This window comes from Eschrichtius robustus, chromosome 19, assembly GCF_028021215.1.
Source record: "Eschrichtius robustus isolate mEscRob2 chromosome 19, mEscRob2.pri, whole genome shotgun sequence".
NCBI lineage: Eukaryota > Metazoa > Chordata > Mammalia > Artiodactyla > Eschrichtiidae > Eschrichtius > Eschrichtius robustus.
In genome coordinates this window covers 52801077-52873165 of record NC_090842.1, presented here as the reverse complement: position 1 = coordinate 52873165, position 72089 = coordinate 52801077, and the positions used below count along the sequence as shown (strand labels likewise).

At 39.1% G+C, this 72089-nt stretch overlaps 2 protein-coding genes and 1 long non-coding RNA gene across 7 annotated transcripts in view; 2 read left to right on the top strand and 1 right to left on the bottom strand.

The window, feature by feature from the left end:
• The window catches only part of ZNF599 (zinc finger protein 599), a 14761-nt gene extending 10650 nt beyond the window's left edge, over window positions 1-4111 (top strand). For both annotated transcript variants that reach the window (XM_068529255.1, XM_068529254.1), the window contains exon 4: window positions 1106-4111. In XM_068529255.1, the coding sequence (XP_068385356.1) occupies window positions 1106-2631 (1526 nt within the window). In that variant the 3' untranslated portion in view covers window positions 2632-4111. The remainder of the gene's footprint in view (window positions 1-1105) is intronic.
• Window positions 4112-14595: 10484 nt separating this feature from the next.
• On the bottom strand, window positions 14596-26363 carry ZNF181 (zinc finger protein 181). Of its 2 annotated transcripts, none has more exons than XM_068529256.1 (5): window positions 26094-26363; window positions 25412-25487; window positions 20732-20852; window positions 20390-20488; window positions 14596-19077 (listed from the first exon to the last, which is right to left on the bottom strand). In XM_068529256.1, exons 2-5 carry the CDS (start codon window positions 25418-25420, stop codon window positions 17591-17593), a joined length of 1716 nt encoding a protein of 571 aa, XP_068385357.1. In that variant the 5' UTR covers window positions 25421-25487; window positions 26094-26363; the 3' UTR covers window positions 14596-17590. The 2 variants fall into 2 exon arrangements, with proteins under 2 accessions (XP_068385357.1, XP_068385358.1); XM_068529257.1 differs by having other exon boundaries at window positions 20390-20485.
• Window positions 26364-26462: 99 nt separating this feature from the next.
• On the top strand, window positions 26463-67298 carry LOC137753864 (uncharacterized). 3 transcript variants are annotated; one of them, XR_011071608.1, is made up of 4 exons: window positions 26463-27126; window positions 45421-45547; window positions 47084-47179; window positions 66579-67298. It is a non-coding gene; the product is annotated as an uncharacterized lncRNA (long non-coding RNA). The 3 variants fall into 3 exon arrangements; XR_011071607.1 differs by lacking the exon at window positions 26463-27126 and adding an exon at window positions 44836-44946; XR_011071606.1 differs by lacking the exon at window positions 26463-27126 and adding an exon at window positions 44836-45053.
• Window positions 67299-72089: the final 4791 nt, after the last annotated feature.

The following is a 72089-nucleotide window of genomic DNA, read 5'->3' as shown; positions in this document are numbered from 1 at the left end:
CTATTCCTTCCTTTTTCCACTAACGTCTCTGCTGCTTTTGCCATAAATCAAAGTTCCATATATACATTTCTGAGCTCCCAGTTCTGTTCTTTCCTTTGACAATTTGACAGCTTATCTTATATCTATGCTACATCACACTGCCCTGGTGTATATGATTTCATCATAATCCTAATTCCTCAAAGGGCAAGTCCCCTTGCTTTATTCTTCTTCAGAGATATCCTGGTCTCTCTGTTATTTTATATAAATTCCACAGTCAGCTTGCCAATAACCATGAAAAACCCTACTGGGATTTATCTGAAGTTGTATTAAATTTATAGATGAATTTGAGGAAAATTGGCAACTTTATGTTATTAATCTCTTTTCATATAAATCTTCATTAATGTGATATGTTTTCTGGTTTACTTCATCTAAATGTTGTCTACTTTGAGTCTGTTCACCTAGTCTTTACTAGATATAGTAGACTCAATATGTGCACCCAGTTGCTTATCACTGCCCCCGCCCCAACTTTCACACACTCCAAAATCCTAAGATTTTGTTTCTCCTCTTTCCCTGCCTCCCTCTCCACCATCCTGTCATCCTCTTCTCTTTGCCTGGCATTCAACATTCTCTGAAAACCCCGAACCTTTGTACTTTCAGTCATCTGCTACAATTTTTCTCCTAATTCCTCTGTCAGGGAATTCCTACTCATCTTTAGAAATAAACGCGTGTAGCACCTTGTCCAGGTAGCCTCCACTGACCTCTTTCTGTCTTCCATCTGGGCCAAGCTAGGTCCACCTTCCCTGTGCTGTCATAGCACTATGAGATGTTGGAACACAGTCATTATCATTACTTTGTCCACCCTCCCCCATTCTGGAGAGTGAGGAGGAGTCTCCACTCCAGATTTTCTATTCTGCACCAGATTTTCCTCCTGGGTTACCTTTTAAAGATGTCAAGAGTCCAAGGATCAGTAAAGAAAGAAATTGTAAACCTGGGTTTAAAAGATATAAAAATGCCATAGACAGTAGAGGCTTTATTTTCACCTTCATTCTTCCACTAAAGTGGTAATTTATTTTGTTCTGTGTTGACATCACTAATAGGCACCTTTTTTATATTGGATTTCCTTCAGGTGAAAAAGCAAAACCTGAGATCACAGAGCTTACTGCTTCTCAGCTGGTCCTCACTGAGGGAGCCCCTTTTGAGGAACGAGTGACACATGGAGCCTCAAGGCGTTCCAGGCTGGAGCAAGCAAGGGATCAGGAAGAACTGTCAGAAATGCAGGAAGGGAACTTGAGGCCAGGAACAGACATCCACAAGGAGACATGCCCTAGGAAGTTGAGCCATAAACATGATGACTTTGAGACAGATGATAGTCTTTATTTAAGGGTTTTACAGGAGGGAGTCACTACACAAGATGCTCTGCATGAACGTGATTCCCAAGAACCAGGAAGAGACCCTGTTATTGATGCAAGGAATAATCTCTACAAATGCAAGGAATGTGGAAAAGGTTTTAGCAAGAATTGGGCCCTTGTACGGCATCAACAGATTCACGCTGGAGTGAAGCCTTATGAATGCAGTGAATGTGGGAAAGCCTGTCGTTATATGGCAGACTTCATTCGACATATGAGGTTTCATACTGGGGAAAAGCCATACAAGTGTATTGAGTGTGGGAAGGCCTTCAAACGCAGGTCTCACCTCACAGAGCACCAGCGTATTCATACTGGAGACAAACCCTATGAGTGCAAAGAATGTGGTAAAGCTTTCACCCACCGCTCCTCTTTCATCCAGCATAATATGACTCACACTAGAGAAAAGCCCTTTTTGTGCAAAGAATGTGGGAAAGCTTTTTACTACAGCTCTTCCTTTGCTCAACACATGAGGATTCACAGTGGAAAGAAACTTTACAAGTGCAGTGAATGTGGAAAGGCCTTTACTCACCGCTCCACTTTTATCCAGCATAATATGACCCACACAGGAGAAAAACCCTTTTTGTGCAAAGAATGTGGAAAAGCTTTCTGCCTGAACTCATCCTTCACTCAGCACATGAGGATTCACACTGGAGAGAAACCCTATGAGTGCAGCGAATGTGGAAGGGCCTTTACTCACCGCTCCACTTTCATTCGGCATAAGAGGACCCATACTGGAGAGAAGCCCTTTGAGTGCAAAGAATGTGGGAAAGCCTTTTGTGACAGCTCTTCCTTAATTCAACACATGAGGATTCACACTGGTGAGAGGCCCTATGAGTGCAGTGAATGTGGAAAGGCCTTTACACACCATTCTGTTTTTATCCGACATAATAGGACCCACAGTGGAGAAAAACCCTTGGAATGTAAAGAGTGTGCAAAAGCCTTTTACTATAGCTCTTCCTTTACTCGCCACATGAGGATTCACACTGGAGAAAAGCCTTATGTATGCAGAGAATGTGGAAAGGCCTTTACCCAACCTGCAAATTTTGTTCGGCATAATAGGATCCACACTGGAGAAAAACCCTATGAGTGCAAAGAATGTGAAAAGGCCTTTTGTGACAACTTTGCCTTAACTCAACACATGAGAACTCACACTGGAGAGAAACCCTTTGAATGTGGTGAATGTGGGAAGGCCTTCAGCCATAGTTCATCCTTCATTCACCATCGAAAGATTCACACCAGAGTTTAAAAGATGTAACAAGGCCTTTTGCAAATGTGTTCACTTCAGTCAATTTTAGTGAACTCATACTGGTGAAATACCTTTCCTTTTGAGTATAACTATTCAGGGAAGTCTTTTGGCCAGAGAAATAATCTTACTCAGTATCTGAAGAGAAACATCATAATTGTCATCTCTCTGAAAGCTTTTTGTGGCAGGTCATCTAAAGGGTCATACTAGAAATTGACCCAGCCTGCAGCTCTACACTACACCTGAGAATCATCCACGAGAGAGACTCAGTGGTTGTCATGCATCTGGGGAAAATGTCAGCAACAGTTCTTCCTATGTTTATACTATAAATCCATCTCAAGAGTATTTTAAAAGAACAAAGAGATGTAGAAGAGGAAGGAAAGAGATACACATGTGTGGCTGCTTTCTGATTTCCCTGCCAAGCTATGACAATTTGTCATTTGTGTGTGTGCGTGTGCAGAAGGGATGAAGGGGGAGAGATCAAAAGGCCTCATCACCTTTATGTTTTCTTATATATCCACAGTCAGGAGAATTGGACCATTGGGGCAGCTCTGCTAACATTTATTAAAAGTTCTTTGTTACAAAACACTGTCACGTCTACCCTTGAATATAAGGCCTGAGTCATGAAATACATATACATACACACCTACATATGCAGTCAATTCTTCTAATTCATGGTAGTTATAGTCTATAAATTCACCACAAACACTGAACTAGTGAATATTGAACCATTGCTCCTAGTGGCAATACAGGTTTAGGTTCCTGTGAGCCTCTGTTCACATTTTCATCAATCAATACATAATCTTTTAATTTATTAAAAACATTTTTTTTGGCTGCATTGGGTCTTCGTTGCTGTGCACGGGCTTTCTCTAGTTGCGGCAAGCGGGGGCTACTCTTCGTTGCAGTGTGTGGGCTTCTCATTGCGGTGGCTTCTCGTTGTGGAGTACAGGCTCTAGGCATGCAGGCTTCAGTAGTTGTAGCATGTGGGCTCAGCAGTTGTGGCTCGCGGGCTCTAGAGCGCAGGCTCAGTAGTTGTGGCACACAGGCTTAGTTGCTCTGCGGCATGTGGGATCTTCCCGGAGCAGGGATTGAACCTGTGTCCCCTGCATTGGCAGTGGATTCTTAACCACTGCGCCACCAGGGAGGTCCCAATACATAATCTTTTATGGAATTTTTTTCTGTTTTTAAAGACACCTTATTTAATAAATGTTTCTTATAAGTTACATCCAATATTTCATTATAATAAAAAATATTTTAATTATATCATTTTTGTGTATTCTATTATTGTACTGCTTTAACTCAATCATACACACAAACAATACACATATACAGTACTCATAAAATAAACATGTAAACACTATACAGTACACTGCTCTACAGTACAGTCATGCAAAGAAAGTCCTAGAAAAAATTAAAAATTAACCAAAATTAAAAATATTAACTAAAACGCTGATTTTGATAGAACTGCAGGATGTGTGATGGGGCAGTGCACTGAGTGGATTAATCTCCTGACCTTGGTTTAACCCAGGAAAACCAAAGGAGAGTTTGTTGCCTTGTTTTGCCATCTCTTCCAGGTCTTTGTTGGTGGGTTCCACTTCCTTCTCTGCCAAAATTTCTTCCACGTCTTCCGTCATGTCATTGAAGCCTTTTTTACTTATATGCCATGTGATATGCATTATGTGTTTGACACTGTCCTTTATATTTTCTGTAACACCTTCAAAGCCTTTGAAATTTTTCAGGCAGTCTGGCCAAGCATTTTCCTAACAGTTAATGATAGTAGTCTGCTTGTTATTATCCCAGGCTGTGCGAACACAATAACAGTGCATATAGTGACGGACATCCAGTAGTCTATCATGGTGGTTTCTTTTATTTATTTACTTAGGCCACACCATGCACCATGTGGGATCTTAGTTCCTTGACCAGGGATTGAGCCTGCACCCCATGCAGTGGAAACACAGTCTTAACCACTGGACTTCCAGGGAAGTCCCATGGTGGTTTCTTTGTTGGTGCTGAGAGCTTTGCTAAAAAGCTCCCTCATGTTGTGCTTTTATTATGTCCTGATTGAGAGGTTGGATAACATTAGTATTTAGGGGTATGAAAAGATCATTTAGGTTGGAGTGGGTATTTTCAATGCTGTCTTGTATGGTTTTTGTTTTTTTTTAATCAGTCTTCATCTCATGAATCCACAGCTTTTGCCACTTTTCCATCTTTTTCTTAGATTCATTACACTACTATAGATGTTACTTTTGTTGCAGGAAGGGGGATCCCTTCCAGGGCCTGAGAGTGGGCTCTTGTCTAACACTCGGAAATGCATTGTCTGACGAGACACACATGCTGACAAAGCAAGAGAGTTTATTGGGAAGGGGTTCCCTGGGTGGAGAGCAACAGGGTAAGGGAAACCAGGAGAACTGCTCTGCCATGTGGCTTGCAGTCTCGGGTTTTATGGAAATGGGGTTAGTTTCTGGGTTGTCTCTGGCCAGTCATTCTGATTCAGGGTCCTTCCTGTTGGCACACGCATTGCTCAGCCAAGATGGTTTCCAGTGAGAAGGATTCTGGGAGGTTTGAAGGACATATGGACTGGTGTCTCCTCTCCTTTTGACCTTTCCTGAATTCTTCCAGTTGGTGGTAGCTTGTTAGTTCCGTGTTCCTTACCAGGACCTCCTGTTGTAACTCATACAAGTGGCTACTATCTTGCCTGGCCAGGGCAGGCAGTTTCAGTCAGTGTTTCCCCTGACACTTTTAACATTTCTGGAGTGGCCACATGTAGAGACTGGTGAATTTCCTCTTCCTAGTTTTGGATGTGCCGTATTGTTGATTCATTAACATTGAACTCACAGCCAATAGCTGCATAAGTCATGACTGAATGAAGCTTATCTAACACATGTATTTTCTCTATCATAGCCTTCTTGCACTTACAAACACTAGACAGCACTTCAACACTGTGCTTGGGGGCCATTTTCAACAGCAAAATCACCCAAAAAAGCACAAAAATACAAAAAAGTGTGGCACTAAAGAGATTGTGAAAAGGACACTTTATAATATGAAAGCTGACACCAGAAGGCAGAGTGACACCGTGTTTGACCTTAGCTGGTAACATGCATGATGGGCAACTCAAATTTTTTATCACTCTGCACATGTCTGCAAATGACTGCAAAAATGCTATGAGTATTGATTTGGGAGTTACAAATAAACTTCAGTGAATAGGTGAATTCACAAATAATCAGGATTGCTTATTAAAGATCACTGATGAATTTTGTTATATTTGTTTGTTTTTTCTCTTGGCTTCATTTGGAATAGTTTCTACTGCTACATCTTCCAGTTTCCTAATCTTTTCTTCTGCTATGTCCACTCTCCCCTTCATCCCATCCAGTGTATTTCATACCATAATTTATAGTTTTTATCTCTTTTAGTTGGATTAGGGTCTTCCTTAAGTCTTTCATGTCTCTACTTCACATGTTCATTCTTTCTTCTAGCTTCTTGGACATATGGAATAAATTTTTCTGTTTTAATGTCTTCTACTTTTACTATCTGTCATTCTGCACCTGTTTTTTTTATATTATTGAAATATAGTTGATTTACAATGTTAATTTCTGCTGTACAGCAAAGTGATTCAGTAATACATATATATATTCTTCATATTCTTTTCCATTATGGTTTATCACAGGATGTGAATATAGTTCCCTGTGCTATACAGTAGGACCTTGCTGTTTATCCATCCTATATATACTACTTTGCATCTGCTAATCCCAAACTCCCAATCCTTCCCTCCTCCACCCCCCCCCCCTTTCCCTTGGCAACCACAAGTCTGTTCTCTATGTCTGTGACTCTGTTTCTGTTTTGTAGGTATGTTCATTTGTGTCGTATTTTAGATTCCACATATAAGTGGTATCATATGGTATTTGTCTTTCTGACTTACTTCGCTTAGTATGATAATCTCTAGGTTCGTCCATGTTGCTGCAAATGGCATTATTTCATTCTTTTTTATGGCTGAGTAATATTCCAGTGTGTGTGTGTATGTATATATATATATATATATATATATACACACACACACACACACACATATACACACACCACATCTTTATCCATTCATCAGTTGATGGACATTTAGGTTGTTTCCATGTCTTGGCTATCGTAAATAGTGCTGCTGTGAACATAGGGGTGCATGTATCTTTTCAAATTATAGTTTTGTCTGGGAATATGCCCAGGATTGGGATTGCTGGATCATATGGTAGCTCTGTTTTTAGTTTTTTGAGGAATCTCCATACTGTTTTCCATAGTGGCTGCACCAATTTATATTCCCACCAACAGTGTAAGATTGTTCCCTTTTCTCCACACCCTCTCCAGCCTTTATTATTTGTAGACTTTTTAATGATGGCCATTCTGACCAGTGTGAGGTGGTACCTCATTGTACTTTTGATTTGCATTTCTCTAATAGTGATGATGAGCATGTTTTCATGTTCTGTGCCTGTTTTAAGTGATTGATTTTTCTTCTCATTTTGGGTTATATTTTCCTGCTCCTGTGTATCACTGTTTATTTTTGATTGGATGTCAGACATTGTGATTTGGGAATATTTTTGTATTTCTTTAAATATTCTAGTAGGGAGACTGGCATTCTTGCAAAAAGAATTACATAAACAAATGTAAACTGACAACTCTGACAATGCCTGTGAAAGGTGGAGTCCTCAGGACCATCAAGACCTCTCTCAATTCTCTGCATTTAGGCACCTGTGGGTCTACCCTCATATATGTCTCCTAGGGGCTCAAGTGATCACTGTCATCAGCTGTTATGTTTTAATAAAATGAAACCTTATCAAGGCTACACTATTTGTACAGTTACAAATAGTAATCTATCCATGTTTCTTCTATTTGCATTGGTCTGATATATGGAAGCATAACTGGATTCCTTGTAGGACCAAGCCCCTCAGTTCTGTCTTTAACCAGGTACTACCTGGGAGTCTACATGTGGCCTAGAGGTGTAGGTTAAGGCTCCCCAAAGGGTTTGTTTTTTTTAAAAATATGAATCAGTTTCCACCATGGAGAATCTGTGCAGTTTTACACTGTCTCTGAGCCTGGGCTTCTTTGGAGAAACTGGAAGACCTTGCAGTAGAAGCTGGGTGCCTGCAACAGTAACTCCTGGAGGTGGGATCCACTCTTCAGTGTACCATAGCCATGCCCAGCACTCGTTCCCTTATTAATGACCCAGTCTGTCCCTGGCGCATGAGGAGGGTGCCCCTTTGTTTCCAGGTTCCCCTTTGTTCTTAGGATGAAATCCAGACCTCTGTTATGTCAGGAAAGATACTTTATGCTCCAATCCCTCCCCGCTCTGTTCTGATGAATATACTCCCAGCCACCCCAAACTACCTCTACTCAACAGACCTTCTTTCCCTCCCTAAAGCCCAGTCTATCCAGTTATCAGATGTTCAGATGTTCCTCTCTGCCAGGAACAATCTCCTGAGAATTCGCTTTTCTCCCAGGTTTCCAGGTGATGCTGATGTTGCTGGTCCAGAGGCCACATGTTGTAAACTACCGATTCATTCAATTATTTAAAAATTCACATATTATCCTAACATTTCCTGTGTCCTTGTCTTGAGCCTTATTTTTACTGCCTCAATTCTCACATGATTTACAACTAGGAAATGGGTTGTTATCTTCCATATCAATTACAAAATTTAAATCATTATATAATATAGCAAACTAAGGTCATCAACAAATGGTTGCAGACTTGGTTGTTTTCTCATATAAATACTAATTATTAATGAGTAATCCTGTATGAGACTATTATTCTTACAAAAATAATTTTAAAGGAGAAATAAAATTATAAACAATTAAGCAATGTCATTACATATTGGAACCTGCCACCCTTTTAGAAAGTCAGATTTTTCTCAGTGTAATTGGTGAGCACTTACAAACTTTGTTCTGTCTCTTTCTTTTCATGTTCAGTCTTGGTGTGTAATTTCCATTAACTTGTCTACTAGTGAGTCCTAATAGAGATAGGTTAGCTCAGTTACAAAAGTATCTCTTTTGGAGATAAAAGCTAGCAGGTATGGTTTGTGGCACTCTGAAAATTACACTGAAATATATATGATTTTATATGGGATTTAGATAATTTGCTTGGGCTTCTCCCTTTTGCCATACTTCTGCTAGAATCAAAGATGTAGCATCTAATTTCCCAAGAATAAAGAAGGCTAGCTATGTATTGTGTATTGGGGGTTTTTTCCTTTCATTTTTTATTGCAAGATATATAATATAAATTTTACCATTTTAACCATTTTTAAATGTACAATTTAATAGTATTAAGTATTGATACATTCATAATGTTGTGCATCCACCAGCACTATCCATTTACAGAAACTTTTCATCATCCCAAACAATAACTCTGTATCAATTAAACAATAACTCCCCTTCCCACCCTGCCCCCAGTCTCTGGTAACCTATATTCTACTTTCTGTATGAATTTGCCTATTCTAGGTATCTCATATAAATAGAATCATAAAACATTTGTCCTTTTGTGTATGGCTTATCTCACTTAGCATAATGTTTCCAAGGTTCATCTATATTGTAGCCTGTAGAGAATTCCATTCCTTTTAAGGTTGAAGAATATTCCATTGTATGTATATGCCACATTTTGTTTATCCATTCATCTGTTGATGACAATTTGGGTTGTTTTTTGCCTTTATGGATATTGTGAATAATGCTGCTATAAACATCCGTGAGCAATTATCTGAGTCCTAAGCAACTGGGTCCGTGCTTTCAACTCTTTTTTAATTTTTGTTTTTTATTTTTGCTTTCAACTCTTTTGAATGTATATCTGGAATTGGAACTGCTTAAAAATATGATAATTCTATAAATATATTTAACTTCTTGAGGAACCACCACACTGTTTCCTACAATGGCTGTACCATTTTACATTCCCACAAGCAATGCACAAAGGGTCCCAATTTCTCCACAACGTCACCAACACTTACTTGCCTTTCTTTCTTTTTTCTACTCTAGCCATCCTGGCAGTGTTAACTGGTATCTCACGGTTTTGCATTCGATCTTAGCCAAAAGGCCAAGAAGCAATTCATTGAGGTTTTGATTTGCATTTCCCTTCCCTAATGACTAATTATGCTAACCATTTGTTCATGTGCTTTTTAGCCATTTATACATATTCTTTGGAGAAGTGTCTATTGCTAGTATTCTGAGTATGTTTGCATCCATATTCATAAGGGATATTGGTCTATAGTTTTTGTTGTGTTTTTGTGTTCTTATGGTGTCTTTGTCTGATTTTGGTATCAAGGCAATTCTGGCATTATAGAATGAGGAAGTGTTTCCTCCTCTGCAGTTTTTTCAGAGATTGTCCTTTCCCCTTGAATGGTCCTATCATCCTTGTTGAAAATTAATTGACCATATATGTGAGAGTTTATTTCTGGTATCTCTAATCTATTTCATTGGTCTGTATGTCTGTCCTTATATTAGTGCCACACTGTTAAGTTTTGAAGTTGGATAATATGAGTCCTCCAACTTTATTCTTTTAAAGGATTGTTTTGGCTATTTGGGGTCCTTTGCAATTTCATATGAATTTGGGGATTGGCTTTCCCATTTCTGCAATAAGGGCTGTTGGAATTTTGATAAGAATTGCATTAAATCTGTTATCTCTTTGGGTAATATTGATATCTTAACAATGCTAAGTCTTCCTATTTTATTTTGAACATGAGACATCTTTCCATTTATTTAGGTCTTCTTTAATTTCATTCAGCAATGTATTTTTAGTTTCCAGCATTCAAATCTTTCACCTTCTTGGTCAGATTTATTACTACATATTTTATCCTTGTTGGTACTGTTGTAAATAGAAGGAGCTTCCTAATTTCCTTTTGGGGTTGTTAACTACTATTCTATAGATACACAAATGATTTTGGGGTATTGATTTTCCCTGCAACTTTGCTGAATCCATTTATTAGCTTTATTATTTTTTGTGAGCTCTTTGGGATTTTTAATGTATAGGAGGATCATGTCATCTGCAAAAAAAAAAGAGAGAGAGAGAGATCATTTTACAACTTCCTTTCCACTTTGGATGACTTTTTTTTTCTGGTCTTATAGCTCTGGGTAGAACTTCAGGTACAATGCTTAATAGCAACTGTGAAAGCAGGTCTCCTTCCTTTTCTTTTTCTGATTTTTCGGTCTTTCACCTTTGAGTATGATGTTAGCTGTAGGTTTTTTCACAAATAACTTTATCATATTGAGGAATTTTCCCTCTATTCCTAGTTTTCTGAGCATTTTTATCCTGAAAGTTCATTGGATTTTGTTAAATGCCTTTTCTGCATAAATTGAGATGATCATGTGGGGGTTTTTTCCTTCATTTTATTAGTGGGAAGGATTACATTGATTTTCTTATGTTGAACCACCCTTGTATTGCTGGGGTAAATTTCACTTGGTCGTGGTGAGTAAACCTTTTAATATGCTGTTGGATTCAATTTTCTAATATTTTGTTGAGGATTTTTACATCTATATTCATAAAGGATATTGGTCTGTAATTTTCTTTCCCTGTGATGTCTTTATCTGGCTTTGGTATCAGAAAAATACTGGCCTCATAGAATAAGTTATGGAGTGTTTCCTCCTCTTCAATTTCTTGGAAGTTTGAGAAAGACTGGTGTTAATTCTTCATTAAATGTTTGGTAGAATTCACTGGTGCAGCAGTCTGGTACAGAACCGTTTTTGTCGGGAGGTTTTTGATTATTGATTCAATCTCTTTACTTCTTATAGGTCTTTTGAAATATTTTATTTTTTCTTGAGTCAGTATAGGTAATTCCTGTTCCAAGGAATTTTTCCATTTTTGCTTGGTTATCTAACTTGTTGGTGTATAGTTGTTCACAATATTGTACTATAATCCTCTTTATATCTGTAAGGTTTGTGGTAATATCTCAATTTTCATTTCTGATTTTGGTTATTTGTGTTTTCTCTTTTCCTCTTTGTCAGTCTAGGTAAAGGTTTATTAATTTTGTTGATCTTTTCAAAGAGCCAACGTTTGGTTTCATTGATTTTCTCTGTTGTTTTTCTTCTTCCATTTGGCTTATCTCTACCCTGTTTTTTGTTATTTCCTACTTTCTGTAGCTTTTGGTTTAGTTTGTCCTTTTTGTAGTTCATGAAGGTGTGAAGTCAGGTTATTGATTTCAGATCTCTCTTTTATGTAGGTGATTACTGCTATAAATTTTCCTCCTAGCACTGTTTTTGCTGTGTACCATAAATTTTGGTATGTTATGTTTTCATTTTCATTAGTCTTTAAGTATTTTCTGATTTAATTTGTGATTTCTTCTTTGACACATGGATTGTTGTCTTAGTCCATTCAGCCTGCTATAGAAAATACAAGAGAATGGGTAGCTTATAAGCAACAGAAATTTATTTTTCACAGTTCTTGAGGCTGAAAGTCTGAGATCAGGGTGCCAGAATTGTCAGGCTGTCTTCCTGGTTGCAGACTTCTCACTGAGTCCTCACATGGCAAAATGGGCTAGAAAGTTCTGTGGGCTCTCATTCATAAGAGCACTAATCCTATTCATGAGGGCTCTACCCTCCTGACCTAGGCACCTCTCAAATGCCCCACCTCCTAATACCATCACATTGGGCAGCAGGATTTCAACATATGAATTTTCAGACCATAGCAGTTGTTTAAGAGTGTGCAGTTTAATTTCCACATATTTGTGAATTTTCCAGTTTTCCTATTAATTTCTAATTTCATTCGGCTGTAGTCAGGGAAGTTTCTTTGTATGATGATATCAATCATTTAAAATCTATTGATACTTGTTTTGTGGCCTAATGTATAATCTATCCTGGGAGAATGTTTCACATGCACTTGAGAAGAATGTGTATTTTGAACTTTGGGGGTGGAGTGTCATTTATCTGTTAGATGTAGTTGGTTTATTGACTTGGGTTCTCTGTCTCTTTACTTACATTCCATGTGGTTGATCTATCCATTATTGAAGGTGGGGTATTGAAATCTCCCATTATTAATGTAGAACTGTTTCTCCATTCAATTCTTTCCATGTTTGCTTTATATATTTTGATGGATCTGTTATTAGATGTGTAAATGCTTATAATTGCTATATCTTCTTGCTGTGTTGACATTTTATTAATATATAATGACCTTCTTTTTCACTTGTAATCTTGGATTTAAAGTCTATTTTGTCTGATATTAGTATAGACACCACAGCTCTTTTTTTGTTACTATTTGCATAAAAGAGCTTTTTCCACTGTTTCACTTTCAACCTATTTGTGTCTTTGGATCTAACTCATAGACAGCATGTAGCTGGATCATGTTTGGCTTTTTAATCCATTCTGCCAGTCTCTGTCTTTTGATTGGAGAGTTTCATCCATTAACATTTAAAGTAATTACTGGAAAGGAGGAACTTCTGCCAACTTGCTCTGTTTTCAAATGCCTTATTACTTTTTTATCTCTCATTTTCTCCATTTTTGCCTGAGGAATTATTGTCAGACACCTAAAGTGAACTTTGTAAGGTAGGCAGTAGTCCTTCTGTCAGGTGAACTTGATAGATATTGGAAACATTCTAGGCTGAGTGAACCACATGGTCAAAGGGAATATTTTTTGTTCAAGGAGGCATGAGAGGACCTGTGAGATTGCAAAGAGAAACTTGATCTTCTGAGAGACAATACTGCCAGGAGGCAACTGTATGTCTTTCACTGGATGTTCAAATTCAGCCTGTGTTCCTGAGATGTGTGACTCTGGGAGATTTGCTAGTGCTGCCTGAGTCTCAGGTTGCTGACTGTGCCATAGAAAAGATTATAGCATTTGCCTAATAGTCTGTGGGAGGATTAATAAAAGTAAGAAAAACACACCAAACAACTTACATGTGCCAGTCACTCCACTGTTTGCTTTATGAATAAATAAATTCTCACACCCACCTGGTGAAGTGGGAATTATTTTTGTTTTGATGCTGAAATCAAAGCTTGAGAAATGAAGTAACTTTTCTAAGATTAATGAAAAGCAAGTGTCAGTACCAATAGGCTGACTCAAACCTGGGAATTTGGGTCCAGAGCTGGGAATATTTAATTGCTTGAATGCTGCATACAAAGTTCTCAGCATACAGTGCAGGTACACAGTGCACTGTATACAGCCATGAGACTCAAATACTGCTGCTAGCGATATTGTGTTACCATTATTTTTTCCCTATTCATCTTTAATGCCAGAACTTACTTTCTGTGCCCCTCAAGCCACACAGCCTTGTCATTGTCTTTCATCAACGAAATTATAGGCATTTTTTTCTCTAACACAATTGCATCCTGTTTAAAAGGCAGTATCTGACTCCCCTTTGGTGCCCAACACAGAGCTAGTCTCCCACAAAGTGCTCAGTGATGTGTGCCTTGGTTCTTTCAGGATCTTTATGAATGACTGCACAATTGTCTCCAGTAACATATGACTAGCCCAAGGCTACTGAAGCTACTCTGACTTTCCAGGCATCAGTGACCTTCAATAACATGGTTGTAAACTCTATTCAGGAACACTGAGGGCAGTTGCACTCAGTCCAAAGGACCCTGTACTGAGAGGTGATGCTGAAGACCTTTAAGCTTCTGGTCTCACTGGGCAAAGCCTCACTTCTCCTCCACAGGGACCTGGGGCCTCCTTCATTCTGCTCTTTCTCCAAAACACATGTGTAGTACACCCTCCCACCTTCCTGCAGCCCTGCTGTGTTCTTATCTCACTTTTTCCTATCCAGTGTCCTTTGTGTCTCCTCAGAGTATTTTGGATAATAAATATATTCCCCTGCAAGATGGTTCAAATACCAAAGGAAGATGTTGGAAGCAAATGGGAGTGTCTTGTAAGAGCCCCCCAAAAGGTGAAAAAGTAGATGGGTGACAGGTGATTAGGAAGACCCACTAGAAGATGTGACATTTGAGACCAGAACGATGAAGCAACCATGTGAAGATAATGATGATGAAATTAATAGCTAATATTTATTTTAGTGCTTTTGAGGTACAAGGCATTATAAGCATCTTACATCAATTAACCCACTTAATCTTCATAATAATCCTGAGATCTTATTATCATCATTTTTACAGATGGAGAAACTGAGGCATGGTGCAGCAATTTGTCCAAGGTCATACAAAGCCAGTATACACGTAACTTGGTTTTATACCCAGGTAACATGACTCCAGAGCCTATGCTCTTCATACACATCAAGAAATGGTTAAGAGATAAGACTGAGCATGATTCTCCATTGGTGACATTATAACATCATTATGATCTCAGGTATATACTCTTATTGCTTTCTTAAAACCTTCACTATCTTAAATATTTAAGTCTCTGGCTTTCTTTTCCTAGTTCAGTATTATTGTGAAGGCACTTTAAATCAAGAATTGTAAAACATTATCATGTGTATGCTCATGCTTTTTAAATGACAAAGTGTGAGTATTTGGATGAATCCTCATAACAAAATAACAAGATGGCATAAAACTATGTGTAGTGAAGCGAATAAAATCTGGGGGATTAAAGGACTACTTCATCTTTGCTGTATCATCAGTGCTTAGGAGAGCAGAGGACAGAGCATGGGAGAAACAAAAAGCTACCGCCATTATTGCACAACTAAATATACTTCTAGGGGCCAGTCTATCCATAATTATAAATGTTCTTATCCTTGTTTGATACCATCCCATACTCCTTTAATTATAAATCTCTCGAAGATCCTTCAACATGCCATAGAATGTCAAAATAAATCTTATAACTAAAACAAAGGAAAGATAAACTTCCGCTTAATATTAAAACTTCACCATCCCATTCCAAACCCACTACATCTGGTGAGAATTGCTATGTGCCTTCACCTCTTAGCTTTCTGTTAAAAGTAGCATATGTACCAGAGTAGGAGAATATTTTGTCTAAAGTTGGAAACCCTATCATTCATTCCATACCAGAATTATATCAGCAATATAATATTCTTCCTTAAAATAATGTCTTACAACTATCAAATGCCATAGAGAACATAATCTGAAATATAAACTATATAACTGCCCTTTACTTGCAACTGTGTCCATACAATCCTAATCGCTGATCTGTATCACCTTTCCAGTCACAAGATAGGAAACGGTGAAGCCAGTAAGGCTATTCCATTTCTTACCTGAAACTTATATTTGAAGCCATCCCCCTTATAAACTATAATTATCTGTCAAGGTTCAGTGTAGAAAACAAAAACACTCTTAAATATTTTAAGAAGATATGTTGCAGGATACTGGTGCTCTCAAAATTGGTGAGCAGGCTGGAGAAGTAATGGGAACAGCTCTGGACTACTAAATTCCAACCTCCCATAACAATGATCAAGGGATGGGGAAATGACTGCTGCTGTTACTAGTGTTGCTGCCAGCAGTAGTACCTCAAAGCCACAAAACTTGAAACTAGACACTGAATAATGTATTCCAGCTGCAGAAAACATGATAGAACTTGTCTGCTTTGCCTAGAATGAACTCCAAGAGCGTGTGTGCCTTACATACAGTTGTCCTCAGCATCTGCGAGGAACTGGTTCCAGGACCAACATACTCCCTCACCCCCTACGGATACCAAAATCTGCAGGTGCTCCAAATCCCTTACATAAAATGGCATAGTATTTGCTATAACCTAGGCACATCATCCCGTACACTTTAAATTATCCCTAGGTTACTTATAATACCTAATACAATGTAAATGCCATGTAAATAGTTGTAAACACAATGTAAATACTATGTAAATAACTGCCTGCAGCCGGTAAGTTCAAGTTTTTCTTTTTAGAACTTCCTGGATAAAAACTTTTTTTTAACATTTTCCAACTGGGAGTGGTTGAATTTGCACATGCAGAATCTGCAGTTATGGAAGGTCACTGTAATTAGGACTCATTCCTTAGGATTTGGATTAAAAAGCACATCCTCTCTGCTCTAATCCCTCATAGTATGTATAGTTTCTTGGTTATGTTCTCACAGCACTTGTAAAAATTAAAACGTGTCAATTAAGCCAACTGGAAATGGACTGTGGATTATCCTTACCAAAATAGTGACATTCTTAGCTCAGAGATCAGGCCATTTTTTTCTAGGCTTGTTAGTCTCCCACTGAAGGCTATATAGGAAAGCTGATCCTAATTCTTCAAGAGGAAAGTAGTGGAAAATTTTGTAAGAAATATCAGTGTGTCAGTGAAAGAGTTTAATATATACAAAATGATTTTACTAGAGACCAAAAATTGTATTCACACTTTTTACTTCTGTTGCAACTTTAATTTTCAATTATAACATTTATTGGATCCACTGGGTGACTAAATATCTTCACATGCCCATTAGCTAAAGATAATTTCTACATAGGACTCTTGAGTAAAATGCATGCTGCTACTATAAGATATGCATATTCATTTATAATATGCTTGTTTGCTCTTCTGTAGAATTGTTTACAAATTAGCATCATTGCAAAGAAAGACTTACATATAATTCCTAAATCCTTCAGGTTATTCTAGTATTAATCTTCTGATGTCTAGCAAGCTAAGAGTGCTTAGTGAACACTTTGCTACATTTCTTACATAAGCTTTCTCTCCAGTGTGAGTTCTTTGATGTAAAATGAGGGATGCATTTTTTTTTAAATTTTATTTATGAGGGATGCATTTTAACTGGACTTCCCGCAATTTTTATATTCATATTGCTTCTCTCCTGTATGAGTTTAATGTTTTTTAAGAGATTCATATCACCTAATGTCTTTCCCATACTTGTAACATGTAAAGGGTTTTTCCCCAGTGTGGATTTACTTATGTCAATTAAGGGATTAATGCTGGCTAAAGTCTTTCCCACATTTATTGCCTTCATATAGTCTCTCTACAGTGTGAACTGTGATAGACAATCAGGCTTGTATCATTGCTAAAGAGTTTCCCATATTCATTACATTCATAAGAATTTTCTCCAGTACAGATTTTCTGATTTTGAATCAGGGAGGATCTATGGCTACAGTATATTATGACAAATTCTGCATTTATGCAGTTTCTCTCTTATATGATCTTTCACATGTATAGTGATTTATATGGCCTAAAGGCTTTTCCACACTTATTGTACTACTGGGTTTCTCTCCATTATGTACTCTTTGATGGGCAGTAAGATTTGAGCCTTTGCTAAATGCTTTCCCACATTCATTACATTTATATGGCTTTTCTCCAGTATGAATTCTCTGATGTACAGTAAGGTTTGAACTACAGCTGAAGGTCTTCCCACATTTAATACATTCATAGGGTTTCTCTCCAGTATGAATTCTGTGATGTTGAAACAGGGATGCCCTATGACTGAAGGCTTTCCCACATATACTACATTCATAAGGTTTCAATCTAGTGTGGTTTCTCAAATGCATATTCAGTGATTCAGGCTGGCTGAAGGATTTCCTGCATTTCTGACATTCAAAGGGTTTTTCTTCAGTATGAATACTCTGATGCTGAATAAGAAATGAGAGGCTGCTAAAGACTTTCAGACATTTGTTGCATTCAAATTGTTTCTCTATACTGTGAATTCTTTGATGTCGAGTAAGGTGTGAGCTACAGCAAAAGGCTTTTCCACATTCGCTACATTCATAAGGTTTCTCTCCAGTGTGAATTTTCTGATGGTGAATGAGAGATGACCTGTGAATGAAGGCCTTCCCACATATTCGACATTCATAGAGTTTTTCTTGAGTATGAATTCTCAGATGTTCAATGAGATGTGAAACACGACTAAAAGCCTTTCCACAGTTCATACATTCATATGGTTTCTCTCCAGTGTGAGTGCTTTGATGATTAGTAAGTGATGAGACATGGCTAAAGGCCTTCCCACATTCAATACATTTGTAAGGTTTCTCTCCACTGTGGCTTATTTGATGTCGAGTAAGGGATGAGCCATGGCTAAAAGTCTTCCCACATTCATGACATTCATAGGGTTTCTCTCCTGTATGAATTCTCCAATGGCGATTAAGGATTGATTGTTTCCCAAAGGCTTTCCCACATTCACTACATGTATAGATTTTCTCTCTATTAAAAGTCTGGTGAAGGGTAAGAGATTTGCTTTGGCTGAAGGCTGCCACACTTTCATTAGAATTCAAAAGTTTCTTTCCATCATTGATATTCTCATTTTTTATAACTGAATTTGCTGGTAAGCTCTTCTTAAATATATCATGTTTATGTGACTTCCCTTCAGCAGAAATTCTCTGTGGTTCAGAAAGAATAGACTTTAAAGGCAAGATGCTTCTAAACATATTGCATTTGTAAACACTTTCCCTGGTGGGACTTTCTCTAAAGGTGAGGGTCACTGGTCTGAAATGTTCTACCTGATTTTCACACTTCCCCTCCAACTTCTCTATACAATCCAAGTCCTTGTTAAAATTTGAAAATTCATGACTTTGTTTTATAGTTTTTTCCATTATTACCATTTGGGGAAAATCTTCATCATAAATATCTTCCTTCGTTGATAATTCTTTGCTTTCCCATCTTGATTTCCAATCTGTAATATATCAAGACAGCAAAACACTGCTTTTTCTGAACTTCTTGAAAAGAAACTTCTATGGTAGAAATAGGAGAACTGGATAAAAAATAAAGTCATTACCCTCTAACCCCCAAGACACATGGCTCTGACAACTCTCATATATTCAATGATTTCTGAACAAAGTTCAAATGCAGCACGGAGAATACAGACAGCTCACAGAGGCAGGAACAGAGTATAATAAGGGAAATGGGTTAATATAGGCAATCAGTTTTGGGGGAAAAAAGGAAACTATCAGAAAGAAAATGCAGAAGGCATTCTGGATCCCAAGCCAACATTTCGTGCCTATACTTATGTGAAAGACTACATTTTATCTCACACAGCCTTGGTTCTCCAACGTTTGATTTATCTAAATTTGCTGTCAGATTAGTATGCTTAATATGAAGAATTTATAGCACTGTGCTAAACAGCTACAATGAAAACAAAATAATCTAAATACTCTTTATGGCTCAGAAAGGTTTAAGCTTTGTGAGTTTATGTAGGATCTGTGTGAAATCATATTTATTGACATTAAAAAATACTGTTCTGGACTTCCCTGGTGGCATAGTGGTTAAGAATCCACCTGCCAATGCAGGGGACATGGGTTTGAGCCCTGGTCCGGGAAGATCCCACATGCCGCAGAACAACTAAGCCCTTGCGCCACAACTACTGAGCCCGTGAGCCACAACTACTGAGCCCGCGCGCCCTAGAGCTCGTGCTCCCCAACAAGCGAAGCCACCGCAATGAGAAGCCTGTGCACTGCAACAAAGAGTAGCCCCCGCTCACCGCAACTAGAAAAAGCCCGCACGCAGCAATGAAGACCCAACACAGCCAGAAAAAAAAAAGAAAGAAAATACTGTTCTCAGAAACCTTCTTATCCATCCCTTACTTCCTCTAACACACTTATGTTCATATTTGTTCTTTGAAGTTCTGCCTTAGGGGAAAAGTGATTTTCCATCTAATTGACAGCTTTTTCAGCCTAAAACCATTTGTATATTTTTCCTTAAGTGGACTCAAAAAGAATAATTGCCTTATTTTCATTTCAAATAAATAACAATTTGAATGATTATGATGCCAAAACCTTCCACTTTTGATGAGATGACATGAGTAATACAGAAAAATAATAATTTAGGATAGAGGAATGGTTGTTTTGAAATCTAAGCTAAGGATCCCTCAATTTTGTTATATTTGGAATCTCTGATGACAGTATCCCTAAAATATACTAAAATGCCTCCATACTTTCTACAAGCATCTTTAAACAAAGATCTCCTTTGCCTGATTCACCATGACTTACCTGGAAACAAACTTTTTGACAGCTTTTTCTCCACCATCCAAGGTTCTTTGCCATCCTCCAATAAAGCAATCACGTATGGCTTAGGTATGGAAAGACCTGCTTACAGGAAAAATATAGAACAAACATTGTTTAAGCTGTGGCCTTCATGGAGGAGAGACTATCATCAAAAAAGGGACCGAAGAAAGGTCTGAAGGATGTTCACTGAAACGGGAAGATAAGCTTCAGGCAGGACACAACAGAGCTATACATTTCCTCAGAACATTTACTAAGGAGGATCTCTAGCAATTTGGAGTGGCAGAAGAAAGATCTCCCTCATTGGGGTGGAGGCAGAGATATGCTTACCTAGAGATACCAGGTTCTCATAATTCTGTACCATCACATCCTTGTATAAATTCCTCTGAGTAGGATCTAGCCATCCCCACTCTTCATGAGAGAAGTCTATGGCCACATCACTAAATGTCACCTGAAATAGCAAACACATTTAGGCTCAACCACAGCCCTGGCCTCTTTTGTCACTGGTTAAGGGGTAAAATTACCCTGGGGTGGAAGAAAGGGAACAAGATTCAGCAGTTGTGACAATGATCAGGAATCTGATCTAAGTTAAGTAATAATTGGATAATTATGTGCTTGGCATTGTTATACAATAAGGATAAGAGATAAATATAAGAGCTCTGCTTCAGGAGAGTAGGGAATAGAATTATAAAATTTTTCAAAATCAGCATTCAACTTTTGGCATATAGTCAAGTGTTTAGCTGTGTTTTTTATAGTTTATGTGCCAGGTAAATAATAAAACATGAATTAAGGTTCAAAAAAAAAGAATCCAATAGGTTCATAATAAAAAGACACCTTTATATTAAAGATAGACACATTCATAACCACATACATAACCAATTTATAAACAAAAAGCAGAAACATTTATGGTACATAATTAAACCTCATATTCATAATCTATAATTAAAATAATTTGAGACCCCTGGGCAAGAAGACTGAAGGATGGTTTCATGCCATAGGTAGTCCTTGAATAGAACCTTAAGGGAAGGGCAAAGAAAAAAAAAAGAAGACACATTTCAAGGAAAATATTCTAAGAAAATAGATTTCTTCCCAATAGTACTCATTCACAGTATTATTTAAAATAGCAAAATTTCAGAAAAATTTTTAATGTTTAATAATAGCTTACTGGTTAGTCAAATTAAAATATGTGCAAAAAAGTATGCATTTAAAATGTCATTATTATTACCTTTCACTGGTGAAAAAGACATTGTTTGGCTATTGTAAATTTTTCACTCCAAGTGTAGATTCAATATTCTATTACTTTATTTGAATATTTTATTAATACATGTGTTCACCAGTGACACTGGTCTTTGGTTTTAAAGAGGGAATTTACCTTTGTCAGGTGTTGGGGAAATAATTAAAAATCAAATCTACCAAGCAGAAAATCCTCTCTACAGTGTAAAAAAAAAACAGTTTTATTACTGAATAAGCATTAAACCAGACTGTAATGCACTTCACAGGTAATCACTAATGAGACTCCAAGGACAGAAGGAAATTTCACCCTTTTATAAACTCAAGCAGATACAATCCATTACACGTTTTCAAAGTAAATGGAAACTTGTCCTTAGGTAAGAGGACTTGAAAGCATCATTTGCTACACATACTTCATCCTAAATTCACCTGGTAATTGGGGTAGTCATCTGTGTTAACTGCCTTTACCCCAAAGAAAAATTTTTCAACTCATATCTTTATGACAAGCAAGTAGTTAGAATTTGGAGCCAGGAGTCTAGGCTAAACTCTCATACAGATAGGGAGATAGGGGTGCATCTTCCTTCATGTTTCCATTTTGAAGAGATGGCTCCAAGGCCCTTAAGAAAGACTTTAATGCTTTGCAAAACTCAGAGACTTATTTAGCTCTGAAAAAGATGAACAAGCATCTCAAAGGGACAGGGAAAGGATATACAATTACAGATTTTTCTCAAGGAAACACTCTAAGAAAAGGGAGGGGGAGAAGGTCTCTCTTTTGGCACCAGGGAAAATCCTTTTTTCCATTTGTATTTACTCTTAGCCAGGTATTAGGGTTACGCTAGCCTTATCATATGAACTGAGAAAATTTCCATCTTTTCCTATTTTCCACAGTGGTCTTTTTTTTTTTTTCTTTTTTAAGATTTTTTTTTTTGATATGGACCATTTTTAAAGTCTTTATTGAATTTGTTATAATATTGCTTCTGTTTTATGTTTTGGTTTTTTTGGCCATGAGGCATGTGGGATCTTAGCTCGCTGACCAGGGATTGAACCCATAACCCCTGCACTGGAAGGTGAAGTTAACCACTGGACCGCCAGGGAATTCCCCCACAGTGGTCTTTAAATGATTAGCTTTTACAAATCCCAACTGATAAGCCAAATTAAAAAATCAACACTATATTAAATGAATAAAACACTATGTTTTATTCCACCAATGCAAAGATATTTTACATTTTAAGTTTTGATATTAATGAATATCATTGTATTAATAGTCTAGAGAAGAAATCCCACATAATCTAATAGCTACTCTTTGATCTTGGCACTACTGACATTTTAGGCTGGACAATTCTTTTTTTTTTTTTTTTTTTTAATTTTTATTTATTTATTTATTTATTTTTGGCTGTGTTGGGTCTTTGTTTCTGTGCGAGGGCTTTCTCTAGTTGCGGCAAGCGGGGGCCACTCTTCATCGCAGTGCGCGGGCCTCTCATTATCGCGGCCTCTCTTGTTGCGGAGCACAGGCTCCAGATGCGCAGGCTCAGTAGTTGTGGCTCACGGGCCCAGTTGCTCCGCGGCATGTGGGATCTTCCCAGACCAGGGCTCGAACCTGTGTCCCCTGCATTGGCAGGCAGACTCTCAACCACTACGCCACCAGGGAAGCCCTGGACAATTCTTTATTGTGGGAGCTGTCCTGTGCATTTTAGGATGTTTAGTAGGATCCCTAACCTCCACCCTTTAGATGCCAGTAGCAACTCCCCTTAACCACCCCCACCCCCAGTTATAACAACTGAAAATGTCTCTAGACATTATCAAATGTCCCCTATGAGTGGGAAAACCACTGCTGTACAAAAACACTTGAAAACCACTGCTGTACAAAATTTTTGCACTTCCTTGAAAGACTCTCTTAGGCCTCTCTACCTACACACAAGGTGTTTTCTCAGTTTGGTATAACTTCACTTCTACCTCTGCCGCCCTGGTTCTATGAGACATCGAAACAACTCCAGCCTTGCTTCCCCAGGGATGCTTCAACTCTTTCTTCCCCTTCAATTGCCTGAGCAGCCTGGGATGTTAATTCATCTTTGTCCCCAGAACTTAGGATATTAAGTAAATACCTTAATTTCTTATGCTTTCTTACTTTTCTACCAGTCCTGTACTGCTCAGTACAGTAGCCACCATATTTGGCTATATAAATTTAAATTAATTAAAATTAAATTTAAATAAAATTAAAAATTCAGTTCCTCAGCCACTCTAGTACTCAATAGTCATATGGCACTGGTGGCTACCATATTGGACAGGACACAAATAGAACACTTCCCCCACTGTAGAAAGCTCTCTTGGACGGTACTGCATGAGATCATGAAATCCTGCATGTCACTGTACACCCAAACCTATGTAAGAGTCTTCCTAACAGGTACTTCATTAAGTGTTTAGAAAATGAATCCATGAATGATTTTGGCCATTAGTTCACTTTAGCCTTTACTTAAAAAAAAAAGTTCTTTCAATTCTAATTATCTAATATTCCCAAGAAACAGACTCTGCCCAACACGTACATCTGCCACTCATACCTTCTCCTGTGCAGGCTTCACTTCCACACCATGATTCTGTCCCATCATTTTCTCATCACTCCTTCACTCAACAGCTATTTACTAAGCATCTGTTTTATGCCAGATACCACTCTGGACACTAAAGATAAAACAGTCAACAAAAAAGAAAAAAAATCCCTTCCAGTGGGAGGAGACAAACAATGAGTGTATGCATATACTAAACACACAGTGTATCAGCTAGTGAGTGATAGGTGCTATGAAAAACAACACAGTGATGGAGGAGTGGAAGTGACAGTCGAGAGAAGGTGACTGCAGTTTTAAATAGGTGTTCAGGGAGGCTTTACCAAGAAAGTAACCCCTGAGCAAAGGTACAGAGGTAAGAATGCAAGCTTGTGTATATCCAGGGAAAGAATATTCCAAGCAGATGGTACAGCAAATTCCAAGGCCTGGAGGCAGTAGCCAGTGTGGCTGGAGCTCACAGGGAACAAAGAGACAGAGAAGGAAGATGAGATCAGGGAGGTAATAAGAGAGCCTAACTGTACAAAACTTTTTATGTCACGACACAACTCTGACTTCTATTATGAGTTAGGGCCACCAAAGAGTTTTAAGCTGAGGAATGACAGGATTTTATATAACAAGAGGATCTCTATGACAGCTGTATTGAGAAGAGACTGAAGAGGGTCAAGGGCAGAAGCAGGGAATCCAGCAAGGTGACTACTGCAATGATATAAGTGGCTTGGACCAGGGTGGCAGTGGTAGTGGCAGTGATAGGGTAACCAATGGTCAGATTGTGTAGATATACTGTGTATATTTTAGATCCAACTAGAGTGTCTGAATTTTAGGTATAAGAGAAAGGGAGGTCTCAAGGATGACTCCAAACCTCTCTTGACTTGAACAACTGAAAGGACTGACATACACCATTAATTGAGACCACATGATATACTTTTGACAACTACAAAGCAAATAATTCCAAACTTCAACTTTGAATTGTAATTAAAAAAAAAAAAAAGTTTTGCTCAAGACTCTTCAGAGGCTTCTAGCAGAAAACTGGTAGAAAACAGGAGCACTGAGAGAAAACAGTACTTTGGAGTTCTGCAGTCTCTATCCTTTGCTATAATGAAAGGAATCATAGATCCAGTGCCTAAAAGGACTCTGTGAGGTGGGAACTGGTAGGAGAGGCAAAGCAAACACTCAAGAGTCCTGATAAGTAGGTGTTTCAGGAAGATTTGGGGACATACCAACTTACCTGAAACATGACTCTGCAATTTCCAAAAGTCAACACAGTCCTCTTTCCAGGCTCTCTTCTTGTAGAAGGGCAGTGCCTGAGAAAGCAGAACAGGAAAAAGCAGTCATGAAAAATCAGGCTTATCTTGCAGCTCTGGACACACCTGCATGGAGAATCACACTGGGAATCACTTTCTAGGGCTCTAACCTTTCCCTAGACAAGAGGTAACCAGGTGCCATTTGCGTGTAAATCAACTATCATATACATAAGTGACAAACCCATAAAACAACAGTAATAACACTGTTAAATAAGAGCTCTTTCGATCTTCACCACTATGCATGGTAGGCATTCACATTATTCCAGATTTCTTTTTTTAAACTCTGAGAAAACTGAAACTCGGCGATATTGAAGCAATTTGTTCAAGGTTTACACACTGGATTTTTTTAAAAATGTAGATGGCATTTTCTTTCAGTGCGTACAACGCACACTGGCTCTCCCTCTTCCTTTTCGCAACAGCTCTGAGGTAAGCGCCATCCTTACTCCCCTTTTACAAAGCATGACAGAGGCCCAGAGAAGCTAGGGGCCTGCTTGGGCTCACACCGGGCGGCAGACCCTGGGACCAGCGACGTTGTGGCTGCCATGCCCAGCGCCCGGGTACCATCAGCCCGAGGCCCGCGGCCGCCCTCCCGGGACCCACACTTGCCTTACTCCTCAGCGGAGCCCGCCGGCACCGAAGCCGGGCGCGGCAGTCCACAGTGGGCACCTCCGTGTACCTAACGCGCCGGGTCGCTGCAGCGGACAATGGCCGCCCGCCTCGCGGGAACTGCGCTGCCCAGAGTCCTCCGCGATTCCAGGACCGAGAATTCCGCAGCAGGGCCGGAGACGACCGCGGGGCGGGCCAAGAGCGGACTCCACGGCCTGCTGCACTTCTCAGACTCCTCCGCGTCAGAGACAAAAGTTGCCGGTGCGTCGCATGGTCGCCTCCCGAAAAACCACACTTCCCAGGAGGCTCTGCGACCGCGCGATCTCGGCGCACCGCGAGACCACAGCCTGGGCTGTGTGAAAAGTTACACAGCAGGGCTACGCCACCGGGGACACTCGCTAAGTACCGGGAGGACAACAGTCGTTTCTGGCGAACTCTGCTTCCCGGAACCAACGGCAGCCGTCTACATGCACTGTGAAGACAATGGCACCCGAACCGCGAAACTACACTTCCCAGAAAATGATGCGGCCGCGAAACGTCTTTCGGGTCTTCCTCTGCTCGCACAGATGTTGTCCTGCCCGGAGAAGGGCAACCTTGCTAGTGCGGGACAAGAAGTGGCCTCTACCAGCCTAAGGTCTCCTCTCATCCAAAACTTTGGTGCTACGCTGTCCAGCTCGTATAGGTCTTGAGTATTTGGCGCCCACTTGCCCAGGACTGTATTTCCCCAAATGCCCTGTGTCCGGGCTGTTACAACACTAGCTGTCTGCGGACCAATGACACTTCCCGGAGTGTCACTTCACGTCTTCGCTACGACAGTGACAGCTGCTGTGATGTGCATTACATGTCCTCGAAGGACTCAGGATTATCGGACTCGAGTGAGGGCACTGAGGACAAAGACCCTCAATCCTGGGAAAAAACACTCCTCTGACCCTCCTCCGGCCCCAGAAGCTCTTCTTAGTCTCTGACTTTGCCCAGCCCACCCACACGGGCCCTGGACAAAGATGTATCCAGTCCAGAGCATTCTACTGTTGGTGTGAGTTTGTGTTGTTGTCTTTACTTTCTTTTTTAAATAAGTTAAATTTTACTTATTTTTTAAAAAATTATAAATAGTATCACTATGAATTTTCTTGGATATGTCAAGTACTTATATGCATAAGATTCACGAGGTAATGCTTCCACCTTGGTATATCTTGTGAGTGTGGTATTCAGTCCCTATAGCAGCAGTGGTTTTTAAAAACATTGTGGCATCAGCTGGATCCCTCTCAAGGCTTAGAGTATGTAACAAGGAAAGATTTGCCAGTGCCAAGTATATTCCCATTTATGTCTTTATTAAACAGTGACATCTTTTTCAAAGTTGTACCAATTTGTACTCCTGCCATAGTTTATAGTTATTTTGGTTGGCAACTGTTGGTGTCAGCACTTGATTTTTGTGAAGCTTTCAAATCTTACAAATCTGCTAGGTGTCAAATTATAACTCATTGTGGCTTAAATTTGCATTTCTTTTATTGTTAATAACATTGAGAATCTTTTCACGTGTCTGTTGGCTTTAGTATTTCCTTCTCTGAGAATTGCACATCTCTTGGTCAATGTTCTTTTAGAACAATGACCTTTTTAATATTAAAATACAAGTTACACAGAAAAATGCAAGATTTTTTTAACATCTTTATTGAAGTATAATTGCTTTACAATGGTGTGTTAGTTTCTGCTTTATAACAAAGTGAATCAGTTATACATATACATATGTTCCCATATCTCTTCCCTCTTGCATCTCCCTCCCTCCCACCCTCCCTATCCCACCCCTCTAGGTGGTCACAAAGCACGGAGCTGATCTCCCTGTGCTATGCGGCTGCTTCCCACTAGCTATCTATTTTACATTTGGTAGTGTATATATGTCCATGACACTCTCTCACCCTGTCACATCTCACCCCTCCCCCTCCCCATATCCTCAAGTCCATTCTTTAGTAGGTCTGTGTCTTTATTCCCATCTTGCCACTAGGTTCTTCATGACCTTTTTTTTTTTTTTCCTTAGATTCCATATATATGTGTTAGCATACTGTATTTGTTTTTCTCTTTCTGACTTACTTCACTCTGTATGACAGACTCTAACTCCATCCACCTCATTACAAATACCTCCATTTATTTCTTTTTATGGCTGAGTAATATTCCATTGTATATATGTGCCACATCTTCTTTATCCATTCATCCGATGATGGACACTTAGGTTGCTTCCATGTCCTGGCTATTGTAAATAGAGCTGCAATGAACATTTTGGTACATGACTCTTTTTGAATTATGGTTTTCTCAGGGTATATGCCCAGTAGTGGGATTGCTGGGTCGTATGGTAGTTCTATTTTTAGTTTTTTAAGGAACCTCCATACTAAATGCAAGATTTTAAAGGGAGAATGCAGAGACTAGGATATTAAAATTTTTCCCCTGAGAACCCCAGGCATTGAACTGGATTCAGTAACCAAATATGTTTCCTACAGTTTTTGCATACTCTTTCTGAGTGTGAAATTCTTTGATTGTTCTCCTGCTTGGGATTGTTGAGCAGTTTGAATCTGTGAAGTGCCATCTTCTTGTGCTCAGCAAATTTTTCTTCTCCATACATTGCCTCTTCTCCTCTCCTCTTCTTGTGAACTCCCATTAGCTGTTAGGTAGGTTTTTCCATTCTATCCTTCTCTGTGATTTCCATCTTTCAGTCTCTGTATTGCAATCTGGGTGATTTATTCTTATTTATCTAACGTTCATAATTCCCTTTCCAGGGGATTTTTTTTTTAATTTTCAGTGTTTCAAAGATTTTTGTAACATGGTAGGCACAGTTGATTCATAATATGCATTTGATAATACCAATAATTGAGGATCTTATGAATCTTTGTAAATTTATTTTTTAATTTCTTTACTCAGTTTGCTTTGTTTCCTTTTTTGGTTGGTTATCTGTGTGCCACTCAGTCCTTGAAAGAGATTTTACTGGGGCTCCCCAATATCCTTGGATGAAAGTGCCTCTCTTTTCTAGAGATTATATAGTTTTATTTTCAGACAAGATCTGGGATTACTACCACTCTGGAACCACTTTAAACTAAATCTAAGACATAAAGTCCCTGCTCACTCCTTCCAGAAAATCTTATATAGGAATTCCTCATTGTTGCTGCTTTTCCTCATGAGCTTCTTGGAAGAATTATGAAGCCTTCCCATTATGCTTCCTCAGATGTTTGGGACATAAATTAAGTTCATGGGGAAGGGGGGTTAACATTAAAGGACTAGATGTGACTGGGGGCAGAGGTGAGAAGCTATTTCAATAGCTTCTATTTCAGTAGCTATTTATGACCAGTGCTTAAGGAACATTACTTCAAAGCTGAACCCCTAACGTGAGTGCTCTATGATTTGCATTTTTAAGAGAAAGAATAGAGGCACTCTGATGAACAGCAAGACTAAGAAAGAGAAATCCAGGGGCAGATGGAGTGGGGACTCAGACATAAGTAAACCAGTTTTAAACAAATATGCCAGTCACTTGAGAAAGAAAATAGGGCCAAGAGAGGTCAATAAGGAGACAGAAAAATACTGTACATGCCATACTGAACCCTCGCCCTTCCACTAGCCCTGAGCTGCCTTCGTTCCCTTTTCTATTAGGCAATATTTACAATAAATGATTTTGCTATTGGAATTTATCTGTTCAAGGGCGCATTTTAGAATATGAACTGGGAGGGACTTCCCTGGTGGCACAGTGGTTAAGAATCCGCCTGCCAATGCAGGGGACAAGGGTTCCATCCCTGGTCCGGGAAGATCCCACATGCCGTGGAGCATCTAAGCCCATGCGCCACAACTACTGAGCCTGCGCTCTAGAGCCCATGAGCCACAACTACTGAGCCCACGTGCCACAATTACTGAAGCCCTCGTGCCTAGAGCCCGTGCTCCGCAACAAGAGAAGCCACAGCAATGAGAAGCCCGCACACCACAGCGAAGAGTAGCCCCCACTCACTGCAACTAGAGAAAGCCCGCGCGCAGCAATGAAGACCCAATGCAGCCAATAAATAAATAAAATTTTATTTAAAAAAAAAAAAGAATACGAACTGGGAGAAGAAAAGCCAGTTCATGTTGATGCTGAAACTGTTCCAAGACTCAGGGTGATAAGGAAGTTCGAAATTCTAAGCTTCCAGAGACATCAAAAAAAATCATATGTATTTGCCATAGGGAGAAACTCCTGCTGAGACCTCTGGTAGAAATCTTTGTCCTTGTTCCTGGCTCATTCTCCATCTATCACTTTGTAATAAGCCTACACATCCCACTATGGACCAAAGTTTTAAATCCAAGAGCCTAGTCCTAGTTCTCCTGTCACTGGTTTGAAGACCTGTCCATTCCCAATCTGCCCTAAGCCTGACCCTGGAATGCCCAATGTAGAACCTGTGCAGAGCCTCCAACAAGACGTTTGTGTTCTCTCCTTCTGTCCAAGAGGACCTCTGACATCCCACGTCTCTGATTATTTATGTGACTAGTATCAGGTAACACCAGACACTTCAGTATGAAGTGTCAGGTGTGCCTATGTTTGACCAATAGTATGAAGCCTTTGCTTGATAGGTTGGCTGGGTTCCCTGAGGAAAACTAAGGACAGGTATCAAGGGCACTGTCTGTGGCTATGATGGGGAGGAGGGTGCCCATCTCACTTCCTTTCCTCCCTCTTAGATTATGGAGGAATTGGAATAAGTCTTGTTTTAGCTCCATAAGAAGGGATTTCATTTAGACTTTAAGCCTGAGAATACCCTCGGGGGCTTACTAGGTAGAGAGCTCAAGTTTTTCCTACTTGTTGATTTTGCATGATTTCTAAAAAACAAAATGGCTTATGGGAGGTGAAGTCCAATATGTATGTTAGTCTGGGAAAGTATGTGGATGGAAGTAAAGTGTCACTGTTCTTTTTACAAAACTTCAATAAACACTATTGCAAAATTTAGAAAAAGAAAATTTTAACTCATTCTATTTCCCATAGAAAGTGACTTATCATGCTAATCTATTGAGAGAAAGGTATCATTTATTTTAAAATACAGATTTATTTTACACATACGCTCATATTCTTTTTCACTCAATCCATTGTGAATGTCTTACAATACTAGCAACATACAACCTACATTATCATTAGAATGTCCACAGTTCCATATCAGGAGTCATAACAGTAATAGATTTAAGTGCCCTCCCCTTGATGAACATTTGCTTTGTGCTCAAGTTTTTACTTAAATTTGTGAAGAATATCCTTGTACATACATCATTGCATATGTACTTGGTTTTTTTAAGTGGTAAATCCCTAGATTCTATGCTACTGGTCAAAGAATTTACCTGTCTCTAGGCTTCTTTAATACATACCAACAGAGTGCCTCTATGAAGGTTATTCTATTCCATGTTTCGTCCTTAGGAGGAAGTCTGGAGCTTTTTAGAATCTAGTTCCAAGATTTCAGGTAACTGGTGAAGGGATCTACCTGTTTCTGGAACCCCTTTTCAGTGTATTCTCTTCCATCCAAACTGTAGGAGGGAAAGAGCATGTGGGGCTCTGGGCTACCTGTACTGAGTGGGGATTTAGGGCCACAAACAGAAATAAGGGTGTTTCCTGTGAGCTGCCAGTGGGTCCCTGTCATTTAAGAAATGCTCCTGAAGGCAACACTAAAGGCATGAAAGATTCCTCTGGTGCATCTTTTGAGGCTGTAGTGATCTGTACCTACTAGGGGGGGCCAAGGCATCTTTTGGTTCAGCACATTCCCTAAGTGGGGAAAAGGACACAAGGACATTGTCAGAAAGAAGTTGAGGATAATGTTCTTCATCAGTGCCCTTGAGAAGCTGCCCTGGTCTAAGTTTTAGAGCACCCCCAGTTTGGTTCCACTGTCAGAGGATCCTGCCAGCTTAAACTCAGTCCTATTTCCAGAACCCGCTCTGCCACAGCACCTTCGTCAGTGTTCAGTGAAGGAGGAATCCCAGTAACATTCTTTTATCTGTCTTATGTCCTCTGTGACAGACATAAAGTTGGTACTCAGTAAATGTTATATGTACCCTGCTCTGATGGTTAATTTTATGTGTCAACTTGGTTAGGCTATGGTGCCCAGATTTTTGGTCAAACACTAGTCTAGATGTTGCTGTGAAGATATTTTTTAGATGAGATTAACATATAACATTAAATCTGTAGACTTTGAGTAAAGCAGATTACCCTCCATAATGTTGGTGGGCCTCATCCAACCAGTCAAAGATCCAAAGAGAAAAAGACTGAGATACCCTGAGGAAGAAGGAATTCTGCCTTCGGACTCAAACTGCAACATCAACTCTTCCCTGGGTCTCCAGCCTGCTGGCAAGAATTCAGGCTTGCCATCCCCCCCACAGTTGTGTAAGCCAATCCATTAAAATAAGTATTTCTATCTCTGTCTATCTAACTAAGTATCTACCTATCTAATCTACACACACACACACACACACACACACACACACACACACACACACACACAAACACGCACACCCCTTATTGGTTCTGTTTTCACTGGAGAATCCTGACAAACACACCTGCCATCTCACTGAGCTTATTCTATGGACTGTCACCATGCTCTACTGGTAATTCAAGCTTTACTACTCTGGGTCATCACTATTAGAAAATTCTTTCTTAAGAATAACCTTTATTGACCCCTAGACAATAATATCCATAGGAACACATGTGCTTCCTGCCATTGTCCCTTCTCTCTCTTTAATCAACATTTTTTTTCTGTCTTTACTAGATCTTTTCCATCATCTTTCAGATATGCTTAGATATCTAGAATAGTTCACCTTTTAAAAACCCTCTCTTTTCCCAAAACCCCCTCCAGCAAGTACACCACTTCTATTCTCAGTAGAAAAGCTGCTTGGAAATTTTTTCTATGTTAATTTTCTTTAATTTTCACTTCGCAATCTCTCTATAACTATGTCCTATCAGAGAACATTCCTCTTATTTTCCTGAGACTGCTTTTCGCTAGGTCAAAGTGATCTCCACATTGCTAAATCTAAGAGTCCCTCTTCTGTCACTATGTTTCTTGACCTGTTAGCATTTGACACAATTGACAACTTCCTCATTCTTCAATCTCTTCTCTTGATTCTATGACACTACATTTTTCTTAATTTTTATTTTAGTGGCTGCTGCTTCTCAGTTTCTTTTGCTTGTTCTTCATCTCTTCTTTGATCTCTAAATGTTAAAGGGACCCAAGACCATATTTGGCCTCCATTTCCACATTTCCTACATATTTTTTTTTTTTGCATTTCCATGTGTTTATAACTCATCCTTTAAAAAAAGACTCCCAAGTCTATCTATAACCCAGCCTTGCCTCTCCCTGGAACTCTCTATCCATACATCCAGCTCTTTACCTCCCAGCTCATTTTGGTGGTTCATTGTCAACTCAAACTCCACATGCTTCATGGGGCCCACACAGAGGTCTTGCTTTTCTCCTTATTCTCCTCCTCTTTCAAGCCCCCACACTTAGCAAATGGAATCGCCGTCCACCCACCAGACAAAGCTGAACATCCAGACATTTTCCAGTATCCCTTTTGTCCTCACTTACCCTCCCTGCACATTCATTCCAGCAGACAGTGTTGTTTTCAATGCTGCCTCAAAGTGATGGGGCCTCAGCCTTCATTTATTTGCATCCAGTTCTCACCTGAAGCACTGCAAGGACTGCTTAGCCAGTCCTATGCTTTCACGCTTGCATCCATATAGTCCCCTCTCTATACAGAAATTAGATGATTTTTAAATTACATAAATAGAATTCCATTTTGTAACATCTTTTAATATCTTCTGATCTCTCAAAGAATATAATCCAAATTCTTTCTGTTGGTTTATACAGGCCAACCTGACCTGGCTCTGCCTCCTTCCATGCTTCTCCTTGCTCACAAAGACACACATGTTAATTCAGTGACCTGCCTTCTCTACCTCTCATAAGCCACATTTATGCATCTTTAAGACTTTAAACAAGCCTTTTGCCTGGAGGCTCCTCCTTGTGACCTCACTGCTGTTCTATCTTGTCTTCTAGATCCTTGCTCTATTGTCACCTTCTCAAATGGGTCGTTCCTCACCACTCTCTCTGCAGGTGCCATCTAGTGCCTCTGTATACCATCTTATTTTAATTATTCACCCAACACTCATCAATTTTTGTTACTCCTATGGTAATTCACTTTGGTTTGTTTATTATTTGTCAGCAAGCACTTGATTGAAACTTACTGAAAGAATACAGGTCTCTTTTCACCAATGCACCTCCAACATGAAGATCAGTACTGGGGTATTGAAGGTACTTTATAAGTAAGAAAGGAAGGAAGGGAGGGAGGGAGGAAGGAGAAAGAAAGGAAGGAAGGAAGGAGGGAAGGAGGGAGGAAAGAAAGAAAGGAAAGGAAGGAAGGAAGGAAGGAAAGAAAAGAAGAAAGAAAGGCATCTTATATGCTTCTTCATTTTCCAGTCTACCCAATCTTCCCATCCTCCCTACCCTAATCTACTTTAAGATTCTATAGATTTGCCTATTCTGGGAATTTCATATAAATGCAATCATTTATTTTCCCTTTGTCCCCATACAGTTGATCCCTTTTACCAATTTTGCCCTCCCTCCCCCTTGTGCCTTCTGGTAACCACTGCTCTGTTCTCTAAGTATCTATGTATTTGTTTTCGTTTGATTTGGTTTGTTCATTTATTATGTTTTTGTTTATTAGTTTTTTTATTCCACATAGGAGTGAAGTTATACAGTGTTTGTCTTTCTCTGTCTGACATATTTCACTTAGCATAATACCCTCAAGGTCCATCCATGTTGTCCCAAATGGGAAGGTCTCATCTTTTTATGGCTGAGTAGTATGAATATTCCATTGTGTGCGTGTATCTCACATCTTCATTATCCATTCATCCTTTGATGGGCACTTAGATTGTTTCCATGTCTTGGCTATTGTAAATAATGCTGCAATGAACATGGGGGTTTGCATATCTTTTTTGATTAGTCTTCTCACATTCTTTGGATAAATACCCATAAGTAACATAGATGGTTCATATGATAGTATTCTTAATTTCTTCTGAGGAATCTCCATACTGTTTTCTATAGTGGCTGCACCAATTTACATTTCTACAAACAGTGCAGAAGGGTTCCCTTTTCTCCACATTCTCTCCAATACTTGTCATTTCTTGTCTTTTTGGTAATAGCCATCCTGACAGATGTGAGGTGACATCTCATTGTGGTTTTGATTTGCATTTCCCTGGTGATTAGAGATGCGGAGCATCTTTTCATGTGCCTGTTGGCCATCTGTATGTCTTCTTTGGAAAAATGTCAAATCAACTCCTCTGCCCATTTTTTGAGTTGTTTGTTTTTGTTGTTGTTGTTTTTGAGTTATATGAATTATTTATATATTTTGGATATTAACCCCTTATTGGATATATCATTTGCAAGTATCTTCTCCCATTTGGTAGGTTGTCTTTTAGTTTTATTGATGGCTTTTTTGCTGTGAAAAAGCTTTTTAGTTTGATGTAGTCTCAACTGTTTATTTTTTTGCTTTTATTTCCCTTGCCTGAGGAAACATATACAAAAAATATTGCTAAGACCAATGTACAAAAACATATTGCCTATGTTTTCTTCTAGAAATTTTATGGTTTCAGGTCTTACATTCAAGTCTTTAATCCATGTTGAATTTATTTTTTATATGGTGTGAGAAAGTAGTCCAGTTTGATTCTTTTGCATGTAGCTGTCCAGTTTTCCTAACACCACTCATTGAAGAGTCTATCTTTCCCCCATTTTATATTCCTGCCTCCTTTGTCATTCATTAATTGCCCTTATAAGTGTGGGTTCATTTCCAGGCTCTCTATCTTGTTTCATTGATCTCTGTGTCTGTTTTTGTGCCAGTATCATACTGTTTAGATTACTGTAGTTCTGTGGTATAGTTTGATATCAGAAAGCTTGATGCCTTCAGCTTTGTGAGTTCTTTTGTGTTTCCATACAAATTTCATTTTTTTAAATATTTATTTATTTATTTGGTTGCATGGGGTCTTAGTTGCATCTCCAGGGCTCCTTAGTTGAGGCTCACCAGATCCTTAGTTGTGGCACGTGGGCTCCTTAGTTGTGGCATGTGAACTCTTAGTTGTTAACGGCATGCATGTGGGATCTAGTTCCCTGACCAGGGATTGAACCCGGACCCCCTGCATTGGGAGTGCAGAGTGTTAACCGCTGTGCCACCAGGGAAGTCCCCATGCAAATTTTAGACTATTTTGTTCTAGTTCTGTGAAAAATGCCATTGGTATTTTGATAGGGTTTGCATTATATCTGTACATTGCCTTGGGTAGTATGGAAATTTTAACAATATTAATTTTTCCAATCCATGAGCACAATATATCTTTCCATATGCATTGTCAACCTAAACTTCTTTTGTCAGTGTCTTATTGTTTTCTGAGTACATGTATTTTACCTCCTTAGCTAGATTTATTCCCAGGTATTTTATTCTTTTTGATGTGATTGTGAATGGAACTGTTTTTTTAAATTTCTCTTTCTGCTAGTTCATTATCAGTATATTGAAACAACAGATTTCTATATATTAATTTTGTATCCTGCAACTTTACCAAATTAATTGAGGAGTTCTAGTAGTTTTTTGGTGGCATATTTAGGATTTTCTATGTATTGTGTAGTATTGTGTCATCTGCAGACAGTGACAATTTTACTTCTTCGTTTTCAATTTGGATGCCTTTTATTTATTTTTCTTGTCTGACTGTTATGGCTAGAAATTTCAATACTATGTTGAATAAAAGTGGTGAGAGTGGGCGTCCTTGTCTTGTTCCAGGTCTTAGAGGAAATGCTTTCAGCTTTTCACCATTGAGTATGATGTTAGCTGTGGACTTTTCATATATGGCCTTTATAATGTCGAGGTATGTTCCCTCTGTGCCCACTTTGTTGAGTTTTTATCATAAATTGATGTTGAATTTTGTCAAAGGCTTTTTCTGCATCTACTGAGATGATCATATGGTTGGGTTTTTTAAAATTTATTAATTAATTTATTTATTTATGGCTGTGTTGGGTCTTCGTTTCTGTGCGAGAGCTTTCTATAGTTGCGGCAAGTGGGGGCCACTCTTCATCGCGGTGCGCGGGCCTCTCACTATCGTGGCCTCTCTTGTTGTGGAGCACAGGCTCCAGACGCGCAGGCTCAGCAATTGTGGCTCACGGGCCTAGTCGCTCTGCGGCATGTGGGATCCTCCCAGACCAGGGCTCGAACCCGTGTCCCCTGCACTGGCAGGCAGACTCTCAACCACTGCGCCACCAGGGAAGCCCATCATATGGTTTTTATTCTTCAGTTTGCTAATGTGTTTTATCACATTGATTGATATGTGGATATTGAACCATCCTTGCATCCCTGGGATAAATCCTAGTTATCATGGTGTATGATCCTTTAATATACTGTTGGATTCCGTTTGCTAGTATTTTGTGGAGGATTTTTGCATATATGTTCATCAATGATATTGGCCTGTTATTTTCTTTTTTTGTGATATCTTTGTCTAGTTTTGGTATCAGGGTGATGCTGGTGTCATAGAAGGAGTTTGGGAGTGTTCCACCCTCTGAAATTTTTTGGAATAGTTTGAGAAGGATAGGTGTTAACTGTCTTATAAATTTTTGGTAGAATTCAACTGTGAAGCCATCTGGACCTGAACTTTTGTTTGTTGGGAGTTGTTTTATTACTGATTCAATCTCATTACTGGTAATTGGTTCTTTCATATTTTCTATTTCTTCCTGATTCAGTCTTGGGAGATTGTAGATTTGTAGGAATTTGTCCATTTCTTCTAGGTTATCCATTTTATTGGCATATAATTTTAGTATCTAAATATATAAATGTATATAAATGTAGTAATCTTTTATGATCCTTTGTATTTCTGTGGTATCATTTGTAACTTCTCCTTTTTCACTTCGGATTTCATTTATTTGTGCCCTCTCTCATGTTTTCTTGATGATACTGGCTAAAGGTTTACCATTTTTGTTATCTTTTCAAAGAGTCAGCTCTTAGTTACAATGATGTATTCTACTGTGGGTTTTTTAGGCCCTATTTCATTTGTTTCTGCTCTGAGAGGTATGATTTCTTTCCTTCTTTAACTTTGTGTTTTGTTTGTTCTTCTTTTTCTAATTCCACTAGGTGTAAGGTTAGGTGGTTTATTTGAGATTTTTCTTGTTTCCTGATGTAAGTTTGTGTCATTATAAGCTTCCCTCTTGGAACTCCTTTTGCTGTGTCTCACAGATTTTGTGTTGTGTTTTCATTTTCTTTGTCTCCAGGTATTTTTTTATTTCCTCTTTGATTTCTTTAGTGACCCATAGGTTGTTAGTAGCATACTTTTTAGCCTCCATATGTTTGTGGTTTTTGCAGTGGTTTTTTTAGTTATAGTTGATTTCTAGTCTCATAGCATTGTGGTCAGAAAAGATGCTTGATATGATTTCAGTTTTCTTAAATGTACCAATGCTTGTTTTGTGGCCTAGAATGTGATCTACCCTGGAGAATGTTCCATGGGCACTCGAAAAGAATTTATATTCTGTTGCTTTTGGATGGAATGTTCTCCATATAGCTATTACATTCACCTGATCTAACATGTCATTTAAGGCAAGTGTTTCCTTACTGATTTTCTGTCTGGGTGATCTGTCCATTGGTATAAGTGGGGTGTTAAAGTCCCCTACTAGTATTGTGTTACTGTTGATTTCTCCCCTTATGTCTGTTAATATTTGCTTTATGTATTTGGATGCTCCTATGTTGTGTGAATATATATTTACAATTATTATGGCTTCTTCTTGGATTGATCCCTTGATCATTATGTGATATCCTCTTTGTCTTTGTACAGTCTTTGTTTTAAAGTCTATTTTATCTGATATAAATATTGCTACACTGGCTTTCTTTTAATTTCCATTTGCATGGAATACCTTTTTCTCTGCCCTTTCAGTCTGTGTGTGTCTTAGGTCTGAAGTGAGTCTCTTCTTGGCAGCTTATATACGGGTCATGCAGCCACTCTATGTCTTTTGATGGGGACATTTAGTCCATTTACATTTAAAGTAATTATTGATAGGTATGTACTTATTACCATTTTATTAATTGTTTTTTGGGTTCTTTTTGCAGTTATTTTTGTTCCTTTCTTCTTCGTTCTCTTCCCTTGTGCTTTAATGACCATCTTTAGTGTTATGTTTGAATTCCTTTCTTTTTTCTGTATGTATTATCTATTATAGATTTTTGGCTTGTGGTTACTGTGATGTTTACATATAACAATTTATATCTGTATCTTTAGCTGTAACTAGATAGCAATATACATATATAATTATTTTAAGTTGCTGATGTCTTAAGTTAAAACGTACTTTAACAACCCTGCATTTTTACTCTCCCCACCACTTTTAATGTTTTGACATCATATTTTACATCTTTTTGTTTTTTTGTATCCCTTAACTACTCATTATGGATATAGATTATTTTACTACTTTTGTCTTTAACCTTCCTACTAGTTTTATAAGTGGTTGATTTACTACCTTTTCTATATATTTGCCTTTACAATGAGGTTTTACCTTTTATAATTTTCATGTTTCTAGTTGTGGCCATTTCTTTTTTAGTTAGAGAAGTCCCTTTAACATTTCTTGTAAAGCTGGCTTGGTGGTGCTGAACACTTTCAGCATTTGTTTCTCTGTAAAACTTTTGATCTTTCCATCAGATATGAATGAAATCCTTGCTGGGCAGAAGGTTTTCCCCTTCCATCATTTTAACTGTATCATGCCATTCTCTTCTGGTCTGCAGAATTTCTGCTGAAAAGTCAGATGTTAGCATTATGGGAGTTCCCTGTATGTAACTTGTTGCTTTTCCCTTACTGCTTTTAATATTCTCTCTTCATCTTTAATTTTTGCCATTTTAGTTACAGTGTGTCTTGGTTTGGTCCTCTTTGGGTTGATCCTTTTGGGGACTCTCTGTGCTACCTGGACCTGGATGTCTGTTTCCTTTCCCAGGTTAGGGAAGTTTTCGACTATGATGTCTTTACATATGTTCTATGCCCCTTTCTCTCTCTCTTCTCCTTCTGGGACCCCTATAATGAGAACATTAGTATGCTTGATGTTGTTCAAGAGGTCTCTTAAATTGTCTTCATTTCTGTTTATTCTCTTTTCTTTTTCTGTTCAGCTTCAGTGATTTCCAGTACTCTGTCTTCCAGCTCACTGATCCATTCCTCTGTATCATTTAATCTAATGTTTATTCCTTTTAGTGTATTTTTCATATCAGTTATTGTATTCTTCATCTCTGCTTGGTTCTTATTTATATTTTCTAACTCTTTGTTAAAACCTTCTAGCTTCTCACTCTGTTCATCCAATCTTTTCCCAAGTTCTTTACACATATTTACCATCATTACCTTGAACTCTCTATGGGGTAGATTGCCTATCTCCACTTCAGTAAGTTCTTCTTCTAGGGTTTTATCTTGTTCCTTCTATCATTTTGCTTTTTGTTTTCTACATAACTTAAAGAAAACAAAGATGTAGCTCTTTTATCCCTAATTTCCTGCATTACTATATTCTTTTGTGCTTGGTCAATTTTTTGTAGTGAAACATCTAAATTCTTTTCTCATTTTCTGTTGTATATATTTTATAGCTGTTTCTTTGTGGTTACCATGGGATTACATTTAACATACTAAAGTCATTACATTCTAATTTGAATTTATCCAGCTTAACCAATAACATACAAAAAGTCTGCTGTTTTACAACTCCATCCCCAACCCTGGTGTTTGATATCATAAAATTATATCTTTTACATTGTGTGACTAAAAATATAAACTAATAATTCTTTAAAGTACATTAGTATCTTAAGATATATAGAATACAAAATGCAGAGTTACAAAAGTCCTAGTTTTAGACTAATAATTTTAAAAAGTAATGTAGAAATCAAAAAGTGGAGTTAGAAACTGGTGTTACAATAATACTAGATTTTATGATTTCCCATGTATTTACCTTTATTGAGATCTTTACTCCTTCATGTGGCTTCAAGTTACTGTGTAGTTTCCCTTTATTTTAGGACTGCAGGACTCCCTTGAGCATTTCTCACAGGACAGCTCTAGTGGTAACAAACTCCCACAGCTTTTATTTATGTAGGAATGTCTTAATTTCTTGGCTCCAAGTTTTGCCAAATAGAGGATTCTTGGTTGATGGTGTGGGTGTTTTGTTGTTGTTTGTTTGTTTTAGCATTTTAATGTATTGGCCCACTGCCTCCTGGCCCTCAAAAGTTTCTAATGAGAAATAGGCTGATGATATTAATGTCGATCCCTTGCATGTGATAAGTTGCTACTCTCTTGCTACTTTCAAAACTCTCTCTTTTGTCTTTGTCTTTCAAAATTTGATTATATTGTGTCCTGTGGTGGGTCTCCTTGCAGTCATCTTACTTGGAGTTTGTTGAGCTGAGATATTTATAATTATGCCTTTCATCAAATTAGGAAAGATTTCAGCCACTGTTTCTTCAAATATTCTCTCTACCCCTTTCTCTCTCTCCTTTTCTGGGAGTCCTGTAACGTGTGTTAGTCTTCTACATAGTATCTGGCAGTTCTCTTTGGCTCTGTTTTTTCTTTCTTTCTTTCTTTCTTTCTTTCTTTCTTTTTTTTTTTTGTTGTTGTTGTTGAACACTGGACATTTAAATCTAATAATCTGGTAATTCTGGAAATCAGACTCTCCCCTTTTTCCAGGGCTTGCTATTTTTGCTTATTTTATTTTGATTTTGTAGGCTAACTCTGTGGGAAGGATCACCTGAGGTTTAAACTTTCAGTCTTCTCAGGTGCTTTCTGGACCTGCACCTTTCCCTCATCACTTTCTAATTTTTCTCATATTTGCAAGTTGCTTTTCACTGTCCTAGTCCTTGATTTCTAGCTCCCAAAGTGGGAAAATGAGAAAACTGAAGGGAGGAAAAAAGGGTTCTAGCCCTTTAAATCCTCCCAGAAGTCACATCAGCCAGAGTGGGAGGGGCTCAACAATGAGGGGAGGTGTAAGAACAATGCACCTCACACCCCTCAGTTGTCTGCTCCTCTCTGATCAAGAACAGAAATCAAAGAACAGATCCCTGATGTTTCGAGGCCAGGGTTCTTTTTGCCCTGGTTTGCACAAGCTATACATAGCTTGCTCCAGGAACACGTGCACAGTGGTCTGTCACAGGGCTGGAGGTGGAGGACTGGTAGCTGCTACTGTGCTAAGGGCTGAAATTGACTAACATTAACCACGATTTACGCCCAAGTTTTCTTATGGAATTTGACTGCAGTAGACTACAGAGTTCCAAAATACTTACATCAGACAGATTCTGCTGAAATTGTTGTCTATGTGAGGAGAGAAAATCCTGGTGCTTCCTACTCTATCTACACCTACATAAGCTCTTTTTTAAAACGGCATCATTAATTCATATTTTCTACTTGAAAAATTATTCTCCTTTACTCCCTGACTCAACATTTGTTCCACCACCTTCTTGGCACCCTCACCTTCTCTCCTTTTTCCCATTTTGTCTACCATGTTTTACATACTATTTAATTTAGTATTTCTTTTTTTTTTCCATTTTTCCTGCCTGTCATTCTCAAATGGAATGTAAGTATCACGAGGGCAGGTTTCTTTGTGTCTCTTCTTTCCTTTGTCTCCCATACACTGATGATAGTGCCAAAAAATCCATTATTTGCTCACTGAACATTGGTTAGAGCAGTGAATAAACATGACAACAACCCCCCTTCCTGTTCATTTTCACCGCTCTGGAAAATCCTTCCAAATGTCCTCTTTACCACTTTCTTCTAGTGGGTTTTGCCTCAGTGTGTTAAGAATAAAAAAGGCACACGTTTTGAAGAGAAATCCTCAAGTGTGGCATAACTTGTAGGATAGCACAGGCTATTACTTCTCATACTATTACTCCTCAGACTTCAGTTTCTTATGCTCAAAGTTCCTTAAGATGTTAACTTTTTTCACTTCTCACAGTGTGCTTTCCCAGGGGTATTTCTGCCACTATCTTTGAATGAATTCTTAATTATTATTAATGACTTTCAGAAATTTAAATAATTTACAAGTGTGTTTCAGTGATACTCTCACTCTGCATGCAGTTACTACTGTTTGTGAAATTATGTTCAGGTGAAGCGATAATCACTTCTTAGTAAGGAATTGAGACCCTGAAGTCACAAATATTTGTCTCAGGTTTCAGAGGCCCCTTTGGCACACTTGCAGGGGTTGTGTCAGCTTCCTTCCTGGCAGGAAATGACTTTTTTTTTTTTTTTTTTTAGAATAATTGTTTCTAATGGGTTTTTTTAAAATTTTATTTATTTATTTATTTATTTATTTATTTATTTATTTATTTATGGCTGTGTTGGGTCTTCGTTTCTGTGCGAGAGCTTTCTCTAGTTGCGGCAAGTGGGGGCCACTCTTCATCGCGGTGCGCAGGCCTCTCACTATCGTGGCCTCTCTTGTTGCGGAGCACAGGCTCCAGACGCGCAGGCTCAGTAGTTGTGGCTCATGGGCCTAGTTGCTCCGCGGCATGTGGGATCCTCCCAGACCAGGGCTCGAACCCGTGTCCCCTGCATTGGCAGGCAGATTCTCAACCACTGCACCACCAGGGAAGCCCAGGAAATGACATTTTGTAAGTGGCTTTCCTTTCCAGATTCCTAAAAGAAACTGAATGTGTTTTAGGATGTGGATTAGGAAACAGCATCTGGATAAAATAATGTTGCTTGCTGGGTTGGACACATCACTGATTATACCAACAGGACAGACGTTTTCTGAGGCAACCAGAGGCAGAGTGCCACCCATGTTCACCAGCTTCAGAGCCTCTGAAAGTCCTCCCCTCCCCTTCATCTTTGCATCCCTGTTGGAAACTTTTCTCACTTAACCCTAACAAAACATACTGAAATTTACAAAACTGCCAAATAAAAATTGTCACTAGCCATCTGCCTCTACAAGGATTAGATTACTAGCCACTGCAGTTGCTGACTTTCAACACACCTTGAGAGGAGTCCAGAGCAGAGATCAGGAATGAGGCACTCTGTGCTCTAGGAAAAACTGGCACAACAGGCCTTTAGATAGTTAGATATTTTCAGGAGAGTTTTATCAGCCCAATTTCTTACATCTTCTCATATCTAGAAAAGCACTAAAATCATTAATGGAGACATCTGCTCCTCAGGACTAGTGGCAACATTCTGCAAAAATGTGTGCTTGATTGCATGTATCTCCCGTCACCAAAACCACATATATACTGACTCCCCCCCCACCACACACACCTCTTTGGAGCAGTTCCTCAGAGCTATCCAAGACGCTGTGTCCCAGGCTAAAGTCCTAATTTTGCCCCGAATAAAACTTAACTCACAACTCTCTGTTGTGCATTCTTTTTTGGTCCACAGGACCAACTCTAAGGCTTCAATCTCCATGTATTTGAAGAGTAGCTAGATATCATATATTTCCTCTTAGATGCAGATACACACTTTCTGAGTCATAGTTTGGTGTGGTGTATCCAATTAGGTTTGTAACCTTTGGAGCATCTGAAATCTTTGAAGTTATCTGTGTGCTTCCCCTTTAAGAAGGTGCGAGGCCCCGCCCCTTCCTAAGAGCCTCAGGCCATCTTTTCCTAGTGCCCCACCCAGGGTTCCCTGAAGGCTTTCCGGTTCTTGGCCAGGCTGCCTGCAGGAGAGAAACTACACTACCCAGAAGTCTGTGCCGGGAGGAAGCAGTAAGAATTGGGCGAATAGGGACCGTAAAACGGGCGTTTCCTGTGTTGTTTCCTGGACTTCCGGCGTCCTGGGGGCGTTAGTTCTTTTGAAACGTGTGTTTTGTGCTCATAGGCTTCCCTTGCCCGGCGACGTTTCACAGCTTTCCAGAGAATCACCATAAAGAGGCGGGAACCACCTCTGTGCCTTGTAAGACCTTGTGGGGGGGTTAGAGGAAGCCCACGGGACCCGTCTCGGTTGCTGCCCCTCTTGGCCCCGCTCGCACAGGGACTTCAAGGCCATGGTGTAGGCACATGGTGAGGACCAGCTGATTAGTATTATGCTCAACTGCTGATTAGTATTATGATCATTGTCATCTGTTCCCTCCTCTTCATTACCAGAACGCTTGCTGTCTGTGTCTCTCAGGCCACATGGCCTTGGCATCGTTTTATGTCTTTTGTGAATGATTTCAGCATAGAAGACCTTTGGTTCTAATACAGTCACATTCTGCCCAAAGGCAGTGGCTGCCTCCCCTTGGAGCCTGACACAGAGCTGGGCTCCCAGGAAGTGCTGAGTGATATTGGCCTTGGGGCCTTCTGGTCCTTTACCAACGACTGAACATTGAGCTCTAATCACATCTGTCTGTCCCAGGGCCAACAAAACTACCTCTGTTTGACTTTCCAGGCATCCGTGACCTTCAAGGACGTGGCAGTGACCTTTACCTAGGACGAGTGGGGGCAGCTGGATGCTGCCCAGAGGAGCCTGTACTGGGAGGTGATGCTGGAGACCTGTGGGCGCCTGACCTCTCTGGGTAAGGCCTCACTGCTCTTTCTGTGGGGACCTACAGCCTCTTTCATGCTGCCCTTTTCAGGAGGCTTCCGAGGACACTCTTCCTCCTCCCCATGGCCCTGACGTGTATTGGTTTTATCTTCAGGCTCCTGTGTCTGCCACAAGGAATTTGGAGCAAGAAACATAGTTCCCCTCAAAACGGCTCAGAGGGCCTAGGAGAAGGATTTGTTGGAGGAAATATGGGTGCCTTGTAATACTGAGGGGCAGGAGGTCCAGTCAGGCACCGTGAGAGACTAAAGTCAGGAAATGGAAGAAATCCTGATTAGATACTGGCCTTGCTGTCTTCTGATCTTTCTGTCTCTTTGTGGGTCTCCTTGTGCCATTCTCAGCAGATTGGCTTTTTCTGCTGCAAGGAGTTGATAGCCAGAAGTGGTCACCCCTGCCCTTGATCTAAGAAACCCCTCAATTCCTTGTCTCTACTTCTTGCTGTACTTTTTTTTTTCATATATCTATCTTTCTCTACATCTGGCTATCTGCATGGGTGTTCTAGTGGCAGGAAACAGCCACCCGAGCACACACTTCTTTTTAACTCTCACTCCAGTGCTCAGCACAGGCTGGCCCTAATTTGTTCCTTCTCCAGATTCCTACAAGATGGAGACTGAGTGGCCAAGCTTGATTGGTTTATAGCCCAGTCAGCAGAACCCCTGGGTAATGGCATGTTGTTCAGCAAGTGAGTGAAGCAGACAGGACATCAGGAGGCATCTGTGTGAGTCCTACTGGCAGTCATTCTAAAAAACAGAATCTCCTTAAAAAGGCTTCTTTGGCCCCTGATGCCTACATGCTCATCCCTTGTGTACTCAGGTCTGGGCCATGATTGTCTCGTGGTATGGGAGATCATTTTAGAGGGTGCACAAACATGGCAAGTGGCATTGATGGACAATCAGAGAAGGCCATTCCTTTTTCTCTTGTTTTTCCTGTTGCTGTTTCATGCTGTCTTTAATGCCCCTTTGACTGTTGGCAATTTCTCTCTTCAACAGAAGGGACAGCCTCAGACTCACAGCCCTGAGCAGGCAGCATGAGTTCATCGAGACTTGATAGTTCTGTTTTGATTTTCTTGCAGTAACTTTGCATTTGTGGCAAATGAAACTGGTTTTTCCATTTCTTATATGGACACAAGATTCCCTTTGTGAAGACGTGTATTAAAGTTAAATAAAAAGTGGGTCAGTGTCAAGGAAGGCAGTTATTAGCAGTGGTCATAATTAATGTTCCATGAACACTGGTGCACCTGGGTCCCATGACTGCATCTGGACAGTTTTGGGGGTCCTCTAGGATGGAGGTCAAGGGAGATGGATCAGCCTAGACAGCTAGCACTACCCTACTCAGCCTTTAGGGCCTAATGATAACGTTCTTGGCTTTGGTTCCCAGGTCGCAGATCAGTTTGGACAAGAGCAGCCTCATTCCAAGGTCTCCTCTCCATCTCAAAGTCCCAGACAGGATTGAAACATTTCTTTTCGTCTTTGCTAAAATACGAATATCTTATTTCTTTCTCCACGAACAGGATATCCGGTTCCCAAACCAGATCTAATCCACCCACTGAAGCACAGGCAGGAGCTGTGGGTGGTGAAGAGAAGCCTCTCCCAAAGTGCCTGTCCAGGTGGGTGGCCAAGTGTTGGGCAGGAGGGGTCATGGCAACCTTAACTGAGGAGACCACTGCCTCTGGAATTCCGTGGGAAGCTTCTTCTTGTGGCCTCCTTGGGTGCCTGGGTCAGTGTAGAGCTCTGTGTCTTGAAGTCCCTTTGTCCTCCCACCTCAACACATTCTTTTCTGCCACAGGGTAAAGAACCTGTTTTATGTATAAGGGCAAGGCTCTGGGCTCCAACTGCTTGGTATTAAAACCTGCCTTTGCCGGTCACCAGCCCAGTGGCAATAGGGAAGTTGCATGATTTTGTCGGGCCTCCTTTAGCTAATTTAGGCTGTTAATGTTCACTGCAGTAACAGATAATCTCCAACAGCTGAGTGGCTCAACACATGAAAAGGATCTTTCTCACTCATGGCAGGGTTTGTGTGGGTCAGCGTGTGAGATCGTATCACACGGTTATTCAGAGACCCAGGTGTCGCCTGTCTGGCTTTATGGTCACCTTGGCATCCTTCCACTGGTAGAGGGGAAATGAGAGGAAGTATGGAAGTCACACCTACATTATTTCCCCTCACACTCTTGACAAAACTCGGCAGTTGGCCATCCCTTTTTTTTTTCAATTTATTTTATTGAAGTATAGTTGATTTACAATGTTGTGTTAGTTTCTGGTGTACAGCAAGGCGATTCAGTTATACATATATATAACAGTTTACGTCTACTAATCCCAAACTCCCAATCCATCCCTCCCCCACCCCGCCCTCCCCCTTGGCAGCCACAGGCTTGTTCTCTATGTCTGTGAGTCTATGTCCCTCTTTCGATGCAGCTGGGAACTGAGGTTTAGCTCTGTATCCAAGGAGAAGAGCAGATGGGTTTCTGGGTTTTGTTTACATCAAACCAGTCTGCTGCACTCAGCCTACTCTTGAAAAATGAAAGTGATAATAATTTCTAACTCATTGGGCTGTTTGAAGATGTAATTTTGTTTACATCATTGGGCTGTTTGATGCATGAAATTAGTTAGCACCATGCCTGAGTTATAGTTACGAGCTCAAAAAAAGTCAGCTGTTAGGATCTTTCATGTAATAATAACAATCACAATGCATAATCTCTCACATGTCCTCCTAGACTCAGTAAAAAAGTTTATGTTACCATCTCTGCCTATAGGCTGCATCCCACCCTTTTCCACCTGTTCATCTATCCCTCTGTTTGTCAGACAGAAGCAATCCCTAGCTGCACTGTCTTCCTGGCCCTCCTTTACTATAGAGCCTCAAGATGGTATTTGGCTTTGTTTGGCCCACATCTGGGCTGCTGAGAACAGTTGGAGTCACAGGTGTGTTGACTGGCACCACTGCAGTCATGGTCTTGCCCCTCTCCTGCTTCCTTGCACTCCCCAGCCAGTTCATGTGTGTCTCTAGCCCCCTTCACAGCCCGATGGAGTCTCTCCCAAATACTTACCTTTCAATTCCATTCCACATGGTCCATCAGATTCTTCATACCTTAGAAGGAAATCATGATTTTGCCCACTTCTCCATCCTCCACAGTATCAGTGGATGGCCTTGTCATTTAGACAGTTGAGAAGGTGGGAAACGACCTTGTACAAACTCGTTAACACTCTGCCTCCATCTAACCCAACATTCAGCCATTATCCTGCTTATTTTATGTTTTTCACATCGGGTAAATCCATCACCTCCACCACCTCTGTGAGCTCCACTACGAACATCCTGGTCTAAGCTCTCATCATCTTTTGCCAAGACGATGCCAAGACACTTCTAACTGGTTGGCTCACATCTGCTCTGTGTTTCTTCTGATCAGCTCTCTCTCCTGCACCAGCTCCGCCATCCATGCAAGCATTGATCCAAACATTCACCACTCCCTGAGCCACTGATGTCTCGGCATACAACCTACTTCATGGCCTTCTTTCTTGCTGCTCAACCTTACAGGTCATCTTTATCTGTCTCATACCTGTAGCTTCCCTTCCCAACTTTGTGGAAGAGGTCTCGCCCCCTGCCGTGGCTACTTCCTGCACAAGAGACTAAATCACACCTTCTCCTGCAACTTTGGAGGGTTCTCATGCTTCCTCCTAGAAAGGTAACCGGTATTCAGACTCTGTCACCATAGATTAGCTTTGACTGTCTTGACTTGATGTAAATGGAGTCCCACAGTTTATTCTGTCATGTCTGTCTTCTTTCGATCTTCGTTATGCCCGTGAGAGTCATCCTTGTGGTTCTATATAGTTCAACTCTGTTCTTTCTCAGTACTCAGCAGTATCTCATTGTATGTCCATTCTCCTGTGATTGGCATTTTCATTTTTTCCTATTTCTTGTATTATGAACATTCTTGTTCATGTTATGTTTGGAGATATGTACTATGTATATATAATATAGTACTCATTTTTGTTGGGAATATACACAGAGAGGAATGACTGGGTCTTCAGGTATGTATATGTTTAGCTTGAACAGAAACTGCCAAACAGTTTTACAGAGTGGCTGCACCCTTTCACGCTCCCACGAGCCATGTGTGAGACTGCCCATTGCTACGCATTCTCATCAGCACTTGGTGTCTTCCCCTTTTCTTTCTGAGGCCCAGTGGTGAGGTGGCTCAGAACCACAGCACTGAAACCATTCTTGATGAGGTCATAGCTTTTATCCTAATTGCCAAATGTAAGAACAGTACTAACGATAGTGGATAATGGCCCACGATATACTGAACATTCAACCTGTGCCAGGCACTATGCTAAGTACTTTATAGGTGTGGTCTTGTCAGCCCTCATGGCAGCTGGTGAATTAGGAACTGGGCATCTCCCAGTGTTTTAGGTTAGGAAATTACAGGTGGTTAATAACTGTCAAGATGACTGCTTGGTAGAGGCAGGGTTTGAACTGAAGTGACAGTCTTCACCACTGCGCTGTACTGGTTTTCGATGCAGCAGAAACCTGTTCCACTTTTCTGTAGCTCAGCTTTGGTAGCACTTAGTCCCAGTGGTCCCTCTTTTCCAATTCTAACTGGATTGTTCTCTGCCTCTTACTCTGATCGCCTCCTAAATATTGGCTTTGCCTGACATCTCATGGCCCTTTCTTTTTATTGTAATTAGTCCCCCAGAATGATCCACCTCTACTCTTAGTTCTTCGGCTCATGCATGTTGTGTCCCATATCCATGCCGTAATATAGACAGGATAGTTAACAGGTATTCATTGCTTTTTGGTGCTTGTAAAAACTGTATATACACTGTTTCAATTCATCCTCACAGTGATTTTTGAGACTCTACTTGTACTCTGATTTGTAGGTGAGGAAGCAGAAGCTTGTGGAAGTTGAATGGCTTGCTAAAGGGCAGAAAACTAGCAAAGGGGTGTTGCTGGGATTTGAGCCTGGGCTGATTCTCCCTAGGTACCATGATGTCAAACACAATGCTCTGTTGGCTTCTAACATTTATATTTGACTACAGTTTTATAGGTTTATATTAATCATAAACCTTGGTTTATGACACACTCATCATCTGGCAGTGTACTATCATGTTTAATTTATTTTTAAACTTTTCCCATTTACTTATTTCCCCTAAAAAGATTATAGTGGGAACTTCCCTGGTGGTCCAGTGGTTAAAACTCCACGCTTCCAATGCAAGGGATGTGGGTTCAATCCCTGGTCGGGGAACTAAGATCCCACATGCCACGCAGCGCGGCCAAAAGATTTAAAAAAAAAAATTATAGTGAACACCATCAGCCAATGCAAGAACAGGAGTATTACCAACCAATATCCTACCTTGATCTATATATTTCTTCCCTTTCCCATCCTCTCCCTTCCTGACAAAGATAATCACTGTCTTGAACTTGTCTTCATAATTTCATTACTTTATATGTGGGAGTGTTTTGTATTATAAATTGAATTTCTTTTGTAGATGTGGTGGCTTTCAGATTTTCTGTTTCTTGTGCTGGATTTGTTATTTTGCATCTTTCAAGCAGTTTGTCTATTTCATCTAGTTGTCAATTCATTGGTTTAATTAAAATCGTATCATACCTGTTTGTAAGCATGCTTAAACAGCGTATTGTATGGTTTTCTGTTTTTTAACTTCTGATAAATGGTTATCATACTTGATTGTTATGGTTTGAACGTGTACCCCTCAAATTCATTTGTTGAAATCCTCACCTCCAAAGATGATGGTATTAGGAGTTGGGGCCTTTGGGAGGTGCAGAAGTCATGAGCGTTCAGTGTCTTATCCAATAGGCTCCAGAGAGATCCCTCTCCCTTCCACCATATGGGGACAAGCAAGAAGGCACTGGCTATGAACCAGAAAGAATGCCCTCACCAGAATGTGACCACGCTGGCGCCTTGATCCTGGACTCCCCAGCCTCCAGAACTGTGAGAAACAAATTTCTGTTGTTTGTAAGCTACCCAGGCTTTGGTATGTTGTTACAGCAGCCCAAACTGACCAAGACATTGATGTAGTTTTCTGATACATGCTTTTAAAGAATTCAGTGTTAAATTACTAAGAATCACTGTGTGTGAGCTGTAGGGTTTTTTTTTCCTTCTTCTCAAAATATTCTGTTACATCAATATATCACAATGTATTTATCGATTTTTGTGGACATTCACCTATTTCCATAATTATATCCAAAAATTCTCACTATACTACATTGTTCAATGAAAGATACTCACTTGTTTCCTTTTTCTTTTTCTTTTTTTTTTTTTTTTTTTGGTGGTCACCCACCTTGCTGCACACATGTGCAGGAGTTTTAGTTGTAATTCTTTTTATGAGTGGAATGACCGGATGATCGAAAACAACTTTACAAGATGTTGCCCAGAGTTTTCTAAAGTGACTTTACCAATTTGTTAACTTCACCAGCAATGAATGCGAGATTTCATAGACCACATTCTGTCCCACATATGATATTTTTGGGGTCTATAATTTCTGCCAGTTGAATAGGTGCTAACTGGTTTCTTACTCTGGTCTTCACTGGCATTTACCTCATTACCACTGAGGTTGAACTCCTCATTAAGTGTTTTTTGGCCATTGTGTATCTTCTTGTGGAATAGAATAGAGAGCCCAGAAATAGCCACTTTTTAATTGAAGTATAGGTGATTTACAATATTATATTAGTTTCATGTGTACGACATAGTGATTCCGTATTTTTATAGATTATACTCCATTTAAAGTACTTACAAAACAATGGCTCTATTTCCCTGTGCTGTACAGTATATCCTTGTTGCTTATCTATTTCACACATAGTAGTTTATACCTCTTAATCCCATACGACTATCTTGCCCCTCCTCCTTTACCGCTCCCTACTGGTAACCACTAGTTCTCTATGAGTCTTGTTCCTGTTTTATTATATATATTGGGTTGGCCAAAAAGTGTGTTTGGTTTTTAAGTAAAAATAAAAGACAGATTTTTCATTTTCACCAAGAACTTTATTTTTATTTATTTTTTTAAAAGGATTTTTTAAAATGATTTTATATATTAGTTATTTTTGGCTGCGTTGGGTCTTCATTGCTGCGCGCGAGCTTTCATCTAGTTGCAGTGAGCGGGGGCTACTCTTCATTGTAGTGCGCAGGCTTCTCTTGTTGTGGAGCACAGGCTCTAGATGCGTGGGCTTCAGTAGTTTTGGCATGCAGGCTCAGTATTTGTGGCTTGAGGGCTCTAGAGTGCAGGCTCACTATTTGTGGCACACGGGCTTAGTTGCTTCATGGCATGTGGGATCTTCCCAGACCAGGGCTTGAACCCATATCCCCTGCACTGGCAAGCAGATTAACCTCTGTGCCACCAGGGAAGTCCCACTACTTTTGTCTTTTAACCTCCATAGTTTGTGTGTAGATGATTTCCTACCTAATGTTTGCCTTTATTGGTGAGCTTTCCCATTTCATAATTTTCTTGTTTCTAGTTGTGGCCTTTTCTTTTCTGCCTACAGAAGATCCTTTAGCATTTGTTGTAAAGCTGGTTCGGTGGTGCTGAATTCTTTTAGCTTTTGCTTGTCTGTAAAGCTTTTGATTTCTCCATCAAATCTGAACGAGAGTCTCGCTGGGTAGAGTATTCTTGGTTGTAGGTTTTTCCCTTTCATCACTTTAAATATATTATGCCATTCCCTTCTGGCCTGCAGAGTTTCTGCTGAAAGTCAGCTGATAGCATTATGGGAATTCCCTTGTATGTTATTTGTTGCTTTTAATATTTTCTTTCTTACCATGTGTCTTGGCATGTTCCTCCTTGGATTAATCCCGTATGGAACTCTGCACTTCCTGTGAACTTGGAGTGACTGTTACCTTTCCCATGTTAAGGAAGTTTTCAGCTATTATCTCTTCAAGTATTTTCTTGGCCCTTTCTCTCTTCTCCTTCTGGGACCCTTATAATGTGAATGTTAGTGTGTTTGATGTTGTCCCAGATATCTCTAAACTGTCCTCATTTCTCTTCTTTCTTTTTTCTTTGTTCTGTGGCAGCGATTTCCACCACTCTCTTCCAGTTCACTGATCCATTCTTCTGCCTCATTTATTCTGCTGTTGATCCCTTTATAGTGTATTTTTCATTTCAGTTATTGTATTCTTCAACTCTGTTCGGTTGTTCTTTATATTTTCTAACTCTTTGCTAAAAACTTCTTGTAACTTAATCTTCTCTGCATCCTTTCTTTTCCCGAGTTCTTGGGTCATCTTTACGATCATTACTCTTAACTCTTCTCGGGTAGATTGCCCATCTCCACTTCATTTAGTTGTTCTTGTGGGTTTATTTATTGTTGCTTCATCTGGAACATATTCCTTTGCTGTCTCATTTTGTCTGAATCTCTATTTGTATTTTTATGTGTGTGTTAGGTTCATTATGTTTTTCAACCTTGGAGAAGTGGCCCTCTGTAGGGGATGGACTATTTGTCCCAGCAGTACACTCCCCTCTCATCACCCAAGGGCCAGAGGACAGCTGGTCCTAGGGTAGTTTCTGACCTGTGTTTGAGGACTTAGTTAAACAAGCTTAGGGATCATAGTTTTCTTGCTTTTGGGCTTCCCCCTGGTGAGTGAGGCTGGTCAAGAGGCTTGTGCAGGCTTCCTGGTGGGAGGGGCTGGTGCCTACCCACTGGAGGTTGAAGCTGGGTTTTGGCTTTCTGGTGAACAGGGCCATGTCAAGGGGTGTCTCTAGAGGTGGCTGTGGACTCAGGAAGTCTTTAGGCAGCCTATCTGCTGATGGGTGGGGCTGTGTTCCCACCAAGTTGGCTGTTTGGTCTAAGGCGTCCCAGCATGGGAGCCTACAGGCTTTTGGGTAGGGTTAGGTCTTGGTGCTAATGACGCCAGAAAGACTTCTGCCTTCAGTGACAAGTTAATGTAGATGAATACTCACCAGTATCTCCGCCCCCAGTGTGTACGTCCCCAAGGTGAGATACAGCTGCCCCCTGCCTCCCCAGGAGACCCTCCAAGACCAGCAGGTAGGTCTGGTCTACACTCCTGTGAAGTCACTGCTTTTGCCCTAGGTCCCAGTGTACATGAGACTGTGTGTGCACTCCAAGAGTGGAGTTTCTGTTTTCCCCAGTCCTGTGGAGCTCCTGCATTCAAGCCCTGCTGGCCTTCAAAAGCCAAATACTCTGGGGCTCCTCCTTCTGATGCTGGACCCTCAGGCTGGGGAGCCTGACGTGGGGCTAAGAACTCTTCTGTGGCAGAACTTCTGTGATATAATTATCTTCCAGTATTCTCCAGTTTGTGGGTCACCCACCTGGGAGGTATGGGATTTGATTATATTGTGAGTGTGCCCCTCCTACCATCTCGCTCTGGTTTCTTCTTTATGTCTTTGGCTGTAGAATTTTTTTTTTGGTAGGTTCCAGTCATCTTTACTGATGGTTGTTCAGCAGTTAGGTGTGCTCATGAGAAGAGCTGAACACAAGGTCCTTCTACTCCACCATCTTGTTTCCTCTCACTGTCACTAGTTGTTTACTTTTTTTGCCACATATTGTGTCTTTTTTTTCTACATTCAGTTCTGGAGTCAGGAAAGTCCAAGATCAAGATTCCTATGGGGTTCAGGGGGCTTCCCTGGTGGCGCAGTGGTTGAGAATCTGCCTGCCAATGCAGGGGACACGGATTCGAGCCCTGGTCTGGGAGGATCCCACATGCGGCAGAGCAACTAGGCCCGTGAGCCACAACTACCGAGCCTGCACGTCTGGAGCTTGTGCTCCGCAACGAGAGGCCGCGATAGTGAGAGGCCCGCGCACCGCGATGAAGAGTGGCCCCCGCTTGCCGCAACTAGAGAAAGCCCTTGCACAGAAATGAAGACCCAACACAGCCAAAAATAAATAAATAATAAAAATAAAGGAATTCCTTTAAAAAAAAAAAAGATTCCTATGGGGTTCAGTTTCCTAGCTTGCAGAGAGCCACCTTCTCGCTATGTCCTGAAATGGAGAGAGAAGTCATCGTGTTCATAAATGAGGACACACGATATGTTAAATATGTAACTTCTTCAGAATTAATTCTTTTATCTCAATTTTTTAAAAAGTAATTTTGTTAGTTAGGGTTCTCCAGAAAAACGGAACCAACAGAATGTGTCTAAATGAATACATTAGAGGGAGATTTATTTTGAGAAATTACCTCATGATTCTGGAGATTAGTAAGTCTGAAATCTGCAGGGCAGGATGATGGAGAGCAGCTGTCTGGTATCCAAAAAATGAGTCATCCTATATCCACTTGATTATTAAAATCTTCCTCTGCTGAGGTCAGCCCTTAGAAAGTGTTCCTGTTTTGTTTTTTGTTTTTTTATCAAAACATTACATCAATAATCACAGTGTATTTACCCACTTGGGTGGACATTCATCTGTTTCTATAATTATATCTTAAAATATATGACTCTACTACACTGTTCAATAAAAGATATTCACTTGTTGGCTATTTTGAACAGTGCTACTATGAACATGGGTGTACAAATTCTTCAAGACTCTGTTTTCAATTCTTTTGGATATTACTCTGAAGTGGGATTGCTGGATCATATAGGTAGTTCTTTTTTTTTTTTTTATTGAACTGTAGTTGATTTACAATATTGTGTTAGATTCAGGTGTACAGCAAAGTAATTCAGATTTATATTTAAGTTATATTGCATTTAGATTCTTTTCCATTATACATTATTACAGGATACTGAATATACTTCCCAAAGCTGTACAGTAAATCCTTGTTTATCTATTTTATATATATGGTGTGTATGTGTTAATCCCATACTCCTAATTTATCCCACCCCCATTCTTCTTTGGTAACCATAAGTTTGTTTTCTATGTCTTTGAGTCTGTTCCTGTTCTGTAAACACATTCGTGTTATTTTTTAGATTCCAAATGTAAGTGATACCATGTACTATTTGCCTTTCTCTGTTTAACTTACTTCACTAAGTATGATATTCTCTGGGTCCATGCATGGTGCTGCAAATAGCAATATTTTGTTCTTTTTTATGGCTGAGTAATATTCCATTGTGTATGTGTCTATATTTATTGTATATTATATTACATATTCTTTATGCATTCATCTGTTGATGGACACTTAGGTTGCTTCCCTGCCTTGGGTATTGTAAATAGTGCTGCTGTGAACATTGAGGTGCATGTATCTTCAAATTAGAATTTTTCATCTTTTCTGGATATATGCCCAGGATTGGGATTGCTGGATCATATAGTAACTCTATTTTTAGTTTTTAAGGAACCTCCATACTGTTTTCTGTAGTGGTTGCACCAATTTACATGCCCAGCATTTATTATTTGTGGACTTTGATGATGGACATTCTGAATGGTGTGAGGTGATGATGCCTCTTTGTGGTTTTGATTTGCATTTCTGTAATGATTAGCAGTGCTGAGCATCTTTTCATGTCCCTCTTGGCCATGTGTATGTCTTTGGAGAAATGTCTACTGAGGACTTAAGACTTTTTTTTTTAATATTGAGTTGCATGAGGTGTTTGTATACTTTGGAAATTAACCCCTTGTCAGTAACATCATTTGCAAGTATTTTCTCCCATTCTGTATGTTGTCTTTTTGTTTTATTTATGGTTTCCTTTGCTGTGCAAAAGCTTGTAAGTTTGATTAGGTCCCATTTGTTTATTTTTGCTTTTATTTCTATTGCCTTGGGAGACTGACCTAAGAAAACATTGGTACAATTTGTTGTGGAGAATGTTTTGCCTGTTATGTCTTCTAGGAGTTTTATGGTGTCATGTTTTATCTTTACGTTTTTAAGCCATTTTGAGTTCATTTTTGTGTATGGTGTGAGGCTGTGTTCTAACTTCATTGATTTACACACAGCTGTCCAAATTTCCCAGCACCATTTGCTGAAGAGACTGTCTTTTTGACCATAGGTGTGTGGGTTTATTTCTGGGGTCTCCATTCTGTTCATATGTCTGTTTTTGTGCCAGTACCACAGTTTTGATACTGTAGCTTTGTAGTATTATCTGAAGTCTGAGAGCGTTATGCCTCCTGCTTTATTCTTTTTTCTCAGGATTGCTTTGGCAATTCTGGGTCTTTTTGTGATTCCATATAAATTTTAGGATTATTTATTCTAGTTCTATGAAAAATGTCATGGGTAATTTGATAGGGATCACATTAAATCTGTAGATTGCTTTGGGTAGTATGGCCCTTTTAACAATATTTATTCTTCCAATCCAAGAGCATGGGATATCTTTCCATTTCTTTGAATCCTCTTTAATTTCCTTTATTAATGTTTTATAGTTTTTAGCATACAAGTCTTTCACCTCCTTGGTCAAGTTTATTCCTAAGTATTGATATTTTACTTTTTTGGTGCTATTTAAAAAGGTATTGTTTTTTACATTCCTTTTCTGATATTTCATTGTTAGTGAAAGAAATGCAACCGATTTCTGTATGTTAATCCTGTATCCTGCTACCTCGCTGAATTCGTTTATCTTCAGCTGTAAAAGAGGAAATGGACAGTAACACAATAATAGTGGGGGACTTTAACACCTCACTTACACCAATGGACAGATCATCCAGACAGAAAATTAATAAGGAAACACAAACTTTAAATGACACAATAGACCAGATACATTTAATTGATATTTATAGGACATTCCATTCGAAAACAGCAGATTACACTTTCTTGTCAAGTGCACATGGAACATTCTCCAGGATAGATCACATCTCGGGTCACAAATCAAGCCTTGGTAAATTTAAGAAAACTGAAATCATATCAAGCATCTTTTCCAACCACAACACTGAAATTAGAAATAAATTACAGTGCAAAAAAACTTAAAAAACACAAACACATGGAGGCTAAACAATACGTTACTAAATAACCAAGAGATCACTGAAAAAAATCAAAGAGGAAATCAAAAAGTACCTAGAGAGAAATGACAATGAACACATGATGATCCAAAACCCATGGGATGCAGCAAAAGCAGTTCTAAGAGGGAAGTTTATAGCGCTACAGTCCTACCTCAAGAAACAAGAAAAATCTCAAGTAAACAATCTAACCTTATATCTAAAGGAACTAGAGAAAGAAGAACAAACAAAACCCAAAATTAGTAGAAGGAAAGAAATTATAAAGATCAGAGCAGAAATAAATGGAATAGAAACAAAGAAAACAATAGCAAAGGTCAATAAAACTAAAAGCTGGTTCTTTAAGGAGAATAAACAAAATTGATAAACCTGATGGTAAGAGGCCCGCGCACCATGATGAAGAGTGGCCCCCACTTGCCATAACTAGAGAAAGCCCTCGCACAGAAACGAAGACCCAACACAGCCATAAATAAATAAATAAATAAAAATTTTAAGAAAAAAATTGATAAACCTTTAGCCAGACTCATCAAGAAAAAGAGGGAGAGGACTCAAATCAGTAAAATTAGAAATGAAAAAAGTTACAACAGACACCGCAGAAATACAAAGCATCATAAGACACTTCTACAATCAACTCTGTGCCAATATAACAGACAACCTGGAAGAAATGGACAAATTCTTAGAAAGGTATAAACTTCCAAGACTGAACCAGGAAGAAATAGAAAATATGAACAGACCAATCACAAGTAATGAAGTTGAAACTGAAAAATCTTCCAACAGGGTTTCCCCAGTGGCACAGTGGTTAAGAATCCACCTGCCAATGCAGGGGACACAGGTTCGAGCCCTGGTCCAGGAAGATCCCACGTGCTGCAGAGCAACAAAGCCCATGCACCACAACTACTGAGCCTGCACTCTATAGAGCCTGCAAGCCACAACTACTGAGCCCGTATGCCACAAATACTGAAGCCCGCGTGCCTAGACCCGTGCACCACAACGAAGAGTACCCCCACTCGCTGCAACTACAGAAAGGCCGCGTGCAGCAACAAAGACCCAACGCAGCCAAAAATAAATGAATAAATAAATAAAAGGAAAAAATAATTTATACAAAAAAAAAATTCCAACAAATGAAAGTCCAGGACCAGATGGCTTCATAGGTGAATTCTATCAAACATTTAGAGAAGACCTAACACCCATCCTTCTCAAACTCTTCCAAAAAATTGCAGAGGATGGAACACTCCCAAACTCATTCTACAAGGCCACCATCACCCTGATACCAAAACCAGACAAAGATACTATAGAAAAAGAAAATTACAGACCAATATCACTGATGAATATAAATGCAAAAATCCTCAACAAAATACTAGCAAACAGAATCCAACAGCACATTAAAAGGATCATACACCATGATCAAGTGGGATTTATCCCAGGGATATAAGTAAATCAATCAATGTGATACACCATATTAACAAATTGAAGAATAAAAACCATGCTCATCTCAATAGATGCAAAAAAAGCTTTTGAGAAAATTCAACACCCATTTATGATAAAAACACTCCAGAAAGTGGGCATAGAGGGAACCTACTTCAACATAATAAGGCCATATGCCATAAACAGCAAACCCACAGCAAACGTCATTCTCAGTGGTGAAAAACTGAAAGCATTTCCTCTAAGATCAGGAACAAGACAAGGATGTCCACTGTCGCCACTATTATTCAACATAGTTTTGGAAGTCCTAGCCATGGCAATCAGAGAAGAAAAAGAAATAAAAGTAATACAAATTGGAAAAGAAGTAAAATTGTCACTGTTTGCAGATGACATGATACTATACGTAGAAGATCCTAAAGATGCCACCAGAAAACTACTAGAACTAATCAATGAATTTGGTAAAGTTGTAGGATACAAAATTAATGCACAGAAAAATCTCTTGTATTCCTATACACTAACAATTAAACATCAGAAAGAGAAGTTAAGGAAACACTCCCAGTCACCACTGCAACAAAAAGAATAAAATACCTAGGAATAAACCTACCTAAGGAGGTAAAAGACCTGTACTCAGAAAACTATAAGACACTGATGAAAGAAAACAAAGATGACACAAACAGATGGAGAGAAATACCAAGTTCTTGGATTGGAAGAATCAATATTGTGAAAATGACTATGCTGCCCAAAGCAATCTACAGATTCAATGCAATCCCTATCAAATTACAAATGGCATTTTTTACAGAACCAGAAGAAAAAATCTTTACATTTGTATGGAGACACAAAACACCCTGAATAGCCAAAGCAATCTTGAGGGAAAAAAACGGAGCTGGAGGAATCAGACTCCCTGACTTCAGACTATACTACAAAACTACAGTAATCAAGACAGTATGGTATTGGCACAAAAACAGAAATATAGACCAATGGAACAAGATAGAAAGCCCAGAGATAAACCCATGCACCTATTGTCAACTAACCTATGACAAAGGAGACAAGGATGTACAATGGAGAAAAGACAGTGTCTTCAATAAGTGGTGCTGGGAAAACTGGACAGCTACATGTAAAAGAATGAAATTAGAACACTCCCTAACACCATACACAAAAATAAAGTCAAAATGGATTAAAGACTTAAATGTAAGATTGGACACTATGAAACTCTTAGAGGAAAACATAGGAAGAACACTCTATGACATAAATCACAGCAAGATCCCTTTTGACCCACCTCCTAGAGTAATGGAAATAAAAACAAAAATAAACAAATGGGACCTAATGATACTTAAGAGCTTTTGCACAGCAAAGGAAACCATAAACAAGACGAAAAGACAACCCTCAGAATGGGAGAAAATATTTGCAAACGAAGCAGCTGACAAAGGATTAATCTCCAAAATATACAAGCAGCTCATGCAGCTCAATATCAAAAAACAAACAACCCAATCCAAAAATGGGCAGAAGAGCTAAATAGACATTTTTCCAAGAAGACATACAGATGGCCAAGAGGCACATGAAAAGCTGCTCAACATCACTAATTATTAGAGAAATGCAGATCAAAACTACAGTGAGGTGTCACCTCACACCAGTAGAAAGGGCATCATCAGAAAATCTAGAAACAACAAATGCTGGAGAGGGTGTGGAGAAAAGGGAACCTTCTTGCACTGTTTGTGGGAATGTAAATTGATACAGCCACTATGGAGAACAGTATGGAGGTTCCTTAAAAAACTAAAAATAGAACTACCATATGACCCAGCAATCCTACTACTAGGCATATACCCAGAGAAATCCATAATTCAAAAAGATGCATGCACCCCAATGTTCACTGCAGCACTGTTTACAATAGCCAGGTCATGGAAGCAACCTAAATGCCCATCGACAGACAAATGGATAAAGAAGATGTGGTATATATATACAATGGAATATTACTCAGCCATAACAAGGAACAAAATTGGGTCATTTGTAGAGATGTGGATGGACCTAGAGACTCGTACAGAGTGAAGTCAGTCAGAAAGAGAAAAACGAATATCATATATTAACACATATATGTGGGATCTAGAAAAATGGTACAGATGAACTGGTTTGCAAGGCAGAAATAGAGACACAGATGTAGAGAACAAACGTATGGACACCAAGGGGGTAAAGCAGGGGTGGGGGTTAGTGGTGGTGGGATGAATTGGGAGATTGGGATTGACATATACACAGTAATGTGTATACAATAGGTAACTAATAAGAACCCAATGTATAAAAAATAAAATTTAAAAAAAAGAATATGCATATAGCAGCAAGGTGGGTGACCACAAAAAAATAATAAATAAAAAGGAAACAAATGAGTATCTTTAACTGAACAGTATAATCTAGTCAGAATTTATGGGTATAATTATGGAAGCAGGTGAATGTCCACAAAAATTGATAAATACATTGTGATATACTGGTGTAACAGAATATTTTAAGAAGAAAGAAAGCTATAGTGCACAGATTGTGATTCTTAGTTATTTAACACTGAATTTTTTTAAAGCATGTATCAGAAGGCTACAGTAATGTCTTGGTTCATTCAGGCTGTTGTAACAACGTACCACAGCCTGGGTAGCTTACAAACAGAAATTTGTTTCTCAGCGTTTTGGAAGCTGGGAAGCCCAGGATCAAGGTGCCAGCATGGTCATATTCTGGTGAGGGCCTTATTCCTGGTTCATAGCTGGTGCCTTCTTGCTGTCATGGTGGAAGGAGCGAAGGATCTCTCTGGAGCCTATTTGATAAAACACTGATCCCATTCAGGAGGGTTCCACCCTCATGACTTACACAGTCCTACCTCTTAATACCATCATCTTTGGATGTGAGGATTTCAACATGTAGGGGACATGTTCAAGCCATAGCAATCAACAATGATACTATTTATCAGAAATTAAAAAACAGAAAACTATATTTTCTTTAAATATACTTACAAGCAAGTATGATGTAATAATTAAATCAAGGGATGAACTGACAACTAGGTGAAATAAACAAATTGCTTGAAAGATGCAAAATAACAAATCCAACACAAGAAACAAAATCTGAAATGCACCACATCTACAAAAGAAATTCAATTTATAATACAAAACACTCCCACTGTAAAGTAATGAAATTATGAAAGCAAGTTCAAGACAGTGATTCAGGAAAAGAGAGGATTGGAAAAAGAAGAAATGTATAGATAGAGGTAGGATATTGGTTGGTAATACTCCTGTTCTTGCATTGGCTGATGATGTTCACTATAATCTTTATAGAGAAAATAAATGACTGGAAAAAGTTTAAAAATAAACATGACAGTGCACTGACAAATGAAAGTGTGTCATTAAGGTTTATGATTAATATAAACCTATACACCTGTAGTCAATTACAAATTTTAGAAGCCAACAGAGTGTATTGTGTTTGACATCATGGTACCTGGGGAGAATCAGCCCAGGAACAAATCCTAGCAACACCCACTTGCTAGTTTTCTGCCCTTCAGCAAGCCATTCAACTTCCACAAGCTTCTGCCCCCTCACCTACAAATCAGTATAAAGAGAGTCTCTCAAAAATCACTGTGAGGATGAGTTGAAACACTGCACCTACAGTGCTTAATACAGTGCAAGGACCAGAAAGCAATGAATACTTGTTAACTATCCTGTCTATATCACAGCATGGACATGGAACACAACATGCATGAGTTGAAGCTGAAGAACTAAGTAGAGGTGGAGCATTCAGGGAAACTAATTACAGTTAAAAGAAGAAAGGGCCATGAGATGCCAGGCAAAGCCTTTTTTTTTTTTTGGCTGTGCTGCACAGCATACAGGATCCCAGTTCCCTGACTAGGGATTGAACCCATGCCCCCTGCAATGGAAGCACAGAGCCCTAACCAGTGGACTGCCAGGGAATTCGCCAGGCAAAGCCAATATTGAGGGGACAATCAGACTAAGAGGCAGGGAACAATACTGTCAGAATTGGAAAAGAGGGACCACTGGAACCAAGTGCTACCAAAGCCCAGGTGCAGAAAAGTGGAACAGGTTTCCACTGCATCAAAAACAAGTACAGCGTGGTGGTGAAGACTGTCACTTCAGTTCAAACCCTGCCTCTACCAAGCAATCATCTTGACAGTTATTAACCACCTGTAAATCACCATTTCCTAACCTGAAACACTGGGAGATGCCCAGTTCCTAATTCACCAGCTGCCATGAGGGTTAAAACAAGACCACACCTGTAAAGTACTTAGCACAGTGCCTGGCACAGGTTGAATGTTCAGTATATCATGGGCCATTATCCACTATCGTTAGTACTGTTCTTACATTTGGCAATTAGGATAAAAGCTATGACCTCATCAAGAATGGTTTCAGTGCTGTGGTTCTGAGCCACCTCACCACTGGGCCTCAGAAAGGAAAGGGGAAGACACCAAGTGCTGATGAGAATGCGTAGCGATGGGCACTCTCACACATGGCTCGTGGGAGCGTGAAAGGGTGCAGCCACTCTGTAAAACTGTTCAGCAGTTTCTGTTCAAGCTAAACATATACATACCCGAAGACCCAGTCATTCCTCTCTGTGTATATTCCCAACAAAAATGAGTACTATATTATATATACATAGTATATATCTCCAAAAATAACATGAACAAGAATGTTCATAATATCAGAAATAGGAAAAAAAAACGGCAATCACAGGAGAATGGACATCCTTACAATGAGATACTGCTGAGTACGGAGAAAGAACAGAGTTGAACTATATAGAACCACAAGAATGACTCTCACAGGCATAACGAAGATCAAAAGAAGACAGACATGACAGAATAAACTGTGGGACTCCATTTACATCAAGTCAAGAACAGTCAAAGCTAATCTATGGTGACAGAGTCTAAATACCAGTTACCTTTCTAGGAGGAAGCATGAGAAGCCTCCGAAGTTGCAGAAGGTGTGATTTAGTCTCTGGTGCAGGAAGTAGCCACAGCAGGGGGCGAGACCTCTTCCACAAAGTTGGGAAGGGAAGCTACAGGTATGAGACAGATAGAGATGACCTGTAAGGTTGAGCAGCAAGAAAGAAGGCCATGAAGTAGGTTGTATGCCAAGACATCAGTGGCTCAGGGAGTGAGTGGTGAATGTTTGGATCAATGCTTGCATGGATGGCGGAGCTGGTGCAGGAGAGAGAGCTGATCAGAAGAAACAGAGCAGATGTGAGCCAACCAGTTAGAAGTGTTTTGGCATCGTCTTGGCAAAAGATGATGAGAGCTTAGACCAGGATGTTCGTGGTGGAACCCATGGAGGTGGTAAAGGTGATGGATTCATGCAATATGGAAAACAAAATAAGCATGATGATGATGGCTGAATGTTGGGTTAGATGGAGGCAGAGTGTTACGAGTTTGCACAAGGTCCCACCTTCCCAACTCTCTGAAAAACAGGGCCATCCACTGATACTGTGGAGGATGGAGGAGTAGGCAAGATCATGATTTCCTTCTTATGCATGAAGAATTCGATGGAACGTGTGGGATATAATGCAAAAGTAAGTAGTTGGAAGAGACTGTCAGGCTGAGGAGGGGCTTAGAGACACATCAACTGACTGAGCTGTGCAAGGAAGCAGGAGAGGGGCAAGAGCATTACTCTTTAGTGGTGCCAATCTAGACACTTGATGACTCCAACTGTTCTCAGCAGCCCAGATGTGGGCCAGACAAAGCCAAATGTCGTCTTGGGGTTTTACAGTAGAGAGCCAGGAAGACAATGCAGCTAGGGAGTGCCTCTATCTGACAAATGGGAAGATAGATGAATGAATGGATGGGAAAGGGTGGGATGCAGAGTATAGGCAGAGATAGTAAAATAGGAAAATGATACCCCCAAAGGAAGACAATAATTTTCCAGTTACCAGTCAAAAAGAAATTGAGATCTATGAATTGATGAACAAAGAATTGAAAAATAATCATCTCAAAAAAACTGAATGAGCTAAAACAACTCAACAAAATCAGGAAAACAATACATAATCAAAATAAGTTAAATGAAGAGACAGAAACTTTAACATACAACCAAACATATATTTTGGAGCTGAGAATACAATGATGAATCAAAAATTCCATAGAGAGCTTTAACAGAAGATTTGATCATGCAGTAGAACCACTGAATTCAAAAACAGATCATTTGAAATTATACAGTTGGGGGAGGGGAAGAAAAGAGAATGATAAAAAGTGAAGAAAGCCTATGGGACTTTAAGAACCAATATATGCATTATGGGAGTCCTTCTAGAAGGAGAAGAGAAGTGGCAATAAACTTATTTAAAGAAATAATGGGTGAAAACATCCCAAATATGTAGAGAGATATGGACCATCCAGATAAATGACTCTCAGAGTTCCCCAGTCAGTTTCAACACAGAGAAGACTTCAACAGGACACTTTATAATCAAACTGTCAAAATCAAAGACAGAGATTTTTGAAAGCAGCAAAGAAAAAGCAGTATGTTATACACAAGAGATTCTGGAGGAATGTCGTGGGTTTCTTCTCAGAAACGTTTGTACCCTTTCCATTATAAATTCTGAGGATCTAATGTACAGCACAGTGACTGTAGTTAATAGTATTGTATCACATACATGAAATTTGCTAGGAGAGGAGATTTTAAGCATTCTTACCAAAAAAAGTGATGGATGTGTTAATTAACTGGATTGTAGTTATATTTTCACAGTGTGTACTTATATCAAATAATCACTTTGTATACTTTAAACATATTTATATTTAAAGTATATAATATATATATAAATTTATTTTTTGTCAGTTATATGTCAGAAAATTTTTAATGAAGGCAAGATAAGATTCTTCCAGGAGGAAAAAAGAAAACAACAAACCTCTAGAACTGCTTCACAGGAAGTCCTAATGGAGTTCTTCAATAAAAATTTTAGGGATTTCCCTCGTGGTCCAGTGGTAAAGAATCCACCTTCCAATGCAGGGGACGCAGGTTCAATCCCTGGTCGGGGAACTAACACCCCACGTGCAACTAAGCCTGCGCGCCACAACTACTGAGCTCGTGCGCCTCAACTACAGAGAAGCCTGCACGCCACAACGAAAGATCCCATGTGCCACAATGAAGATCCTACGTGTTGCAACTAAGACTTGACACAGCGAAAAATAAATAAATGTTAAATTTTTTTAAATAATATAAAAACGTGGAAGTATAAATCGTACTATAAAGGCACATATATAGTCAAATTCAGAATACTCTAATACAAAAAGCTACAAATTTCCAGTTATAAGTACTGGAAATGTAATGTACAACATGATGACTGTAGTTAACACCACTGTATGGTATATTTGAAAGTTAGAGTAAATCCTGGGAGTCCTCATCACAAGGGAAAAAACTTTTTTTTGTATCTATGTAAGATGATGGGTATTAACTAAGCTTATGTGGTAATCAATCATTTCACAATATATGAAAGCCAAGTTATTATGCTGCACACCTTAAACTTATACAGTGCTGTATGTCAATTATGTATCAATAAAACTGGAAAAATGAATATGCCAATATAGTGATGGTATGCATAAATCACTTTTAAGTCTAGTATAAAAGGTAAAAGACAAAACTATTAAAATAACTGTGACTACTGTAACTTGATAATGGATAAACAATACTAAAATGTAAATTGTGACATCAATAACATAATATGTGGGTTGGAGAAGTGAAATGTTACAAATTTTTGCATGCAACTGAAGTTGTCATCATTAGCTTAAAATAGATGTTATATCTATGTTTTATGTATGCCTCATAGTAACCACAAAGAAAAAACCTCCAGTCAATTCAAAACATAAAGGGAAAGGAATCACAGCATACCACAATCAAGGAAAAAAAAAAAGTCACAAAGGAACACAGGAAGAGAGGAAGTAAAAAAGGACTTTTAAAAAGTCAGAAAACAACAAAATCACAATGGTAACTCCTTACTATCAATAATTACTCTCAGACATAGGCTGAAAATGAATGATTGGAAAAAGATATTCCATGCAAATGGTAACCAAAAATGATCAGAGGGTAGCTACACTTATGTAAGACAAAATAGGCTTTAAGTCAAAAACTGTCAGAGAGACAAAGATTGTCACTGCATAATGATGAAGGGGTCAGTTTATCAAGAAAAATATAAAAATTTAAAATTTATATATAGCCAACATCAGAGCTCCTAAAAATACATGCAATCTTTCACAGGTCTGAAGGGAGAAATAGATAGCCATACAATAATAGTTGGGGGACTTCAATACCTCACTTACAATTATGGACAGATCATTCAGAGAGAAAATCAATTAGGAAACAGCAGATTTCAATTATCAGTCCAGTTGAACCTAAGAGACATATACAGAACATTCCATCCAACAGCAGTAGAATACACAGTCTTCTTAAATACATACAGAACACTCTCCAGGATAGATCATATGTTAGGCCAAAATACAAGTCTTAAGAAATTTAATAAGATTAAAATCATATCAAGTATCTTTTCTTACCACAATTTTATGAAACTAGAAATTAGTAACAGAAAGAAAATGAAAAATGGAGAATTTAAACAATATACTCTTGAGAAAAATCACTCAGTCAAAGAAGAAATCAAAAAGGCAATTTAAAAATACCTTGAAACAAACAAAAATGGAAATGTAACATACCAAGTCTTATGAGATGCAGCAAAAGCAGTTCTAAGAGGGATGTTTATACCAATAAATGCCTACCTTAAGAAAAAAGATCTCAAAAGTCTAACTTCATACCTCAAGGAACTAAAAAAAAAAAAAAAAAACACAGGCCAAAATTAGCAGAAGGAAGGAAATAATTATTAGAGAAGAAATATATGAAATAGAAACTAGAAAAACAACAAAAGATCAACAAAACTAAGAGTTGTCTTTTTGAAAGGATAAACAAAATTGACAAATCTTAAGCTAGACTAACCATGAACATAGGAGAGAAGACTCAAGGAAAGATAATTGTACATGAAAGAGGAGACATTACAACTGATGCCAATGAAATGAAAAGGATCAAAAGAGACTACTATGAACAATTGTATGCCAACTATTATGGATAAGCTACAAGAAATGGACAAATTTGGGGAAACATACAATGTACCATGAATAATCATGGAGACATAGTAAATCTGAACAGACCAATGAGTAAGGAGATTGAATCAGTAATCAAAATCCCAGGACCAGATGGCTTCACTAGTGAATTCTACCAAACATTTAAAGAATTAATGCCAATCCTTCTCAACCTCTTCCAAAAAGTTGAAGAGGAGAAACACTTCCAAATGCATTGTATGAGGCCAGTGTTTTAAACTGATACCAAAGCCAAATAAGGTTAGTACAAGAAAAGAAAACTACAGGACTTCCCTGGCAGTCCCTAGGATGCAATGATGTTCAACCTATGCAAATTTAAAAATGTGATATACCACATTAAAATGAGTGATAAAAAGCATATGATCGGGCTTCCCTGGTGGCGCAGTGGTTGAGAATCTGCCTGCCAGTGGAGGGGACACGGGTTCAAGCCCTGGTCTGGGAAGATCCCACATGGCACGGAGCAACTAGGCCCATGAGCCACAACTACTGAGCCTGCACGTCTGGAGCCTGTGCTCCGCGACAAGAGAGGCCGCAATAATGAGAGGCCCGTGCACCACGATGAAGAGTGGCCCCCACTTGCCGCAACTAGAGAAAGTCCTCACACAGAAACGAAGACCCAACACAGCCATAAATAAATAAACCCAAAGTTAAAATTAAAAAAAAAATTAAGAAAGAAAAGCATATAATCATCTGAATAGATGCAGAAAAAGCATTTGATGAAATTTAACATTCTTTCGTGATAAAGACTAAACAAATTAGATATAGAAGGAACTTACTTCAACATAGTAAGGGCCCTATATTACAAGTCCACTGTTAACAACATACTCAGTTAGAAAAGCTGAAAGTTTTTCCTCTAAGATCAGGAACAAGACAGGGGTGCCACTATCACCACTTCTAGTCAACTATCACCACTTCTAGTCAACAAAGTAGTGGAAGTCCTTGCCAGAGCAATTAGGCAAGAAAAAGAAATAAAAGGCATCCAAATTGGAAAAGAAGAAAAACTGTATCTCCAGTTGACATAATATGATATATAGAAGTCCTAAAGACTCCACCAAAAAACTGTTAGAACTAATAAACAAATTCAGTAAAGTTGCAGGATACAAAATTAATATACAAAAATTAGTTCAATTTCTATACACCAATGAACATTCTGAAAAAGAAAATCCCATTTACAATAACATCAAAACCAAAAAATACCTAGAATAAATTTAACCAAGGAGGTGAGAGATCTGTGCACTGAAAACTATAGAGTGAAAGTAAAAACTAAGTGAAAGATTGAAGACACAAACAAATGGAAATTTATCCTGTGTTCATGGATTGGAAGAATTAATATTATTAAAATGCCTAGATTTAATGCAATCCCTATCAAAATTCCAATAGCATTTTTTATAGAAATAGAAGAAATAATTTTAAAATTAATATGGAATCATAAAGACCCTGAATAGCCAAAGCAATCTTGTACAAGAACAAAGCTGATGGCATCATACTTCTTGATTTCAAAACATACTACAAAGCTATAGTAATAAAATCAGTATAGTTCTGGAATTAAAACAGACATATAGATTAAAGGAACAGAATAGAGAGCCCAGAAATAAATGTATGCATTTACAGGCAACTGACCTTTTGCCAGTGGTGCCAAGAACACAAAATGGCAAAAGGACAGACTCTTCAATAAATGGTGTTGGGAAAACTGGGTATCCACATGCAGAATAAGGAAGTTTCACACAATATAAAAAATCAGTTCCAATATATAACCTGTATATAATGGAATATTATTCAGCCTTAAGGACTAAGGAAATCCTTCCATTTGCTACAACATGGATGAAACAGGAGGACATTTACTTAAGTGAAGTAAGCCAGAATGAGAAAGATAAATACTGTATAATATCACTTGTATGTTGAATCTAAAAAAGTCAAACTTATAAGAGAAGGGGGTAGAATTGTGGTTGCCAGGTGCTGGAGTTTGGGGGTAATGAAGAGATAATGGTCAAAGGTACAGTTTCAGTTATGCAGTATGAATAAGTGCTAGAGATCTAAGGTACACCACGGTGACTATAGTTGATAATATTGTGTACTTGAAAGTTGCTAAGAGTAAAGCTTAAGTGTTCTCACCACACACACTAAAATGGTAACTAGGTGAGATGAGGGAAATAATTAGCTTGATTTTGTAAACATTTCACATGTATACATATATCAAAACATCGCGTTGTACACCTTAAATATACAAAATTTTTATCAAATATACCTCAATAAACCTGGGGAAAAAAGATAAAATAGTCCAATGCAGAGAACAGAATGGTGGTTTCTAGGGGCTTAGAAATGGGGTGATGTTGGTCAAAGGGTACAGAGTTTCAGATATACAAGATAAGTAAGTTCTGGAGATCTACTGTAGAAACAAACACAAACCCCTAAACATAAGACCTGAAACTGTAAAACTCCTAAAGAAAAATGGGGATAGATTCATGACATTAGTCTAGACAATGATTTCATTGATATGACACCAAAAGCATGGGTGACAAAAGCAAAAATAGTCAAGTGGAACTACTTCAAACTAAAGTTCTGTACAGCAAAGGAAACAATAGAGTGAAAAGGCAACCTACAGAATAGGAGAAAATATTTGCAAATCATATATCTGATATAAGAGGTTAATATCCAAAATATATACAGAGCAACAGTTTTAAAAAATTAATAACTTGATTTAAAAATTAGCTAAAGACTTGAATAGATATTTCTCCAAAGAAGACATACAAATGGCCAACAGGTATATATGAAAAGGTGCTCAACATCACTAATCGTCAGGTAAATGCAAATAAAAACTACAAGGAGATATCACCTCACAAATGTCAGGATGACTATTATCAAAAAACCACAAGACAAGAAGTGTTGGTGAGCTGGTGAGGATGTGGAGAAATTGAAACCCTTGTACACTATTGGCGGGAATTCAAAGTGTTGGAGCAGCTATGGAAAACAATGTGGAGGTTCCTCAAAAAAGTAAAAATAGAACTACCATATGATCCAGCAATCCTACTTCTGGGTATTTATCCCAAAGGGTCAAAATCAGGGTATTGAGATATCTTCACTCCCATGTTCATTATAGCATTATTCACACTATTCAAGGTGTGAAAACAACCTATTGACAGATGAATGGATAAAGAAAATATACATATATGCAATGTAATTTTATAATATATATTACTATATGATATAA

What these genes read in the sequence shown, in the direction of transcription:
- ZNF181 (XM_068529256.1), bottom strand. An exon ending in TGAGAACCTGGTATCTCTAG is followed by an intron (nt 20,489 to 20,731) that starts GTAAGCATATCT and finishes TTTTCCTGTAAG; the next exon opens with CAGGTCTTTCCATACCTAAG. An exon ending in GTCAAAAAGTTTGTTTCCAG is followed by an intron (nt 19,078 to 20,389) that starts GTAAGTCATGGT and finishes GATATATTACAG; the next exon opens with ATTGGAAATCAAGATGGGAA.